The following is a 57,468-nucleotide window of genomic DNA, read 5'->3' on the forward strand; positions in this document are numbered from 1 at the left end:
TGTAACTTGAAGTTCCATGCCTGATTTATGCTTGCTTTCATTTTTAAAAGGCAATTCATTTTTAATAACTGTACCCCATATTTTGTTTATGCCACATATGTTCAATCTAATAATTTATTTTGTTCATTTTGTGCAATTTTCTTAAGACTCCTTCTGTGTTCTTTTTTTTTTCCTTTTCAAGCATTAAAGTTACCATGGAAATCTTGCCATTGGCACCACGGGTGGGGCTTTTACACAAGTATATCTAGTTGCACTTTGTGAGGTTTTAAGATTCAGACCATGTCATAAAGTGAGAAAAATCAAGGGTGACATGCCTTTTACCTTCAATATATGTTTTAGCACATTAGTCACAGAAAGCAATGTTTTAGCAATGCTTTGATTGAAAATTAAATGACAAAGGGATGAAAGTTAAACCTTAAATCTTTCTTGGTAACTCCAGTTGGTTCATATTATATTTTACTCAGATATTGTTAACAATCTAACTATTAATGGTGCATAAGAAAAAGTATCTGTTGTAATGCATTATTATGTGCTTCCATTTGCTAAATTTAAATTAAGAAAATTTAACATCTGTATTTTTTTATATTGGTACTATGACATACCTGTATAGGTCATGTGGCTAGGACAGGGGTGGGCAAACTTTTTGACTCCAGGGCCACAATGGGTTCTTAAACTGGACCGGAGGGCCGGAACAAAAGCATGGATGGAGTGTTTGTGTGAACTAATATAAATTCAAAATAAACATCATTACATAAAAGGGTACGGTCTTTTTTTTTTTTTTTAGTTTTATTCATTTCAAACGGGCCGGATCCGGCCCGCGGGCGGTAGTTTGCCCACGGCTGGTCTAGGCCCAAATACTATAGAGTCTTACTTTACTTACTGAGTTTTAGTAGGTTTACTTTGACAAATGCTTCTTCATTTGCTGTATGAGCTTAGATTTTAAATTAGTGGGTTTTTGTTTCTTTTTAACATAATTTTCAACGGTTTCACTGAGGGGTGGGTCCATGTAGCTCTTCACATTGTCATGCCAATTATCCCTTGTGGAATCATGATTGGCCCTAGTAGCATTTTGTATACTGTGGCACATAATGGAATGTCAGTTACTGACTATACATACACTGTCTTTTCTAGTTTATATTTTGAGCACTTCCTTTGTGACTTGATGTATCTGTGTCCTCCTTTTTTCCTACATTTTAGTGCTGGAGTGTTTCTAGAACGATGGGGCCACTTTTTTATCTGCCATTGGCTACACACATAAGGAAAGACACTTGTCCTAATTGAAGTTTTAGTCAAAAGCATCATGTATTTTGACAAATAGGAGCTTTCTATAGCATTCATTGCAGCACATGTGTAGATGTAATTTTAAATTTGGCCAGTTGTTTGGGGGATGGAGACAGAGATAAAGTGAGAAAGAGGGAGAAAAGGCAGGTAGAAGAGCAGTGTGGTTGTGCTCTTCAAGATGGGACATACTTCCCTTGTTCTTTCTTCAGCCAGTCATGTCTCATGCCTTTCAACCTTGGCTCTTGACAGTTCTGCCTTTGCTACTGCCTTTTCCTTTTCTGCTCCTCCTGGCTTGTGAGGGCCCCATGCCTGCCCCCTCTGTTTGGGTAGACATTGGTCATGTGGCCACATCTGAAACTCCAGCCAATCCTATGCTATTCATCCTCTGCTGCATGGACTTCCTCCTAAGGTTAATATCTGTCCTCACCCAGTCTTTGACACACACTGTATTAGAGAATTTGGTGGTATTCTTCTCTCATCACTCTAGATCAGTGGTTCTCAACCTTCCTAATGCCGCGACCCTTTAATGCAGTTCCTCATGTTGTGGTGACCCCCAACCATAAAATTATTTTCATTGCTACTTCATAACTGTAATTTTGTTACTGTTATGAATCGTAATGTAAATATCTGATATGCAGGATATATTTTCATTGTTACAAATTGAACATAATTAAAGCATAGTGATTAATCACAAAAACGATATGTAATTATATATGTGTTTTCCAATGGTCTTAGGCAACCCTTGTGAAAGGGTCGTTCGACCCCCAAAGGGGTCGCGACCCACAGGTTGAGAACCGCTGCTCTAGATCATTTGAGAATATTCTTGACAAAAATCATTTGATTTGTATGATTGGCCTGCTGCTGCTTCTTGGGATCTGGAGGAAAGTGTTGATTGTCTTTTGGGGTGTGTGTGTGTGTGTGTGTGTGTGTGTGTGTGTGTGTACTGTTTCATTCAGTGTTGTTCTCTTTCCCAGGATGCTACAAAATGAAGCGTCGTAGAACTTTCAGCACCAGTGACAGTTCAGATGGCAGTGAGTAGATCCAGCCAACGGCTGGTAACCCCTGTACCTATACTCCTAAAGGATTTCTCCTTTGACTTGAGGACCACCTGTTTCATCTTTCTTCAGTGGTTAAAAAATAATGTTTTTAGGAAAGAAAGCTTGGGGTACCATTTTTTTTTCATTTAAATTTCATTAGAAATTGATGTTAGGTGGGAAAATTGGTTTTATATGGCATATAGCATTTGTTTTTCACTTTTCACTAACCTAAAGAAATGCCAAATCAAATAATGATTTAACAGTTCTTTTTTACAAAGGAAGAAAAGTATAAGAGCATAAATTATAGGCCCTACAATTCTAATTACAGCTCAGGTACTAAATGTTTGACTGGATGAGTCATCATTTGTAAAAGGCAACAACCTTATTAACAATAGCATTTGGGGAAGTGCTGAAGGATATATACATTACTTGTTCTACATTTTTAGTTTTACCAGTTGCTTTTGCAGATATTTTTTCTCCAGGTGGAACATGAATCATGTTATTCCAAAATGTTATAAGGTATGATTATACCAAATCAAATCTCCTCAGCATTAGCATTGTTGAAGCTTTTGTACACTGGGAGGTCACCTATAAATGTCATTAAACTCCATTATGGGCTTTTTTGGTTGTAATTTAACTTTCTTCAGTGTTATGTATGAGATTACTATGTTCTTCTCCATCATATCTTTTATATTCTCTTGGATGGCATTTAGTTATATTAGCAGGTAATAAGTCTCTGTATTTTTTCTAATTATCTTTTGCAGGTCCTTCTACTTCTTTTACTGGCTCAAGGTATAGGAACAAGTCAAAAATTCCAAATGAGCACAAGAAATCTGCTGAGGTGAGATCAGATATTCAATTTTTAGACTTAAAAAATAGCTGCCTTCTGTCTATATACCTACAATACCCAGGTCTTGGAGATGAAAGGAGTAAACTATGTGCCAATGGAAGGCTTGTTTCTGATGAGTTTTTGTTTTGTTTTTTAAGAAAGATTCAATTCTCTTTTATCCTTTGGGAAAACAGTAATCACACTGTGATTTCATTTTGGCAATTACACTTAAATGCCTGGCTTTAGAATATAAAGCTTCCCCTTAGCCAAGAAGTCAAAGGGAGCTAGACTTGGGGAATTGGGAAGGACCCAAAGATCTGGCCTATCATTGTAAAAAGCTAAGTTGGTAGATGGGAGACAGTGCAGGAAGGGATAGATGAGGAAGTTGTGGATGGAGAAGGGAATGACTGACCAGGTTGGAGATCTGGGCTGTGGTGGGTCCTCACAGCCTTCAGAACACTGACAGCCCAAGAAGAATGTGTTACTCCTGGTGAGATCGGTCATGTTCTGCCCCAAGGGCAGGAAAGTGCCAGAGCGTACTTGGTAATGGTTTAGTGGATCCTGTAGACTTTTTCTCTGTGATAATTAAATGAGAAATTGACCTGCATATCTTCACTTCTACGAATAGACTTCCTTGGCTGCAAAGGAAAAGAGAGTGTGTTAGTTAACTATTGCTGCATTATAAATTAGCACAAACTAGTGGCTTAAAGCAGTACACATCTATTATCTCAGTTTCTGTGGGTCAGGAGTCTGAGCACAGTGTGCCTAGGTTCTCTTTTCAAGGTCTTTCAAGGCTGTAGTCAGTGTGCTGGCTGGGCTGTGTTCTCATCTGGAGGTTTGACTAGGGAAGAATTTGCTTCCAAGCTCTCTCAGATTGTTTGGAGAATTAATCTCCTTGTAGCTGGAGGGCTGAGGTCTCTGGATTATTTTGCTAGCTTTTGGCAGAGGACTACCCTCCACTCCTGGAGGCTGCTTATAGTTCTTTGCCATTTGGCCTTCTCCATAGATCCTCTCAAAACATGGCGGCTTACTTTTTCAAAGCCAGCAAGGGGAAAGTGTTTTTGGTCCAGTCTGCTAAGACTGAGTCTTACGTAACATAACATGATCATGGGAGTGATGTCCCATCCCATTTGCTACATTCTATTGATTAGAAGCAAGTCACAGGTTCTACCTGCCCCCATTTGGGGGAGTGGGGAACATTGCTTTAGGGTGTAAGCCAGAGTGAGCATCTCTCTCTCCCTTTCTCAGAGGTCACTTTCCATTTTCATCTTTTGCCAGGGATCTTTCTAGGCTCAGTAGAATATCAGAGTGTGTTTATATGTGTCTGTGTCAGACAGAAAAACTTAGGAAAAAATGCACATAAACAGGAGCAGAATAAATTCCCTATCTCTCCAAAGGAGGCCTTGACTACAGAATGGTGACAAAGAAACCTTGCTACTTTCCTACTGAGGACAGCCAGTCCTAGAACATAGAGTGGCTCAAGAGCTTTGGTTCTTAAGACCTGTTGCTTCTAGGTCAGTGAGAATAAGTCTTTTGTTGCAAGGCATAAGGGGAATTGAGCGCCTGGGAGCAAATTTTTTCATTTATATTTTACGTGCTGTTATAAAACAGAGAACCAGATATTATAGAACAATATAGAAACTTTACCACCATTTAGGTTCATTTACACCCCCTACCTTTATTATATAATTGTTTTAAATAGTTTCTGTACATACACAGAATTACATTCAACATTGTTGGAATATTTGCTTCAACCATCAAAAATTATTTATAAAACTCAAAAAGAGGATAGTCTATTATTTTATTCTTGATGTTCCAACTTTCCTTTTGTTCATTTACCTTCTGTTTGAAGAATTTCTTTTAGCCACTCTTTTAGGGTAAGTCTTCTAGTGATAAATTCTTTTAATTTTCTTTTATTTGAGAATGTCTAGGTTTCACCTATGTTTCTGAAGGATATTTTTACTGATATAGAATTCTGCTTCGAAACACTTTTCTTTCAGCATTTGAGAAGTCTGCTGTCATTCAAATAGTTGCTCCCTTACGGGTAATCAGTCATGTCTTTTCCAGTTGCTTTCAAGATTTGTCTTTGTCTTTTGTTTTCCAAAGTTAGATTGTTGTGTTCTTGGGCATAGATTTGTTTTGGTTTATCCTGTTCGGTGTTTGATCAGCTTCTTAAGTCTAGGTTTATATCTTATGTAAAGTTTGCGAAATTTTCAGCCATTATTTCTTCAACTATTCTTGTCAGTTCCACCTTCTTTCTCCTTTCCTTGGGACTTCAATTTCATGAATGTTATCTCTTTTGTTATTTTCCCACAGGTCCCTCAGACTCTTCAGGGTTTTTTTCAGTGTATATTGTTTCTGTTGATCAGATTGCATAATTTTTCTTATTCCCTTATTCTTTGTTCTGTTAATTCCATTCTTCTATTGAGCCTATCCCCGGAGTTTGAGTTATTAAATTATTCCATTTCAAATTTTTCATGTGGTTAGTCTTTATATCCTCGATATCTTTGCTGAAACTTTCAATTTATTCATTTCACAAAAGTGTTTGTAATTTCTCACTGAAGCATTTTTATGATGGATGCTTTAACAATTCTTGTCAGATAATTCTAACATCTGTGTCATCTTGCTGTTAGTGTCTATTGTCTCTTCTCATTCCCAGTTCTTAGTTTGATGAGTGACTTTCCATTGTATCCTGGACTCTTTTGGAATTATGTTATCCGACACTAAGTCTTATTTAAACCTGTTTTATCAGGCCTCCATAATAACCAGGCCGGTGGGGGAAGAGGGGTGCTGACTCTTATCACCAGTTGCAGAATTCCTAGGCTGTTAGCCTAGTTCTCTTATCTCTCTGGGAAAGGAGGAGGGTTATTCATAACTTTCCTTACTCCTTGTTGCCTACCTGATAGCAGGGGTGGTGGTGGTGGTAAGGCAGGGGTCCTCAAACTTTTTAAACAGGGGGCCAGTTCACTGTCCCTCAGACCATTGGAGGGCCGGACTGTAGTTTAAAAAAAAAACCTATGAACAAATTCCTATGCACACTGCACATATCTTATTTTGAAGTAAAAAAAAAACAAAATGGGAACAAATACAATATTTGTATTTGCATGTGGCCCGCGGGCCGTAGTTTGAGGACCCCTGTGGTAAGGGTACCACATTACTGATGGGCTATAGTGACAGTCAGGCTCTCTACCCAGTCTCTGCTGATATCACATTGAGGAGGAGGGGCACCTTGTGATTACTGGGTGGGAGTGCACGTCAGGGCCTCTCAGGTAGTGTCCATGGACACCCCAACAATCTCCTTTTTGAATAAAACATTTTAAACATCTTTTTTTTTAAATATAATTCTCACACCATACAATTTATCCATTTAAAGTGTATAATTCAGTAGGTTTTAGTATATTCACAGAGTTACGTAACCATTGCCACAATCCAAGTTTATAACCTTTTCATCACCCCAGAAAGAAACCCTCTTACCTATTAGTAGTGATTCCCCAACGCCTACTCCCAGCCCCTGCCAGCCACTAATCTAATTTCTGTCTATGGATTTGCCTATTCTAGATATTTGATATAAATGGAAGCATAATATATAGCCTTTTGTGTCTGGCTTCTTTCATTCTGGATAACATTTTGGGGTTTCATCCATGTTTTAGCATGTATCAGTACTTCATCTTTTTATTACTGAATGATATTCCATTGTATAGATATATCACATTTTATTTATTCATTAGTTGATGAACAATTGGATTGTCTCCATTTTTAGACTGTTAAGAATAACACTGCCATGAACATTCATGTACAAATTTTTCTGTGGACATTATGTTTTCAGTTGTCATGAGTAACACCAGGTGTGGAATATGGTAATGGGCTATATGGTAAATTTATTTAACCATATGAGGGAATGCCAGATTTTTGCCCAAATAGGTTTCATCAGTTTACACTCCAGTCAGCAGTGTATGAGGGTACCAGAGACTTTGAATTCCTCTAGTGACCTTGGCTTTGAGCCTTCCCTTTGTGCTTGTCCTCAGAGAGATTACCTTTTGCAGCTCTCCTAGCTGTAAACCACTATTATCATGGGAGGCATTTAGCATGGTGGTGTAAGGCATGGGGGAGGGATGGTGTTCTTTGGTCTTTGGATGGCACAGTGGTCCTGAGTCTGGGGGTGGGATGGGGGAGGTGGACTTAAGGGGTAGGGCTTTTTGGATCCCACCCCATTTCCCCCTGTCTACCTGCAGCAGGTATCCTCTGGTGTTCTCAGTCTACGTCCTTGAGGTTCTTCCTCCTGTAAATGAAGGCTTGGCTTCTCCCTTAGATCACACAGGGAGGCTGAGTCTGGGTGCTTTTCCTTTCCCCCCAGCACTGATGAAATGATACCAGTGCCCTCACTTGATATCCTTCCCCTGAAGATGAAGCCTTTTGTTCAGTAAAGGAGCCAGGGGCCTCGACAACACCACTAGGGGAGCATTTCTCCAGGTTTTCCCCCATCTTCCCTAGGAGAGCTAGGTTGGGTGTCTAAAGAAGCCTACAAGAGGGTGGAAACCTCCTATGGGTACAGCCCCAGGAATGTCCTACTCTCAAGTAGTCCCCATGTGGCCCCAGCAATTCATCACAATTTCTAGTTTAATGTTCCTACTGTGGCTTCTGCCCTAGGTAAACAAATGCTCCTACCCTTTGTCGCCCTGTAGACATGCCTGTCTCTGAGTTGGCCATTTGTCCTATGACTCCTCTCTCTAATGGGTTCACCAAAAAAATTAATTTGATGCCTTCCCTGCCTTCTTTTTCCTATAAGGATGGGTTTCTTCTTTCTGACCCTCTACAGGTCCAAGATGAAACCTTGTCTATTTACTGGGTGTTAGTGATTGAAATGCAATATAAATTATTTTTTCTGGGCCATAATTGGCTGCATTAATAGATACATATTGTCTTTGATGTTTAGTGCTTTGGTGAGATTCCTGTACATGCCTTTCCCTGATTTCTCCTCTAGAGAAGAGTTTCCTAGGGGTGTGTGAATCCCATGTAGGGTTCAGGAGCTTCGGTACCTTCTAAAAATTGTATGCAGACTTTTAAGGGTATGTTTTTATCTGTAATTTTTTTTTCAGGCTACTAGTCTTCATTTGATTCTCAAAAGGGCTCATGCTGCCTGGCCAGTGTCGCTCAGTGGTTGAGCATTGACCCATGAACCAGCAGGTCATGGTTCAATTCCTGGTCAGGGCACATGCCCGGGTTGTGGGCTCAATCCCCAGTAGGGGGTGTGCAGGAGGCAGCTGATCAGTGTTTCTCTCTCATCAATGTTTCTCCCTCTCCCTTCCTCTCTCTCTAAAAAAATCATTAAAAACATATTTTTAAAAGGGATCCATGCTATTAAAGATGTTTTTTAAAAACGAGTTGCCCTAAAAAAAACACATAGTACTATATGACCAATTTGAATTTGTTAAGAAGTCTTCCATTCTTTCTCAGAGCCAGGATATTTTCACCTATTAGTCTTACTGGTCTATAAAACATATGAACCTATCTTAAAGGATTGGCTGCATATCAGCTGTAAGCTCAGAGTCTCACTTCTTATGTCCCAAACTTTCATAGCAGCAGAGCGAAAGCTCATATATTTTAACTCAGCAGAAAGCACTGCAATACCCTCAAATAGAGCCTGTTTACATCACTCTGTTTTTCTAACAAGCTTGATTATTTTGTTTTCTGGCATGCAGAAGATAAAAAGCACTAAGCTTGCAAACACACACTTATTGCACAAGAAGGGACATTGAAGGATGGGAAAGAAACTTGCAAAGCAAACCACATATGTCATCTCTTATGTGAAAACTGCCCAGATCTCCAAGTCAAACTCAATTACTCCCTTTCCTCCATTACCAGGATGCATACAACTCTGATTGGTACGGGGTAGGAGGAATAATCCAACCTACCTAAGCAACCCCAAAGTACATTGCTTCATGGCAATTGATGTTCCAGTTAATGTCAGCCCATAGCTATCAAAAATGTCCCATTTACTTTTTATAAGAAACTTGAGAATTCAACCATTTGAAAACTATTTCCATGAAAAATATTTGCATTATTTTTAAAGTTTTAAACTTAGAAATTACATATGCTTTGCTTCATTGGAAAAATCAATGTGTGACATAACGTGTTGACAATACTGGGTACCTTTGTTACCCTATACGAATAAGCTTGTATTCTTTTCTAGGTTTTCTCAGCTCTGAGTGATTGATTCTTCTAGATAACCTGAAAATTTTGCCTTAAGATTGTATAATTCTAAGAAAATCGCTTAAAGTTAACTCTCTTTAGTTAAATATAGTTACCGTGTTTGCAGCTGTTTTGTTTCTTTGTGCTTTGGGGATGACACATCTGTTTGTGGTCAATTATGTATAGTTTCAGATTTAAGTGGCTATGAACCAAAACTGATCAATCTCTTTCTGATTCGTTCACAAGGACCAGACAGTGTTCCCCTTTGTGTCATACAGGAAGTAAATGTTTGGCTTTTCCTCTAAAAAAAAAGTCACAGAAATGTTCAGACTAGCTGTGCTTTAAGAAACTGCCCACTGAGAGATGTTAATGAAAGCAGTAAAAGGGCATTTTCATTTAGTGGCTCTAGCAGGTTAAGCATTGATATTCTAATTGAATTCATAGTGAGGCCTCCTTTGTTTCTGCAAGCATCTGAGAGGCCAAGATGTGCATGCACTGTTGGATTTGGCATAGTTTCTGGGCTGTATGTTAGCCTGTGAATCCCCTCTTTGACCATAAATGAGCAGTTATCTGGTAAGTATAAAGTCTTTTTGTTTCAGGAACTTTTGGGGAAACTACCAGTGCATATAAAATAGGCACACAATTAAGAACGTGTAAAACTTCTCAACTTCATTACCTAGGTCAGTGGTTGGCAAACTCATTAGTCAACAGAGCCAAATATCAACAGTACAACGATTGAAATTTTTTTTGAGAGCCAAATTTTTTAGACTTAAACTATATAGGTAGGTACATTGTTATTAACTTAATTAGGGTACTCCTAAGGCTTAGGAAGAGCCACACTCGAGGGGCCAAAGAGCCGCATGTGGCTCGCGAGCGGCAGTTTGCCGACCACGGAGTCCTAGGTCAATGTCAGTATCCAGATCCCTCGTTCATAATCTTCAATTTAGCAACAAATGACCATGTTTTATTTTGTGAAGTTTCTGTGTTAGGTTTGATCAAATCATTGAATCGATACCCTTCCCCTGGGAACTGACCTTTAGACCACTTTCACAACCAACATTCCCTTTCACTGAGACCACATTCCACTTGCTAAGACCATTATCCTTCCCCTCCAGACCTTTCCAGGATCTGGACCCGCCCCAAGAATTCACCCAGAAAAAGCCCGCCTAGAGTCCTTTAAAACCTCTGACTTCCCATCCCTGGGTGCTGGTGCCATCTGGGCCTTTTCTTATCTGGTATCCAGATGACCTAATAAATTCATAATTTTTAACCCCTTTTGGCCTCGTGCGTTCCTCCTTCGGCGACCCTAACATTCTGCATTACCTCATGGCCTATAGAACGTTGGTTAAAGTTCCTGATGGAGCTCTTGCCTGGGAACCCTGTCTTTGGGAGCCAAACCATGCACGTTTTGGTTGAGCCTTGATCTTCTTTACCCCATCAACATTTACTATATGGACTAGATAGGAGAACTCGGCTGTATATTTTTTTCTGCTTTTAGAAATAAATCGAAGACTATGATGATAATCAAATAACTGCAGCCAGGTTTTATTTAGCAGTAACCATGAGCCCAGTACCATGCTAAGCCATTTATGCAAATTCACCCATTTAATCCTTAATAACAATCCTTCTGAGATAAGTGCGATTATTATCCCCATTTTATAGAGGAGTAACAGAGAGTTTAGATAACTTGCCCCAAACTATTAAGTGGTGAACCCAGTAGACAAATTCAGATAGTCTGTCCTGGGACCCATTTTCCTTTATTTTTTTAAATATATTTTTATTGATTTCAGAGAGGAAGGGAGAGGGAGAGAGAGATAGAAACATCAATGACTAGAGAGAGTCATGGATTGGCTGCCTCCTGCACACCCCACACTAGGGATCAAGCTCACAACCCAGGCATGTGCCCTGACCAGGAATCGAACTGAGACCTGGTTCATAGGTCGATGCTCAACCACTGAGCCACACCAGCTAGGGCCCATTTTCCTTTCTATAAAGATTTTTTTAAATCCTTACTTGAGGATATGTTTTTATTGATTTGAGAGAGAGAGAGAAAGGGAGAGAGAGAGAAACATTGGTGTAAGAAGGAAACATTGATCAGTTACCTCCCATATACACCCCGACCAGGGATCAAACTCACAACCTAGGTATGTGCCCTAACCTGAAATCAAACCTGCAACCTTTTGGTGTATGGTATGACACTTCAGCCAACTGAGTCACCCAGCCAGGTCCTTTAAAGATTTTTAATTTTATTTTTAACTATATTAAAACATCTGCCTGGTTCAAACATCAAACCATGAAACAAAATACATTCAGAGAGATCTAGCTTTTGTCTCTCTCCTCCCTATTTTCACCCTACCCAGCCAGTTAACTTTTTTTTAAGTTTTAGGTTTATCCTTTTATATTTTCCCTTTTTTTATTGTCTAAAGTTTGACATAGTCTCCTTTTTCCCCCTCCCCCCCCACCCATCCCTACCCCAGGCAAGCCCCCACCGGCCCAGTGTCTGTGTCCATTGGTTATGCTAATATGCATGCATACAAGTCCTTTGGTTGCTTGCTGAAAATAATATACAAATTGTGTGTGTGTGAGTGTGCCACTATATGTGTATAAAATTCACACCCTCACCTAGCCAGTGTGGTTCAGTGGTTAAGCATTGACCCATGAACCAGGAGGTCAGGGTTTGATTCCCTGTCAGGGCACATGCCGGGATTGTAGGCTCAATCCCCAGTAAGGGGTGTGCAGGAGACACCCGATCAGTGATTCTCATCATTGATGTTTCTCTCTCTCTTCCTTCCTCTCTGAAATCAATAAAAACATTAAACACACACACACACACACACACACACACATACCTCTAACCAGAATACACTATAGCTATTTTATTTGTCTCTATTTTTTAAATACATTTTTTAAAAAGGGGTTCATAGGTCAACACTCAACTACTGAGCAACACAGCCGGGCTGTATTCATTTTAAAAACCTAAAAAATGCCTTTTCTTATCAGAAGCAGATTCATGAGGCCAGCTGGTGAATACAGGGTTGGGGCAAAAGTAGTGTACAGTTGTGAGTATGCAAAACACAATTTATTCTTCTATTATTGCTTATTATATTATTTTATATGAGCAATGGTAAGTCTACTTTTGCCCCACCCTGTATATTTCACATCACTTTGAAGATATCTGCCTGAGTACTGAGCTTACATTCCTCTCTCCTCTTTAACATTTTATGTTCTGCGTCATGCTTGAGATATTTGACGTCTATATAAGATAAGACAGACTCTGCCTTGTGTAAAGATGCATCTCTAGAAACCTTGGATCTGATGCTGTTTAATCTGGTCAGCTTATGAAATTGAAATCAGGCTTATAAGTCTGCTTTTTCCCCCTCTAAAGGCAGAAGGGGAAAATTATAATAGTCATTGGATTTAGTCTTCATTTGCTTAAGAAAAAATAGGTCTAAAAAAATAGGTCTGAGTTGATTGGTGTTCTTACGGTCCCAAGTTTCCCAGACTTCAAAGAGCGCCTGTTCCTGGAGGTTTGGTATTTCTAGAGTCATGCACAAAGGCCAGATTTAATTGGCCTCTGCTTTTCTGTCTCTTTATCTGGAGTCTTCAAGTTGTTCTTCTGTTTGGTAAATATGTGTATTAGTTTCCTAGGGTTGCTGTAACAAATTACCACAAACTGGGAGGCTTAAAACAAGAAATTCTTTTTCAGTTCTGGAGGCCAGAAGTCCAAAATTGGCCAGGCTGCACTCCTTCTAGAAATTGTAGGAGAGATTCTGGTTTTTTATTCTTCCAGGTTCTGGTGACTGTCAGCAGTTAATTAACTTGTAGATCAGTGAGTCACTCCAATCTCTGCTCTGTGATCACACTGCCTCCTTCTCCTCTTCTGCCTCAAATCTCCCTCTGCCATATTCTTGTATAGCTCCCTCTCCCCCCCAATATTCCAGGATGATTTCTTCATCTCAGAAGTTCTTAAATGTACATCTGTAAAGATCTATTTTCCAAATAAGGTAATATATACAGGTTCTAGAAATTAGAATGTAAACAGATCTTGTTTTTGGGGGGTGGGTGCACCATTCAACCCACTACAATATATTTCCAGGTTACTTATGACACTATGCAGGACAGATTTTTATCAGCAGTTATATTAAACTAGAGGTCCAGTGCACGAAATTCATGCACAGGTAGGGTCCCTAGTGGCCACCGGCCAGTGGCCAGGGCCTCCCTTCATTTCATGCCACCCCATGGTGGTCAGCACATGGCATAGTGAGCAAACAAACTCTCGGTAGGTCAAACTCCTGAGGGGACACTTTGCATATTAGACTTTATATAGAGAGATATGAAGACATGACTTGTGCTATGTGATTAGATACTGTGGTGTTATTAAACCCAAAGCATGTTTTATAGTCACTTGATTTATATTGTGAAGTATAGCACATAGAAAATAATGACATGGTGCCCAGCTGGTGTTGCTCAGTGGTTGAGCATTGACCCATGAACCAGCAGGTCATGATTTAATTCCCGGACAGCACATGCGCAAGTTGTGAGCTCAATCCCTGGTGGGGGCTTGTGGGAGGAAGCTGATCTGTTTCTCATTGATGTTTCTATCTATCTCTCTCCATTCCTCTCTCTAAAATCAATAAAAACATATTTTTAAATGAAATATTTTAGGAGGTTGAAAAATACTTGGCTCTAATATTCTTTTTTTTTTTTTAATCCTCACCTGAGGATATTTTTCCATTGATTTTTAGGGAGAGTGGAAGAGAGAGGGAAAGACAGAGAGAAACATCAACATGAGAGAAACATATTGATTGGCTGCCTCCTGCTCAAGCCCCAAGCAGGGCCCAGGCCGGGGAGGAGCCTGCAACCAAGGTACATGTCCTTGACCGGAATCGAACCCAGGACCCTTTGGTCTGTAGGCCAGCGCTCTATCCACTGAGCCAAACTGGCTGGGGCTATAGAGCTAAGATAGGATTCCCCACACTACAGTCTTTTGTAGTTTAGCACATGTGTAAATTGTGACCACCACTTAACCACTGGCTCATTAAAGGCACTCTAGTAATTTATAGAAATGGATTAGAGCAATGGTTCTCAACCTTGGCTGCACATTAGAATCACCTAGGAATCTTTTTAAAATCCTGATTTCTGGGCCTCCCTCCTCCGGAAATTCTGTTTCTTTGTTATGGGGTGAGGCCCAGAAATCAGGATTTTAAAAAGATTCCCAGGTGATTCTAATGTGCAGCCAAGGTTGAGAATCACTGGATTAGAGTGTTCAACAAAATGGTTGATTCTCTTTCTTCCACTAGCCACCCAGAACACTGAGCTCTGTGAAAAACATGTTAAATGGCTATGTCTATGATCTTCTCTTATCCCCTTATACAAAGCATTATGTATTAAATCACCAGTTTTTGTTTTCTGTAGATTTAATTTTTCCCTGCAGAGCACCCAATTAACTTTCATTGGCTAGGATTCTTGGTTAAGAAGGTCATATTGTTGCCACCTGGCCACCAGCATGTTTAAGGTTGGTGTCCTTCTCTACTTTGCTCAGATCATATTACTAATTCTAAATCAGAAGTGGGAAACCTTTTATCTGCCAAGGGTCATTTGGATATTTATAACATCACTAGTGGCCGGGTGCACAAATTTGTGCACATTGAAAGGAAATTAATTAGAAGAAATATTTTAGTATCACTATTTGCCCTTTATAATAGAAGTGTCAACCAAATTCACGATCGACAATGACAGATCAAAGCACACATGTGCAATTGGCGCCAGTGAGAGCTTTATATGTATTGTGCATGCACAAGTCAACTTAGCCTTTTATAGATATAGAATAAACTTGCTTAATTAGACCTGCTTTCTGATGTAGCTAAACTTTTTCCAGCCCAGTGAAGCACCCCAACTTCTCTTTCAGGTAATTGTCAGCAACACAGCAGTAAATATCAACACAAAGCACATTATTATTAGAGATCACTCAGGGAGAACAAAGGGTAAAATATTTAACTGCAGCAGTGTTTGACTATATTCTGCGCAGTGAGAAAACCTGAAGTCATTTTCAAGGCCACCATTTCTTTCTTCTTTTCAGTCAGGTCAAGTTTCTAAGCTTTCTAAATCTCCGTTTTCCAGCTAATGAAAAGAAAATAGGATTCCACCGAGTCTCCTATCTACCTACTCTAGGACTTCTGTGAGGATCAAATAAGATGAGGCACAGGAAAACGCTTCACAGACATTTGGTTAAAGTGCAAAATGTTTGCACCTGGCTATAAAGCAAGTCGTGTTCCTGGGCTGAAGAAACTCCAAGGGGGCTAGTCTCTAGGGAGAGGAAGCCAGACATTGCTACGTGACAGCATTACCCGGCACCCACAGCCACCGTTTCTGGGTTTGGCTGGGCTGTGGGCCGCATTTTGTGCCATGGGGTCTTGTCAGCATGGGCTGTGATTTGGTGGGCTGTGGCTCCGGGGTGGTGGCATGGCCTGTGTCCCACTTGGGGGAAGCTGAGTGTTGTTTTGTGGGCACCAGGTCTGTGGTGCTGTTTCTTTGTAAATGGCCAGTGCACATCACGGCAGCTCCTGCGTTGAGCATCTGCCCCCTGGTGGTCAGTGCGCATCAATGCGACTGGTCGGACAGTCAGACACTTAGCATTTTATATATATAGATTCGTGGGCCATTCAAAATTACCAACTTAAAAATTAGCCTGCTATATTTAGTCAATCATTTAATTAATGCACCCCTAATGCCTTGGCAGGACCAGATCAAATGATTTCAGGGCCCATATATGGCTCCAGGGCTAGATGTAGATCTTCTTCCCTAAGTGAAACCAACAAGCATTTGCAGAGTTGTCCCTGGAAAGTAGCAAATGGAATGAGTCCTTATTCATTTAAATGGCATCATTTGGTTATGTGATAGTTCAGTTCTATACTCTGTGAAATGTCAGTTTAAAAAGAACTGTACCAACTGAGATTTAATTGCTTCATTGGAAATGTTCTGTGCCTCTACTTTCATGTTACACACAGTCTGGACAGTGTTTCTCCTCAGAGAACCTTTATTAGTATTAAAGGCTAAAATGTTTGCTCAATAGCATCTCTTCCTTTGATCTTCTAGAAACGTGGGCACATTTGTCTTCAGCCTGCAAGTAGTTTCATTTTTTTCAGAATTAGAAATTAGTACGTGAGGTATGGACCAGTGTATGTTTGCTTTCATGTGAAATTGTATTTCCTTGTTGCTTAGATGTTAACTGGGGCTCATCACTGACATTGTTGCAGGACTAATGGCATACTTAAGAACTCATGCCATACTTTTCTTTCTGTTGTTGAAAAGGCAAAATCACAAAGTTTAGGTGCCACCACCACTGAAGTCATGTTTCCAGGCTGGTGAGCACATCTCTGTGCCCCTTAGTCACCCGGGGCCCTTTCAACTAGTACATCAAAGTTGAGATGGATCTTCATTCCCTTATTGTCAGTACCTAGTTGTGCTTAGGGTACAGAAAATGAACTATAGTGAATCTCTTTGTTTCCTCAATCTAATCACAAGAGAACACACAAACCCAAATTGTAGGGACATTCTATCAAATACATGACCGGTATGCTTCAAAAGCCAAGGTCAGGAAAGACTGAGAAATTGTCACAAATTGGAGGATACTAAGGAGACATAACTAATTGCAATGTGGGATCCTGATTGAATTCTGGAACAGAAGGACATGGGGGAGGAGGGATTAGTAAAATTTTAATAAGGTCTGTAAATTAATAGTATTGTAACAACGTGAATTTTATTATTTAGGTGATTATATGCTTGTTATATATGATGTTAACATTAAAAGAGACTATGTGAAGGGTGTGTGAGAGCTTTGTACTATTTTTGTAACTTTTCTGTAAGTCTAAAATTATTTCTGAGTAAATAATCAAAAAATAAGGTAATGGCTAAATAAAAAATTGTAAGTTATCAGAGGGATACTTGTTGCTTAATTTTAGAGAGTTAAGGATGATTTGTTTTATACAAACTTTTATTTAGAGTAACCTGTATTGTTCATTTAAATTCAAGGAACCCAAGAAAATAATTCAGGAAGGAACCCTTTGTTTACTCTTTATTAAATCCAGAGCAAACTGGCTTCCCTGTCAATACTTCAAACCTCTTCCAAATAGGAGTTGATCTGACCATTTAGGAAGTTAGAGATGTCTCTCTTGTTGAAGTATGGAGTTGGTGGGTCTTTTTAAAATAACATTAAATGTTTTTAGTTCATTCATGCTGTGTGCAATGTCTTCCCAGGTGTTCCGGAAGGACCTCATCAGTGCCATGAAGCTGTCAGATTCTCACCACATTAATCCTGACAGCTATTACCTCTTTACGGATACATGGAAAGAAGAATGGGAAAAGGGAGTCCAGGTACCAGCCAATCCAGACACACTTCCGCAGCCTTCCCTCAGGTATGTGCATGCTTGCATCTTTGACTTAGGGAATGAATGTTCTTGTGTTTATCTGTGTGCTGCTTGGGGAGAGACATTGAGTGGCTAATTACACATTTCTAATACAAAGTAACATACCCTGATCACCAGTTCACTCAGACCAGTGGCAGAGTATACCAGGCTAGGATAGGTTAGTAGTCGAAGTCAGGGTCATTTATTTACAGATAAAATATGTGCCCATTTACAGGATAAAACTGTTTAATGTCCAATCCTGAGATGTGATAAGATTTTGGAGACCAGGATTTCCAGGTCTGACTCAACAATCAATAGCATTTATTAGTATTTATTAGAGCATTAATTACATAACCCCATAATAACCCTATTAATACATTACCCCATGACAACTTGTTTCATTATAGAAGGACCTTATAGTGATAGCATCTATAAATAGAAGGCCAAAACACTTAGAGTTTGTAAAATGCATGAACACAAATGAAAGGGGATAGCTGTAACAATTAGGTTGATTATAAGCACATAACCTTCATTTGCAAAGACTTGAGAAGAAAGTTCAAATAGAAGAGGATTTTGGTTTTGTGGAAAGGGGAGAGGACTTTTCTGCCAGAGGAAGTAGTAAGTTCAGCTCAAGAGTAATGACTGGTTTTGGGAGCCACTTTTTCTTACTCATCTTTGTGTTCCCAGTGCTTTGCAGAAAGGCTGGCATGAAACAAAATCTATACTTATAATAGGGCAATATGCAAATTGGTCGGGATGCCATCACATAATGACCGATCAGCAGGAGGGCGGGGCAGTGAGCTACAAGCAGCAGAGAGCTACAGGAGGGCGAGACAGCGAGCTACGTGCGGCAGAGAGCTATGAGCGGCGGTGGGGCGGGGCGGCCAGCTGAAGCAAGTGGCAGCAAGCTACTCGAGCACGGATTCATGTGCAGGTCCACTAGTGCTTGGTATAAGTTTGAGTGAGTGAGTGAATGAGTGAGTGAGTGAGCGAGCAATGGAAGAGAGGGAAGGAAAGAGATAGCAACAGATAAAGGGGTTGGTGGGACCTCTTGGATACTATGAAAAATTATGCATCTCATTGTACATCTATTTCTAGTGCATATTAGGTTCATAAAGGGCAAAAATCACATCCTTGAATTTCATTTCCTAGTGGTAATGAGGGTACCACCTTCTCCTGTGATGTCAGTGGCGGAGGCCACATAGGGAGCAGTAGTAAGGTGCTTTTTCCATTTCCAGTGAGAGAGGTATCAGTGGAGGCTTCATGGGGATCCAGAACTCCCAGCCTCACCCAGCAGTAACAGAGAGTCCCTACCCCTTGGATGTCAACAGACATTTGTTTTGAAAAAAAATTAAGGGTAGCCCTAGTCGGTTTGGCTCAGTGGATAGAGTGTTGGCCTGCGGACTGAAAGGTCTCAGGTTCAATTCCAGTAGAGGGCATGCAGGAGACAGCCGATCAATGGTTCTCTCATCATTGATGTTGCTATTTCTCCCTTTCCTTTCCTCTCTGAAATCAATACAAATAGATTTTTTTAAAAATTTAAGGATCACTGAACAATCATAACTTTCCCCATTGATTATTAAGGTTGCTTTTCACAATTTCAGCTGCACAGTCATTTTTACAGTAACATACTACTGTGTAAAAGCAAGGTCACTTGTAATCCGTAATGACAGTAGATCAGTAGTTTTTTGGAAGGGGACAGTGGAGCAGGAGGGCACAAGGAAACTTTTGGAGGTGATGGATATATTAATTATCTTGGTTGTAGTGTTGGTTGCAGAGATGTGTGTGTGTGTGTGTGTGTGTGTGTGTGTGTGCGCGCCAAAACTTATTAGTTTGTACATTTAAAATATATACAGTTTCATGTATGTCATTTATACCCCACTAATGTTATACACACTCATTTTATGTATATAAACTATAAATTACAAATAAAGGAGTATATAGATGGGTAAGGAAATGTGATTTAGGGCACATGAAGAAAGACACAACAGCATGGCTCAGTGGTTGAGCATCGGCCTATGAACAGGAGGTCATGGTTCGAACCGGTCAGGGCACTGCCTGGGTTGCGGGCTCGATCCCCAGTGGGGGACATGCAGGAGGCAGCTGATCAATGATTCTCTCTCATCATTGATGCTTCTATCTCTCTCTAGCTTCCTCTCTGAAATCAATTATATATAGAGAGAGAGATATAGATATAGACATAGATATAATTTTTTAAGACAACAAAACGTGACTATAGGCTACCTAACAGCAGAACTCCTACTAGTCAAATAGTAGGTTTTCAATATACAGTTTTTATTATAAGAAGAATAAGACAAAGGAAGCAAATTGGAAAATGGGTAAATGTTAGGAAAGAAAATTCATGGTGAACCAAAAGATATTATGGTGAGAAAAACGAAGAAGATAGGAAGGGAAGGGCATAAAAACAAGAAAGATTAAGGAATAATAGCAAATAAGGGCTGAACCGTCCATTTTAACCACCTGCCTTTCCTATACTAAAAGTAAAAAGATTTTTTTACACTTGATTGAAAAAGTTTAGTGTAAGTAAACATGCATTACAACTAATGAGTGACATTGTAAATCAAAATAGAAAAGTAGTAGGTAGAAGGGCTTCGCTAAGTTCCAAGTTTGTCACATGACCACCATGGGCTTTTATAAATGTGCTGCTTGATTTTTTAAAAAGATTTTTCAAAAATGAGATATAATTTATATATATATATTTTGTCAAGATAGAATTCACATACCATAAAATTCAATCTTTTAAATTGTATGGTGGTTTTCAGTATACTCACAGAGTTATGAAACTATCACCACTATGTAATTCCAGTTTGGAGGCAAGAAGTCCAAGTTCAAGTTGCCACCAGGATTGGTGTCCAGTGAAGCCTCTCATCCTGATTGTAGACAGCTGCCTTATCTCTGCATCCTCACATGGCCTTTCCCTTGTGTGCATGCAGAGAGAGAAAGAAAGAGGAAGGGGGGCGGGGAAGAAAGGGATGGATGGATATACATCTGCTATCTCTTCCTCTCTCTTCCTCTTCTTTTTTCCCCCTTCTCTTATAAGGCTAACAGCCCTATCAGATTAGATCCCCACCCTTGTAATTCACTTAACCTTTGTCTCCTTATAGGCCCCATGTCCAAATTCAGTCACACTGGGAATAAGGTCTTCAGCATATGAATTTGGGGAGGACACAATTCAGTCCATAATAACCACTTATTTACTTTCTGTCTCTATGGATTTGCCTATTCTGGACATCTCATATAATGGAATCATACAATCATCTGTGGCCTTTTGAGTCTGACTTCTTTTTTAAAATATATTTTTATTGATTTTTAGAGAGGAAGGGAGAGGGATAGAGAGAGAGAGAAACATCAATGAGAGAGAGACATAGATCGACTGCAGGCCCCCTGCTGGAGGTCAAGCCTGTAGCCACGAGGAATCTTTTGAAACTAAGTTCAACAAATAAAGATGGTGTTGACTCCCATTACATGTTTTTAGGTAGACTGGATGATTTCATTGCTAGTTAGTAACAAAGAAGCTTTAGGAAGTTTCTGGTAGGTGTTCATTTGCATATTTAAACTAGTTTCTATTGCAATAAGGTTCCAGTAGAAGGAAAACTGTTTCATGTTTGGTTGAAAGGAAATATGCATCTGATCTTCTTCCCAAACTAGTTCCACATTTAACTGAAGGTAGAGCCATCCTTTCAGAAAGACTGCTTTTTTAGTCTTTTGGGCTAAAATTCTTAGAGTCATCTTTGATTCTTCATTGCCTGATACCCCATATTCAGTATTAAAGACAGTCCTCTTGTTTTACTTTCAAAATATAATGTACATTTCATATAGTAAGTCAAGGGAAGAACAGCCCCTAGTCAAAAAAGAACACAAACCTGCATCTCACTGCTGTATTTCATCATCATGCCTCTCTTCCCCTCACTCTCCTTGCCCCCTCTTCCCATAGCTTTCTCATTCCATTTTAGGCAGCAGCAGTCTGCCATCTTGCTTTCCATTATGAGAATGCAGTACATTTATCTTACTTAAAGTTTAAAGCAGTCCTTTGACAGTTTTTCCAGTACTATTGCTGTATAAATTGTTTTTCCAGTTACTGTTGCTCCCAAACTTAGCAGCATCAAGCAACTATGTTATCATATTCATGGATTCTGTGGGTTGGGAATTCAGACAGGGGACAGGGGAATGGCTTATCTCTGCTCTACAATGTCTATGACCTCATCCTAGGAAGACACAAAGTTTGAGGGTGGCTTAGCAGCTGGGGACTGGAATCATCTGCGGGCTTATTCACTGGCATGTCTGTCACTAGCATGATGGAAAGAGTGCACGTGGCCTCTTCATGTGATTTGGCTTCTGCACAGCATGACAACCTCAGCATAGGCAGACTTTTTACAGGCTCAGGGCTCCACATGCACGTGTTCCAGCAAGCAAGGTGAAAACCGTATTCCCTTTTAAGACCCAGCCTTGCAATTCTCATAGCATCACTTCTGCCATATTGTGTTGGTGAAAACAGTCACAGGCCCTCCCGGATTCAGAGGGGTCGGGGGAGGGAACAGACTTTACCACTTGGTGCAGAAGTGGCAAAATCACATTGTAGAAGGGCATGTGAGGTTTTGAAAATACAGTCTGTCACAGAGGTTGTAAATAATTGTCCTGTTTAACTGATGAGGCATGAATTCTGGTAGAGAAGCAGTCAGCCCAGAGTGGCAAGATTAACAAGGGGCATCTTGGGAAACTACTCCTAGAGATATTACTGCAAGGGGCTCCTATTTAGTTAGCTTTTAAATCATGTATTTCCAGCCTTTAAAACCATGGCATTATGATATTTGCGCAATATCTGTGCTGTCCACAAATGATTCTAATTCGCTCATTAGGAAACGAAGCATAGTATCTAAATACCAAATACTTAGACCAACTGAAGCCACACTGAGGACTTACTGTACGTAAGACACCAGAAGAGACCATATGTCAGCTTAGAGTGGTTGCGGCTTCCTTTTCTTGCCTCCTTGGTGTCATAGCAGTGTTCATATGGGCCAGAGGTGGCAGGTAGCCAGCCTGTCCTGAGGAGCAGCAGGTGGGTGGGCCTTCATCCTGTGGGGCTAAGCAGGTGAAATTGTAGGTCCTTTCACCAAAGATCAGTTATCAAGACGGTTACTGAAATGTTCATTCACACCCAAGCATCCAAATTGAAAACTGCACTTGCTACATCATTCTAACAAAATTGTTCAGACCTCTAGGCTTGTGAGCTTTGGCTGATTTGGTCAGTGGTTTGGTGACCATTCAAAGAGTGCCTCTAGTACCTAGTATATAGTCGCCAGAGAAGAAAGTCACCCAGGGATAATCCTGATATTTCTGCCAGCTATAGCAATGTTATATGTACTTGATATTAAAGTTCCATTTTTTAAATTCCAAAATAATATTTTTTTTACTAATTCTCATAGACTTTCCCCTCTATCATTATAAATACAAGAATTTCTCCTTGTGACTGTGTATTAATTTTACCTTTTACCCACGCATTTCCTTGCCTTTGGTGTTAACTGGTTTGGTCTATAATCTTTTTATTGTCATATACTCAGTTCTTAGAGTCAGACCTTATTAGTTACATATGAAAATACACATATGAAAAGACGAGTGAGATAACATCATTTGTTATCATTATTATAAATTTTGCATTGAAGTATAATATATACACAGAAAAGTAACCAAAGTATAACTGTATAACTCAATGAATTTTCGTGAATTAAATACACTCATTTAACTGCCACCTAGATGAAGAAATAGAACAGTACCAACAGCCTAGAAGCCCTCCTTCTGTTCCTGCCCACTAACGGACCTCCGCACATAGGTGATCATTTTGCCAGTTTTTGAACTTCATATTGGTCATCATTGTGCTTGTGAGATTCATCCATGCTATTGCATGCAATAGATCATTAAGTTTCACTTCTGTGTCATGTTCCATTGTGTGAATATCCCACATTTTATTTTTCCATTCTGCTCTTGATGGATATTTGGGTTGCTTCCAGTTTTCAGCTATTATGAAAAACGCTAATATGGACATTTTTCTTCATCTTTCGGTAGACATAAGTTTACTTTCTTGTTAAGTATATTCCTAGGAATGGGTTTGCAAGGTCATAGGATATGTATATGATCAGCTATTATATCACCTGCCAAATGGTTTACCAAAGTGTTGTCCCAGTTCACACTCGCACCAGCAGTGTATGAGAGGTCTGTCTGCTCCACTTCCTTGTGAACACAAAGTATTGTCAGTTTTTGGTCAGACTTCAAGTCTAGCCATTCTGGTAGGTAACAGTGATTGATTTCAATTGGCATTTTTGTGATAACTAAAGAGTTTGAGAGCCTTTGTCAAGTATCTAATCAAATTTTTTGCCCAGTTTTTAATGGGGTTATCTTTTTCTAATTGATTTGTAGAAGTTTGTTACATACAGGGTGGGGCAAAAGGTTTACAGTTTTGAGTACGCGAAACACAGAGTTTATTCTTGTATTATTTGCCTCACCCTGTATAGTTGATAAGAAGAGGTTTTTCAATTTCTTCCTTTATGGTTAATGGCTTTTATCTTATTTAAAGTATCTTTGCCTATCCCAAAGTTAAAAAGATATTCCCCTGTTTTCTTCCAGAAGCTTAATAAACATATTAGTTTAATTTTAAAACACATAGTCTGCCTCATTTCACATAAAATGTGACACGATTGAGATGAATAGTTATCAAATATTCTGCCTCTTAGAAAAAGCTGAATCTTAAAAAAAATTAGATATTCTATAATTACCTCGTATGCCATGCACCAAAAATGCACAGTATATTTAATCTCATAGTCTCTGGAGCATTCATATGCTTGTCTTGTCCTTTTCCGTTGGGCTGATTTCAGTTGGAAGCAGGCCTCTGACAGCAGTTTCCAAATTTTTAGCTTCAGTTAATATTCTGAGGTTCTGCTTTTTTCCTCAAATATTTGTTCCCTTTGGCTTTAATAACTCCATATGGTAGAAAAATTAGCATATGCAAATGTGTGTAGTTACTAATTTTATTCAACATATATTATTTGGAATCATAAGCTTTTGGAAGGATGCTTAAGGAGGAAACATTTACTCTGTATTTACAGAGTGGACTTGGCCTGTAATATATTTATATGTCTTCATATGAATACATTTATGTTTATAAATCTACCTGAATATACAGTAACTCTAGAATAAAGAAACTGGCTCCAGACAAACAATTTTCATTATTTCATAATGACATACATATCTCTTTCTTTCCCTTTTTTTTAGATGGCCCACCCTGTTCTTTAAAATTGCCAGAGAATAATCATTCAGATTTCCTCTTGGTTATATTTTCTGATGCTTCACGCAGTACCTAAGACATCAGTTATAGAATAGGTCATTGGTATGAGAAACTTCTATTTGTTCCCTTGCTTGATTTACTTGCCTTGGGCTCTTAAGTGTTAGAAAGGGTGAGGGGGAATATGGATTTGCTCTGGCTACTGAAGAAGTTGATGGAAGAACAGGAACCTTTACTCCCATCATACAGCCCAGGCTCAGACTTCTAGTCTCTATCATTTACGGCTGAGAACTGCCTTAAGTTTGTGTATGTCCATGGCCTCTTGACTTTAACTCGTCTACACAAATAGTGAAGATAATAAATATAACAGCAATAACAATGACATTATTTTTATTTAATTTATTGGGGTGACATTGGTTAATAAAATTATATAGGTTTCAGGTATACAGTTCTATAATACATCACCTGAAGAGCATTATGCTAACTGAAATAAGCCAGTCAGAAAAGGACAAGTACCATATGATTTCACTCATATGTGGAATCTAATGAACAAAATAAACTAACAAACAAAATAGAAACAGACTCATAGAGAACAGACTGACAGTTGTCAGAGGGGGTAGGGGTGAAAAAGGTAAAGAGATTAAGTAAAGAAATAAATTCATAGACACAACAGTATGGAGAGGTAGAAGAGAGTATAGGGGGGATAAATGATGATGGAAGGAGACTTGACTTGGGGTGGTGAACAATGACATTGAACATTTATTTTTTACTATACACTATACGAAGCACTTTATATATTTTACTTCATATACTCACCATAATAGCCCTAAAAGTTTGATATTATTTTATCATAATTTATGATTTATCACCCTTATTTTTTAGCTAAGGAAACTGAACCGTATAGAAATCAATTGCCCAAGATCACCATATAAGTGAGAAAAAAACAGGCTTATGTGAATCTGTAGGCCGCACTCTTTACCACCATCCAGTATTGCCTCCAGGGCAGAAAAGCACGGGCTTAAATCTATCTTTGGTATGGAACCTGGCTGTGCCTTTGTGCCAATATCACCCCTTCCTCATTTTCCCCTTCTAAATAAACTTGGTGGCCATTGCACCAAGAACACAAAATGCAATATTTTATCAGAATGAATGGTACTAGGGACCAGGGAGCCATGAGGATAAATGAAGCATTTCATCAGCAGTCAGTGTTCAGAGATGAAAAAAAAAAAGGAATTTGTAGAACCATTTGCTTTCTAGAAAGGGATCTGCCATTCCTCCCAGTGGGCAGAGCAGGAGATTTCCATGGGGTAGAAAGGCAGAGCATTGAGCTCCACTCTGGCCTGAGTCCCTTTGGGCCCATCCAGTCAATGCCTGCAATCTGTCATTTGTTGATTGTTATTAGTGTCTTTCTTTTGCTTTTCTAGGATTATCGCCGATAAGGTAAAGGATGTTCTGTTTACCCGCCCCCGGAAGTATATTCATTGCTCCATGCCAGAGAACTCGGAGCTTGGCTATGTCAACATCAGGGAGCAGGCGGCATCTGTGTGCCGATATGACCTAGACGACATGGACATGTTTTGGCTCCAGTCCCTCAATGAAGACCTTAAAGAAATGGGTAAGTTGTTTTCTTACAACTAAGTTGTCCCTTGATTCACATGTGATTTTTTTAAAGTTGTCAGAACCATTTAAATTGCTTTCATCTTGTGGCTTCCTTTCTCTTCTGGCCTTTTTGTTTATTTTCTTCTTGATTTTCATCTTCATGAGACATAACTAGAAATGCATAAATATCTTGAAATCGAGCAATAACATTTAAATTGAACCTTTTCTTCCCTTATTCATGGTGAATAGCGCAGATCAGGGATGGCATGTAGGTTTCGCAAGGCTGTTTCCCAATTCTGAGTGAGAGGGATCCTGGCTGACTGGTGCAGCGGTTCTCAACCTGTGGGTCGAGACCCCTTTGGTGCTCGAACGACCCTTTCACAGGGGTTGCCTAAGACCATCCTGCATATCAGATATTTACATTATGATTCATAACAGTAGCAACATGACAGTTATGAAGTAGCAACGAAAATAATTTTATGGTTGGGTAACAACATGAGGAACTGTATTTAAAGGGCTAGAAGGTGGAGAACCACTGGACTGGTGATTGGATTTCTGGTTGAGAAGGATTCTGAGACTGGTTCCTCACTCAACCCTGAAAAGCACTCAGATCACTGAACAGGGCTGAGGTAGTGGCCCCTCTCCCACCTCCTTCCAATGGAGAGAAGCTCCAGCTTCAGCATGAGCACCACTACAACTGACAGTTTGATGTGACCAGGACACCTTAATACAAGTCTTGTCATTTTGCTGCTCAGAATAAGAATGACAGGCCTAAGGCAAAGCATCCCCAAAACAGTCATTAGCTACCTCCCGTGAGTTCTAGAGTTCTCATGCAATTCTCAAAAATAAAATGAAGCAAAAATAAAACTTGGAAGGAAGCATAAATTAATTTTAAAGAGACTGTCTACCATACTGTGCCATACCAGCAATTCTGGGAAATCCTAGGCTGAAAGGAAACTCACTTCATACTTACACACTGCTCTTTTTTATTTTTTTAAATATATTTTATTGGTTTTTTTACAGAAAGGAAGGGAGAGAGATAGAGAGTTAGAAACATCAATGAGAGAGATACATCGATCAGCTGCCTCCTGCACACCTCCTACTGGGGATGTGACCAAACCCGGGACCCTTCAGTCCACAGGCTGATGCTCTATTCACTGAGCCAAACCGGTCAGGGCCACACAACTCTTTTTTACCTATCTTCAATCTGAGCAGTGTTAAGGTCCAAGTGTTCCTGTGGAACTGTGGGTGCTTTTTCATTCCTCCATATGAGATACAGTGAAGGATACATTTGATTTCATTTTTGTTTGCATCACATTTGCTCATTGTCTTCCCTCCGTCCTCCTTTTTTCTTTCTTCCTTTCTTCTTTTCTTTCTTCTGAATGCATGTGAACAATAAATTAAAATTCTATTAACCCAGTTTGGCATAATGGTGTTACTTATTCTACCAGTAACCAATACTTACTCCTTGCTTCTTAAAACTTTTCGTTTTATGTCTTCTCTTACTCTGCCTTCTGAGAGGAGGGGAGTGTAATTTAGATCGGGGACCATGAAGAGAAGAGAATAAAAGACTGACAGAGGGGAAATCAGAGTGTGGGGGTGTAATCAACTGGATTGACAGCTCGATGCGTGGTGTTTATGAACCATATAACATCCATGTACATTACAGCCACTGCAGTGCTGCCTTCGCCATGATATCACCCTATAACAAGGTCCCTTTGGGATTTTGCAGTTAATCCCCTTTGGATGAGTTTAAATAAGCTATTTTATTTAGATACAGTTACTGTGTACCCCTCACACAGTTTCCGTTTCCCCTAATTTTAATATCTCACTTTAACATGGCACGTTTGTCAAAGCTGAGAAACTAACACAGGTACATTACTATTAACTAAATTCCAGGCTTTGTTGGGATTCCATCAGTTTTTTTACTAATGATCTTCTGTTCCAGGATCCATCCCATCCAGGACATCACACTGTAATTATTCTTGGATGAGTTTTAAAGGAGAATTGCCTTATCTCGAGCATTCCTTTAGGGTGAATGATATTGTAGTGAAGCTAATAAGAGCTTAAAACAAACTTTCAAAAACAACATTAAATTAAGCATTTTTTGGCTCAGATTAAGGAATTTTAAAAATTGAGTGCTTACTACAGACCACCAGGCACTGTACTAAGCAGGGTATTAGTATTACCTCATCTCAGCCTCACAAGAAATCTGAGTTTGGCATAATTTTTATCCTACAGATAAGAAAACTAATCCCTAAGAGGATACATAACTTGTCAAAGTTTACATAACCAATATGAGGTCAAGTTGGAATTTGAATTCAAGTGCTCTTATAACCAGACACTGTAACTCTTTCACTCTATAAAAAAAAATGTGTAATTTGTCTTGGGTAGGTTTTTTATTTTATAAGTAGTTACAACATTAAAAGGTAGTTTATGTGGAATTTCAGAGTTTTTAGGATATTTTATATTACAAATGAAGTATAATACTTGAGTAAATTTGTTTGGAACATTTTGAGAACTATTTCTATTTTACAAGCTGTTAGAAGAAATATAAATGTACTCTATAGAATCATTAGTTCCCCCCCCCAACATAAAAATATTTCGTTTTCATCAGTACCCACCATGTGAATTTTTTATGTTGGGTTATTAAGTATTCGAAGACTAAGAAAAATTAAAAGTACAGAAGGAAATGGAATCAAGAAGCAAAAAAAAGTAACATCAGAATTTGCACTTAGACCAATGGTTCTCAACCTGTGGGTCGCGACCCCTTTGGCGGTTGAACGACCCTTTCACAGGGGTCGCCTAAGACCATCCTGCATATAAGATATTTACATGACGATTCATCACAGTAGCAACATGACAGTTATGAAGTAGCAACGAAAATAATTTTATGGTTGGGTCACAACATGAGGAACTGTATTTAAAGGGCCAGAAGGTTGAGAAACACTTAGACCTTTGTAAATGCTAATAGGTTTGTTTCATATTTGAGTTTGCCATTGGAAAATATTATTGGATTTTTTTTAAAATCAGGTTTGAGAAACAAAATATTTTTTATGTATAATCATATATACAGTACCTAGAATTTTCTTTTCTGACTTAATACCTTTTTTATTAAAATGTCCTTATTTAGTCATTAGATGTGCTCATTGGGACTAATTTGCTAGGGCTGATTTATATCTAAATAGTTATGTGATTCTAATTATTTTCTTATGCTACGAGTTGACGTGTTCAAAATTACAAAGCTCAGTGAAAGTCCTCCCTCATTGGAAATAAGAGAAAACGCAGAGAGATTTAGGAAGAGACTGGCTAGGAAATTAGAAGGGTTGGTAATATTTCTTACAAGGAATATGGTGAAATATAGTTCTTCATGTGCTAAACACTAATATGTGAAGAGAGGTAAGTATTAGAGTAGCTCTAATAAGTGATTCTTTGACATCTCCTCACCCCTGCACCAGGCTCACAGTAGGTGACTTGGGAATGACAGCTGGCTGACGAGTTGATTGACTGCTTGTATTTCTGTGCAGGTTGTGAGCCAATTGATGAAAACCTAATGGAAAAGACAATAGAAGTCCTGGAACGCCGATGCCATGAAAATATGAAACATGCTATTGCGACAGAGGAAGGGCTAGGCATCGAATATGATGAAAATGTGATCTGTGATGTGTGCCGGTCCCCAGAGAGTGAAGACGGGAATGACATGGTGTTCTGTGATAAGTGTAACATCTGTGTGCACCAGGTCAGTGCGAGTGGAGGCCGCCACCGCCCCCTGCTCAGCCTTGCTGGAGCTCAGTCATCCTCTCCAGCGACCATACCTGGGTAGCAGCTGGCATTTAAGGGGGGAAATGAAGATTTGGCCTGGCCATTCTTCAACAATTCCTTTAGAAACAACACTTATTATGATCCCTAGGTGACTTAAAATTTTACCCCAGGGGTTTAAACCCAGGTCTTTATTATGTCGCTTCATGCCCACGCCATTGAGATTGCCTTGTTCGATACTTTCACAGTCCCCCCAGGGAGTTTTTCTGCTGACTCTCTCCTCTGCCTTCACATCCCTACTACATCCCCAGGTTCCACCCATGGTCAGTAACCTTGGGGGTTTACACTTCCGACAGTTGGAAATCCAGACTCCTTATCCTGAAACCCAGAGCCCTCCCCCCTCTCCCAGAAATGCCACTCCCAGGAAGCTAGGTCCGCTCCACTTTTAAAGATTGTAGAATCTAAGGGCTGTAGAAGACTGTCCCACTCCTCAATTTTACAAGTAGTACCAGGAGAAGGAAGTGACTTTACCCAAGCTCTTATAGCTAGTTATTTGTCATTCTTTCTACCACACTGCCTTTTCAATTAATGACGATATGATGATATTAGCATTCTTTTCAGCTTTTTCCTTTTCTTCCCCTACAAGCCCTTATTCCTGACACTGTCCTGTCTCCATGTTTCAGCCACACCCCATATACCAGAACTGGGCTGCATACTGAAGACACAATCAGCCCAGCCGAGGTGGCCCTAGTTCAAATTCTTTCTTGAACTCCCCTATCCTAAGTGATTTTTCACTCTTGTGTGTTTCATTAATTTCATTAGTTTGTCTACCATATAGGTACACAGCACCATCCATATACCAGAACTGGGCTGCATACTGAAGACACAATCAGCCCAGCCGAGGTGGCCCAGTGTTTGAGCATTGACCCATGAACTAGGAGGTCACAGTTCGATTCCCGGTCAGGGCACATGCCCAGGTTGCGGGCTCGATCCCCAGTAGAAGGCATGCAAGAGGCAACTGATCAATATTTCTCTCTCTTCATTGATATTTCTCTCTCTCCTTCTGAAAAATCAATAAAAACATTTTTTTAAAAAAACAGTCAGTGATGAAGAGGCAGACATGGTCTTTACCCCCAGGAAGATCAGAGTCTGGTGTAGGGACTACAAGGAAAATGCCCTCTAGATAGAAATCTGTGCCGCTGTGTATGAGAGGGATGGGAGTCAGGGACAACTTCCAGGTGGTGGCACCCAAGCTGAATCTTAATGGCCAAAAGGAGATGCCAGATAAAACAGCAGCACATGTTCAGGCAGAGAGGGGACATGTTCAGACGGGATAGTGAGAGTGGGCAAAGCTCGTTGGAGGCAACTCTGAGCAGTTCAGAACTGCGTAGCATGGTGGGTGGAGCAGGGAAAGCGTGGAGAGTGAGGGTAGAGAGGGACACAAAGGACACGTCAAGGGCCTTCTCTCCCAAACTAAGCAGCCTCGGTTTTGTCCTGTCAACACTGAAGGATAGGATTTGTATTTTAGGTCATTCTGGCTACAGGGCCACCTAATCTAACCTTCTGTGTTAAAAGGTACTCAATTATTCTGTGACCAATTGGGTCTTTTTCTTCATTTTGTTTGTGTCCTCTGAATACTGAATTTTAAAATTCCTCTTCACTCTACCAGTTATTGTTACTTATATTACACCCTTAGAGAGAAAATCTTTACCATGTAAGTATGAATTTAAGTATCTGACCATACAAATTCACAGTCCCTCCTCTGCATTTCCAAAATTTTAAAGCTCTGAAACTGTAAATTTTTGCTTAAGTTTGGCACCAAAACTAATTTAGATAGGGGCAATAGTAGAAGTCACCCAATATGAGGCTATTTATAGTCTTTATCTTATTTCGTGCAGCCATCTATTTTTTAGAGAAATGTTCATGTATTTGGTTATATGGTACTGCCCTGGTCCCATTGGGGTGTTAGCTAATATACCATGTGTGTACTCTGTTACTTTCCTAAGATCTGAGCAGTCCTGCATTTCCTCATGTTTCTCACTTTAGGGTTTTCAGATAAATGATTGTGGCTCTGTAGTAAGCTTGAAGGGAATAGTGCAAAGGTTGTCTGTACATATTTTCTGTTTGTGCTTCACAGTTGGGATAAAATGTTAAGGAATTGTTTTCAGGTTTTTTGACTAACAATGAAATGTAGCATAATAATTCTCCTCGAGAGAATTTTGTTTGTGTTGAAAACATACCCAGTAATGACTATAAATGATGCCCTTTCATCACATAGAAAAAGATGACAGTAACACCCGACCAGGCCTTGCAGAGTGTAAGCTGGTATGTATTGACGCTGGATGTTGTGCCACATAAAGTTTCATATAAAAAAGGTTCTTCCATAGTGAGAATATTCTCTCGAGTTCTGAAGAGCTACTTAGGTTAGAGCTCCCTCTGTTGACGGAAAAGTAACTTAAAATGATTTGGAAGATTTGGTTACTCAACAGAATCATGAACATCTATAATATTTAGTAAACATAATTTTGCCTCTTTACTTCCACCATATTATGTCAAGTGTTTGTTCCTCTGTACCTATAATACACTTATGGTCAGTACTTTAGAAGAGAGATTTACATCAATAGACTTCAGATTTCAGCAATGAACTTGAAATTTTTTCATTAAAAATATGAAAATTGAGATCATTCCAAGTCCCTTTATATGTTCTATTGTCTGCTTCTTAGCCCAGGTATTGAACACTCAAACTGAGACCTAAATTAATTTTCCTGAAGTTACATACTCATAGTTTCTATTTCTGTCGTGTATATCATGTTTGGCAGAGTTTATGCCCCTGAAATTATATTGAAAGCATATGTTCATGTATGTGTGCAGTGTTCTCAAAAGAGTCCACAGCTTTTCATCATTTGTGGTCTAGAAAAAGTTGAGAAGCACTGCTCTGAAATAAAAGCTTCTATGATCCTGTGACCATGAGTAATTGTACACAAGGTTCAGTAAATGATTTTCTACCCAATAGAATGGCCAGCAGATAAAGGTGTTCCTAGAACCAGCATTGATTTTGATCTTTCTTCTGCTGGAAGAGGCTCTACTGAAGGAAGGAAGCTTGCTTTACTTTCCTGGTGATCTTTCCGGGCCTCAGAGAAAGAATATATTTGAAAGTTAAGAACCCTATATGCCCTGCTGTGGTGAGAGCAGCCTTGTTGGGAGTCCAGCTTCAGTTCTTGAGCTAAATTAATTTGTTCTACCAAACCACCAACTCAGGCTTTGCATAGAGAGAGAGCATTTGAGAAAAATTGATGATAAAGGACCTACCTCCAGTGACCTTAAAATCTCACTGAGGAGATGAAGCATAATAGCCTAAGTAGAGAAGACTACGTGACACAGACTACGTACCTGGTGAGGGAAACTGCAGAGTAGGGGGCGGGGATCAAGAAGTGACCTGAGAAGTGAGGCGAGGAGCAGCAGGCTGAATAGTTGGCCCAACCTCTGGTTTAGAGGGGGTGAGGGTAAGAGCAGAAGGAATTTCTAGAGGGTTTGTTGCTGTGCAATGGTATGAAATCATTGTTTTAATAAGAATAATATGACAGCCCTGACCGGTTTGGCTCAGTGGATAGAGCGTCGGCCTGCAGACTGAAGAGTCCCAGGTTCGATTCCGGTCAAGGGCATGTACCTTGGTTGCGGGCACATCCCCAGTAGAGGGTGTGCAGGAGGCAGCTGATCGATGTTTCTCTCTCATCGATGTTTCTGGCTCTCTATCTCTCTCCCTTCCTCTCTGTAAAAAATCAATAAAATATATTTTTTTAAAAAATCAATAAAATATAGGCCAAAACCGGTTTGGCTCAGTGGATAGAGCGTCGGCCTGGGGACTGAAAGGTCCCAGGTTCGATTCCGGTCAAGGGCATGTACCTGGGTTGCGGGCACATCCCCAGTAGGAGATGTGCAGGAGGCGGCTGATCGATGTTTCTCTCATCGATGTTTCTAACTCTCTATCTCTCTCCCTTCCTCTCTGTAAAAAATCAATAAAATATATTAAAAAAATCAATAAAATATATATTTTTTTAAAGAATAATATGACAGACAAATAGAGGAAGGATTGAAGGTGTGAAGGGAGAAGAAGAGAATTCAGGAGTCAATCAATCTAGACATGCATGATATGATGACTTGGATGGCGCAATTATGGTGGGGATGGCAAAGAAGGTCAGAGTTTAGGGGTCACTCAATAGGGCAGCCTAGCAAGCCCCAGGGACAGCAGGAAAGTGGATAATATGATTCCAAGAATTTGGATCTGGGAGGTGGGAAGCACGGTGATATGGATAGAGTGAGTCTGGAAAAGGGCCAATTTGGTGGGAGTGTGACGCAATGGTAACCATTGTAACTTCTCTCTGAGCTGTGGGTGAACCTCCTGGATCAGGCACAGAATTGGAAGCTGCCATGGTGAATCAGTCAGTAGTGGAGGCTGTGCCAGACCACTCGGGAAGCCAGGTGGCCCCAGGTTTGGTTTCTAATGGTGAGAGTAGAGCAGTAAGAGGGGAAGGATGGGCAAAATCACAGGTAGCAAAAGGGAAATCTAGAATTTCCGAACTAATCTCCCTCCTCTCCCCAGTAATTCATCTATTTATTTGTCTGACTTCATTCCATAAAGGATTTGAAGCAGCTTCCAGAACTCATTATGGAGTATTGTGATAAGTCTAATATTATATTCAATTCAGGATTTATTCACAAGGCCCTTTTTCTTCAACCCAAGCAAGTAATTGCTACAATTTGCTGAGTGTTTTTATGCACCAGGCACTGTTGGCTCTTTAAACATCAGCTCATTTGCTCCTCAGAACTTTCACTGTAATTATTTTTAAAAAATTTTTCTTGATCACAACACTGCATGGCATGTAGAAGTTATTCCATAAATATATGACTGACTAGTTATAATCATTGAAGAAGCTTTAGAAAACTGGGGCAAAAAAAGAAAAAAATAGGTAATTCCCAAACTCAGCAGTTGGGCTAGCCTTGCTTGTGTTTCCTTCGAGTCTAATTCTGTTGTCCTTAAAGTCAGTTCTCATACACAGACATGCTACTCTTAGAACAGATGCTAGAAGTTGCCTTTTTTTCCCTGAGTGTTTTAAAATAACTGAACGCTGGTTAAGAGCTTATTTGGTCTTATTTGCCTCTTCTTCGTAAAGGTGGAGGGTCCTTTGTAACTGTGCCAGAGAGCAGACGCAGACCCTGGTGAGAAGACGCTAACCACTCTCCCCTCTCCTCCTCCTCTCTCCAGGCTTGTTATGGCATCCTCAAGGTCCCAGAAGGCAGCTGGCTGTGTCGCTCCTGTGTCGTGGGTGTTGCTGCCCAATGTATGTTATGTCCAAAGAAAGGTGGAGCCATGAAGACCACCAGGACGGGGACTAAATGGGCTCATGTCAGCTGTGCCCTATGGATTCCAGAGGTAAGAACTCATCCGGGCCTGTGAGGTCATCTGCGCCAGAGAGCCCCCATTTCCCACAGCATTCACACTGACTCGGCCTCATGGAGATGCTTTATGTCTGCCCATGTTGCTGAGGCGATACTGCTTTCACTTGAGCTCCCTCATATCCTTGTATGCAAGTGAGTATGTAAGCCCGTGATGGTTAATTTGCAGGCGATACTGCCAGCGGTATTGTTTAAATTTGTATGAGAGAAGCACACAACACCAGGCTATAAGCAGCAGGTGTTGTGTTTTGTTTTTTTAAGGTAAAACTTACCTTAAAATACCAAATCTTAAGGGTAGGGTTTCATGAATTTTTACACATGTGCATCTGTAACCATAACCCAGACCAAGATGTGGAACACCCCAGAAGGGTTCCTCTTACCTACCTCCTAGGCCTATCTGGGTCCCTATTACCCAAGAGTGATTTCTATCACTGTGTTACTAGTAGTTTTGTCTGTTCCCGAACTTCATATACTAGTATATAGAATCATCACACAGTATGCTCTTTTTCTGTCTGCCTAGCACTCTGTGTTGTAGCATCAGCATGCATTCCCTTCTACTCCTGAGTAGTATCCCATTGTATGGCTATACCATGATTTATTTATCCAATCTCCTTTCAGAGACATTTGAGTTGTTTCCAGTTTTAAGCTATTAAGTGAGCAGCAGCTCTGCTCACCATTGTGATGGTGCCCTTTGATTTTTGAAGCTCTTTTCGGTACTTGGACTCAACATTTGTTTTAGACATTCTTTATTCAAAACTCCATCCCTCATTTCATCTTGTTTTTTTATTTTCCAATATTTCCTGATGGGTTGTCAGGGGTCCTCAAACTTTTTAAACAGGGGGCCAGTTCACTGTCCCTCAGACCATTGGAGGGCCGGACTATAGTTAAAAAAAAACAACTATGAACAAATTCCTATGCACACGGCACATATCTTATTTTGAATTAAAAAATACAAAACGGGAACAAATACAATATTTGTATTTGCATGTGGCCCGCGGGCCGTAGTTTGAGGACCCCTGGGTTATGTGCATACTAAGTTGTTAAAAGGGGCTTCCAGACATGACTTACTTCCTAGGGCTGCCCTTTTTATTAACCTGTTTGGACATCCCACTCACATCCTCTTTCCCCAACCCCTATCCAAGCCAGCAAACTTGTCAGTTTTAACTGTAAGACAAGATAGACTGCAGAATTCAGTTCATGGTGGAGCTGATGACTCTATATCAGCAATTCATTCTCCTTTAAAACCTTCCTGGCTTTATTCTTGTCAGTGTCAGTTCCAGGCAGAGTTAGTCAACAATCGAGCTCACAGAGTTAAACTGAAAGTTCTACATACGTACTGTAATATTCTTAGGGATATAGAAGTCAGCATTTTCAAAGATATTTGAGTAGTGGTTCCTTTTTCTTACTAAGAATATCCCATCTTACAGACATATGAAATGAACCCTCAGGTTTCTGACTGAGAGTGACTATTTTCCAGCAGCAAATCCCCCGACGAATAGAGCAGCTCCCTCAGCATACGGAAGTCTGGAACTTGACTCAGGAAGAGTTCTTTAAAAGTAAAAGAAGCCTTCTCACCTGTTGACATTCTCTTAGAACAGGGGTGGGGAACCTCTTTTCTGCCAAGGGCTATTTGGATAGTTATAATATCATTCTCGGGCCACACAAAATTATCAACTTAAAAATTAGCCTGCTGTATTTGGTCAAACATTTAATTTACTCACCCAAATGATTTGGCAGGCTTTATGCGGCCCGCGGGCCAGATGTTCCCCACCCCTGTCTTATGGTTTCTAGTGCCAGGTTTCCAGTGCCTTTGGGGCTGTCAAAGACCTCTCTGATCGTCCTGCTATTGGTTTCTTGATGTGGGCAGCATTTGTACTAGTTTAACCATCCTTATTCAACATTCTTTCACTTTTTAAAGTTGTGTCTGCCTTAGAAACTCGTATACATATTTGAACTTTAAAAAAAGAAGAAAGAGAAAACACTTTATTACCAGAAGTTGCTTGGCTTCTTATTTTCATATGGGGGGGGGGGGGCAGGGAAATTTCATCTTTTTATTTATTTTTCTTTTTTTTCTTATTTTCCATCTTTTAAAAAACATTTTCAGCACTCTCCCGAAGACCAACTTCACTCCGAAGCTATTTGGGCTGAGGGAGTGAAGTAAGCTAATGATAGATAAGTGATTTTATAGGCTTTAGTCTACAAATGTTACTATCCTTATCCTTTCTACTTCTGTACTACAATCTCTTCATTATACAAATTACTGCTACTTTCCAACAATGTCATGCTTCTTTGTAAGCCAAACTGAAAGGCTTGTTGCTGCCTCTGGTTTTCATCCTTAGTTGATTAAATGAAAAAAAAAAAAAAGTAAAGCCTTTGGCGCCATCTCTAACATGATAGGTGCTAGATTTTGTGAATTTTTACTCCTTTCCTTGGTATCTTTCTTTGGTTCCTAAGTAAAGTATAGACATCTTTGATTCCCTAAGGTAACCAAGCCTAGTCTTCACTCCTGGCCTTTCATCCTATATATAAACCACTTCCATTCTGGAAATGATGGAAGGTCTGAGCAGTGACTAGAGACAAGTTTTATTTATTCTTAGTTCCATAGTAACCTTAAGAGACATCGCTCGCCTCATTGTTTGATGTTCTGAGCTTCATGTAACATCATTTATGCTTTGTGAAAGGTACTGTGGGAATACCTCGGTGTGTCTGCCTTATGGTGGTATTTTATTTGTAGGTCAGCATTGGTTGCCCTGAAAGGATGGAACCAATCACAAAGATCTCCCACATCCCACCCAGTCGCTGGGCCTTAGTCTGCTACTTATGCAAAGTGAAGACAGGAGCATGCATTCAGGTAAGTCCCCATGAGAAGTGGTGGAGCGGGCAAACGCCAAACTGCCAGACTCTCCCTCCCGGTCACAGATCTGGGGTCAGCCGCTCCAACAAGCAATGCTGGGTCTTGTCCTGGGAAACGGTATTTAGCAAACACAATCTGGACCCCAAAGGCCCTTTCAATTTTTAAAATGTATTTTATATCTGGCAGAACTAGTTATTTTATCTTGCTTTTTAAAAATTTTTTCCTACTGATAACATTTATTTTAACTACAGCACATTAGCAACTATAAAAGAAAACAAAATTAAGGGAAACTATTCCCACCGGGTCTACTAGCTTAACACATTGCCTGTTTATGTTTTCCTAAGTTCTCTCCTGGTTGCTCCTCATATGTGAGCCCCTTGAGAGCCAAGGTTGTATATTATTCTTTGAATTCCCCCTAGCACGAAAGGGAGTGCCAACCCATTGTCAGTACTCAATTACAGTTTATTAAATAAATATATTGTATCATAGATTAGTTTGTAACATGCATTCTCCCCACTAAAAAATAAAATATTTTTCATGTTTTAATAATTAATAGTCATTCTGTACTAGCACATTGAGTTTATATCCATTGATTAACTTATTTTTCTTAATGCAATGCCTGCATTTTTCCATTATTTTTGCTGTTTAAGAGAATGATTTTTTTTACAACAATTAGTAACTGGCAGCATGACTGGCAGTAAGGAAAAACATTTCAAGGAGAAAGAAAAGTTCGTTGTGTAAAATGCTGCTGAAGTAAGAAGAGGGGTACAAATTGACCCCTGAATTTAATAGAGTGAATATTGGTAATCTGGATGAGCAGTTTAGGTAGAGTGGTGAGAGCAAAAGCTACATTGCTGTGAGTCAGGGCTGAGAAATGGACTAGGAATAGTCCAGAAAAGTAGGGGAAGGAGGTCTTTTCTTTAAGATGGAAGAAGTAACAAATGTGTGTGCATACTTGTTAACATAGAACATAACAGTATACATGCAAAGGAAGTGATCCAGTGGAAAGGAAAAACTACTGGAGCAAGGTTTTTCAGTTGTTGAGAGATGGCGGGGAGAAGTGAGCGATGGAGTGGTGGCTTCAGGCTAGAGCAGGTAGTTCTTCCCAGGTAACAGGCTTGAAGGCAAAGTGTGTAGGTAGATGTGCTGGTGGGAGGCTGCAGAAGTGCTCTTGATTACTTTAATTTCCTCAGGCAGGAAGCAGGAGCATCAGGTGAGAATGGGGATGTGGGTGGGCCTAGAAGTGTGAGGAGAAAAGTGTGAAATAGTTTTATAGTCAGTGCCAAACTGCATTAAAGACCCGCCCCCAGGAGGGCCTGTGCATGTGTCCTGACCAGGAATCGAACCATAACCTCCTGGTTCATAGGTCAGCGCTCAGAAGAACTGGTGGCTGCTGTTGGAGCTAGAGTTTAGCACACAGTGGCTGCAGTAGGTTTTATAGGCTGGCTTGAGCTGTTTCTGACATTGATTCGGTGATCAAGTTTTGAGAAAATTGCTCTGGTACCACCCATTTGTCTGCTCATGGATGATTGGGGATTAAGGGCAAGAATTTCTGAGGTCATATGCACCAGGCCCTTGGTGTTCCAGGCAGGTAGCATCTCATGAATACCTCATGAATAAAGAAATGTGGAGATTATTTGGAGATTATTAATAATGCGCATTGACGTTTAAAAACCACATGTATCTGTTTAGTTATTACTAACCTGAGGGGTTCAAATAACTAACTTCCTCCACAAATTAGCTCATTTTTGTTGAACCAGACATTTGTTTTCTTGTTTTCTTTCACTTATTTAGACACATTTTTTTGAGTACCTACTTGTTCAGGAGTTGATGGCAATGCATAAGGAATGGTACAGCTTCTGTCCTTAAGCGCTATGGCCAGGGATTTGACAACAATTATACTATAGGTATAGTGTGGAGAGTACCATTATTTTATATATATATATATATATATATATATATATATATATATATATATATATATATATTTCAGAGAAGAAGGGAGAGAGAGATAAAAACATCAACGATGAGAGAGAATCATTGATCGGCTGCCTCCTTCAGGCCCAACACTGGGCATCAAGCCCGCACCCGCAACCCAGGCAGGTGCCCTGACTGGAAATCAAATCGTGACCTCCTGGTTCATAGGTAAATGCTCAACCACTGAGCCATGCCATCCAGGCAAAAGTACCATTATGGAAGCATAGCATATGGTAATGTGGGAGACCGACTAGGTACAGCATGACTCTTTACAGGGGCCAAGGAAGACGTGTCAGACAAACTTAGTGCTGCGTTAAGCCTTAAAGAGGCGTTTGAAATTTGGGGGTTTTGGTTGTTTGCCTGTTTTTGCCATTTTCTGTAAGAGCAGATTTCCTGGGATACTTAACAAAGCCTCTGTCATGATCAATTTAGGACCAGCTTTCCCCCTGTCTTCCCTTTGCTTCCCATGGGGTCTCAGTGCAGGCCCAGGGATACAGGGCTTCCCCTTCCCTCCCAGCCCCGCTGCCTTAACACCCCTTCTCTCCCTGTAGTGCTCGGTGAAGACCTGCACCACCGCCTTCCATGTCACCTGCGCCTTCGAGCACAACCTGGAGATGAAGACCATCCTCGACGAGGATGATGAAGTGAGATTTAAGTCTTTCTGCCTCAAACACAGCCAAAGCCGGCAGAAACTCGGCGAGACCGAGTACCCCCGGTACTGGGCCGAAGAGCAGAGCTTGGCCAAAGGCGATAAGACCAGCCCTCGGGCGCAGAAACTGCAGGAGCTGGAGGAGGAATTCTATAGCCTGGTCAACGTGAAAGATGTGTCCACAGAGATGGGGCTGCCCCTGCTAACTGTGGACTTAATCTACAACTACTGGAAACTGAAACGGAAGAGTAACTTCAATAAGCCATTATTCCCTCCAAGGGAGGATGAAGAAAAGGGCTTAGTGCAGCCAAAAGCGGAAAGTATTCACACTCGCATGAGCATGTTTATGCATCTACGGCAGGACCTGGAGCGGGTAAGGTGACCAGCTGTGACCAGTGTGTAGGCCTCGGTCTGCATAGAAATGGGGGTCCCACTTCCAGGCTTTGTTAAGGTCACCTCATTTATGGTGTGGGCTTCTGTGTCCTGATATTCTGATTTTGCTGTGGTCCCCGACAGTGGACTCTGTTTAAATTTTGGCAGGCACATTCAGGGAATTAGACAGCCCTCAACTTATATTTATATCCTCTGTGAAATCTGAAATACATTCTCATTTGGTTCACATCTATTCACCATTGAGCCTAAATTGGCTCAGTTCTGTTTTACTGACACACTGAAGAAGACTGCAGGCTGCCTAAAAAAGAAGGAATTTTGATCAGGAAAGCACTAGATCAGAGTTTCTCAAACTCAGCACTGTTCACATTTGTTGCAGGGGACTGTCCTGTGTTGTAGGAGACACTGTAAGATGCTCAGCAGAATCCCTGCTCTCCACCCACTAGATCAGCCGTGGGCAAACTACGGCCCGCGGGCCGGATCCGGCCCGTTTGAAATGAATAAAACTAAAAAAAAAAAAAAGACCGTACCCTTTTATGTAATGATGTTTACTTTGAATTTATATTAGTTCACACAAACACTCCATCCATGCTTTTGTTCCGGCCCTCCGGTCCAGTTTAAGAACCCATTGTGGCCCTCGAGTCAAAAAGTTTGCCCACCCCTGCACTAGATGCTAGTAGCAACCTCCCCACCATACCCAGCTGTGACAACCAAAAATGTGTCCACATAATTCCATTTAACTCATGATGTATATATATCAGAGATCTACTAAATTGGTACTACAGGGGTTCAAACATAAGCTAGGCTCTGTGTTTACCCTAGAGAATTTTTTAATCTATAATAATAAAAGCGTAATATGCTAATTAGACCAGACGTCCTTCCAGATGAAGCCAGGGTGCGAGGGAAGCCCGGATCGCAGGTGCCAGAGGGAAGCCGGTGCAGGCAGCTGGGGGCAGGAAGGCCTACTCTTGCACGAATTTCGTGCATCAGGCCTCTAGTCAAGTATAATTATAGAGATGACTTGGTTTTTTCTCTGCTACCAGAATTTGGAAGGAAACTAATATAGTTGGCTCACTTTAAATTTTCACTCACATATATAGCACTTACTCTGTATAAATATTAAGTCGTTTAGTACTAACATGCCTATGGAGAAAGTGTTATTATTATCCCTACTTACTGATGAATTGGGGTGCAGAAAGGTTGAGTAATCTGTCCAGGTGGGAGCATGACAGAATGAAGATTTCACCTTCTAGCTGTGAGCAAAAAGGTCGCTTCCAGTTTCCTAGCAGACTTCTCTCCTGCTGGTCCAGCGCTCATTAGGAAATGGTACTGGCTCCAGCATTGCCATTGTTTACCCAGGCACCGAAAGGGAAGGCTGAAATGTCCAATCATCATTCAGTCTTCCCACCTGATTGCGCAGATAAACATCGAGCCCAGGACACGGCAGGGAGAGTGGGTTTCAGGAGGCGGCTTTGAAACATTTTGCTTGTGCTGCTGATTGACGTGGGAACCGTGAACTGCTGTGGAGTGACTCTCATGCAGCTTTTGGGTTGCGTCTTCCCCGCCCCACTGCCAGCCCACCTGGCTTTCATCGTCTAAATTTTAGCTAAACAACTGTAATGGTCAGATTTGCATAACGTAACAAAAATCTCTGTTTGCTGGGGGTTGGGCTTTCAGGTTCGAAATCTGTGCTACATGATAACCAGACGAGAGAAGCTGAAGCTGTCCTACAACAAAGCACAGGAACAGATCTTCGGTTTGCAAGTCCAGCTGCTTAACCAGGAAGCAGCAGAAGGTAACGTCTAAATCAAAGATATTTTAGAAAATGCACAGATTCTGGTTGCATTCCAGTTCAACAGTTTAAACTGTATGTCAATTGTTTCACTTAAAAAATATTTTAAAATTCTTGTCCAGTATCTCATTTGTTGTAGTCCAACCCTGATATAACATGGCCCGTTTAGCTGTCACCTCATGACAAAAAAATCCCAGGGTAGCGTTGAAGGAGTTGCATATCTAAGGCAGGTAATCTAGATCCCAGACAGATATTAGGAGCCATTAGATGGAGCCATGAAATTATCTTGTAATTATTGGATTTATTTAGAAATCAGGAGGACAATATCTAATCCTAGTTTCCAGAAAACATTTCATTCCAGTGTTAGACATCATAACAATAGTCTGTTACCAGTAAAACAAATCCTTAGCTAGAAGTTAGGAGATCTGGGTTTCTATCTCTTTATTTATTTGCTAATACAGGGGTAGGCAAAAGTAGGTTAATAATAAATAATACAATAATTAATAAATGTAAGGATAAATTCTGTTTTGCTTACTCACAATGGTAAACCTACTTTTGCCAACCCCTGTAGTTGTTGAGCACCTACTATGGACTAAGAACTGAGCTAGAAGATAATCAGTGAGACAGAATCCCTGCCTGCGAGGTACGCTGCCCATTAACGAGAGAGATTGGTGAACATAATGACAGTGCCCTAGACCTGGGAGCTTGGCTGGAATGATGAGTCATGCTCAGTGACATGTGTAGCCTCCCTGACCTCATTTAACACAGAAGTTGGTGGCAGAGCTTGGGCAAGCAGGGGTCACTGAGCAGAGTGTGCAGAATCCAGCTCCTGCCGAGGGCCAGCCATAGAGCAAGAGAGACACCCAGAAACGAGGTGTCAGGCATCAAGGGCTCAGGGGTATTTTTTAGTATCATGGGTCACAACAGAATGGTGTAGCAGGAAGCAGCAGGGCTGCTTGGCCACCAGAGCACCATGACAGACAAGACAAGAAGAACCAAAAGACAGCAGGGAGGAGCCCCTGCATACTACATGCTATTGGTCCCTAGACCATGTGGCTTCTGATTGGTGGGAGCCAGCACCATAACTGCTTGTGGCATCAGCAGGTGGCAGCCCCTGGTAGAGAAGGGGGCTGTGAGTGTTCAACATGGACCCTTAGGGGACAAATTCTATCCACTGGGGAACCTCATAGCTGCCCTCTCTATCTGACATTTTTGTGAGGCCACATTAAGATGGTAATAGGCAAAGGTCAAGTCCCTATGCAAGGAGAATTGTCTGGTAGTACTCTTTCCATTTCAGAGCACTCAAAATCAGAGCGAGAGGAACACCTGTCCTAAATATGACTGTACATTGCATAACCAGGTGACTGATTGCCAGCTCTCCCCAGACTAAGCTGATTGCAGGCCACTGGCAGGGATGTCATGATTCTTTCCTGCCAGGACATAAAATACATAGGACCCACCCATTACCATTTCTATTGATGCCACGTTAAAACCTACACTCAGGTATTCTTCACCCATGAAAGCCTGTGCTCTGTTCCCAAGGGTTTATGTTTGACCTGCTCCAAAACGGCCAGGAGAGATTGGAGGATGAGATCTGAAATGTTTATGTTTAAGGCACATGCTAAGTTCTGTGCAGTACCCACACACAGGCACACACATACAGATCGACAAATAGGGAGACCCTGTTTGTGTGTCATTGCTAGTGACATTCTCTTCAGAAATGGAGAGGGCACAGATGGGATGTAGGAGGCAGCACCCTAGTCCTTGTGAGGAGGTTGCTGAGGTTCCCCTGCCCCAAGCTCTAGGTCCGCTCCCCCCCCCCCCGCTGCTCTGCCATGATGTACATCCACGTCAAAGTCAGGTGCTTGTTCAACATGTGGAAAATGGATATGTGAATGCACTCTGCCGTCAGCATGTACGTCGTTATTTGAATCAGTTGTTAAAATGAATCTTTCTTTTTGATCTCAGGACCTCCTTTGACAAGTGCACTAGAAAACTCATTGTTTTACCCACCACCGAGAATTACCTTAAAGTTAAAAATGCCCAGATCAGCCCCGGAAGACTGCCGAAACAGCTCCGCAGAGACTGATCATGGACCCCTCTCTCCTGGCAGCAACTCCCCTGTTCACAGTATGGGGAGCGCACAAGTGCCTCAGGAATCATTAGAAATGAAAGCGAAATCCCACCCGAGGCATCCATTAGAGAGCAACAATCACTGTTTCCTGACCAGTCTGGGCCTTTCTAGGAGTGAATCAAAGGATCCCAGTCCGGCTTGGACGACTCCATCTCCGGAGTCCTATCAAGGGCAGTCACTGGGGAAACCCCTGGTCCTCCAAGCTGCCCTGCATGGACAGTCCTTAATTGGAAATGGGAAAAAACGTTCTCGCTCCAAGTCTGCCAAATCCAATGGCCTGGAGGGCAGCTGGTCTGGGGATAGCACCCCAAAAGACAGCTCGAGTGAAATGTCATGTGGCCAGGATTCCATGCTCAGCTCCCACCTGGCCAGTCAGGGCAGCTTTAGAAAACCTACCGTGGAACACTTCAGCCGGTCCTTTAAGGAGTCCACCAACAGGTGGATGAGGACCACAGGCGGCCTCCAGTGCTATGGGAAGCCAACCAAGAATGTTAACCCCAGGGAGCAGCTCTGGGGCAAGCAGCTTGCCAGGCGTTCTGCAGGGAAAGCTCCCTATCAGGAAAACGATGGGTATTGCCCAGATTTGGAGCTGAGTGATTCAGAAGCAGAAAGTGATGGGAATAAAGAGAAAGTCAGGGTAAAGAGAGAGGGCTCAGGCAGGGAGAAGCCTCCCCGCGCCTCTAGACGGGATTGCCGTGGTAAACGCAAGAAGACGCATCCCCGCTCCCACAGTTCAATGCAAAGGTGATTTCCAACTTCCAAGAACAACTCAACCTTTGCCTTTGCCTCGTGTGTTGTAGAAACCCCACACACCAAAAGGATTCTGGCACATGTTGGGGAGGCATTTTGGTGAAAAGAATAAAATGTTTCCACAGTTCATTGTTTCTGAACCAGTTTCAAGTCTAGTTTTCATAAGCACATTATGAGAATTGCAGATTGCCCCAAAGGTGGGTTTTGGTTTTTAGTTTTGGGGTTGTTGTTTTTTTTGGTTTTGGTTTTTGGTTTTGGTTTTTGTTTTTTGCCAGAGACCATTGAGAACAGCTGGGCCCAGAGTATTTATTCAGTAAATACTTGAAGGCGGCTTTCCAGTTACAGCAACACATTGATGTGCATATGTGTTAAGAATTCTTGCGATGTTAATAAGTTTGCAAGAGACCACGATGATCAGACACTAAAACTACTTATCCTTTGAAGCTACAGCAGGTGGCTCCTAGAGCGCCTGTCTGTAGGAAGTTTCTAACAAGACTGGCATCTGAAAACCCTCAGGGAAAGACCAGGGACCAACATCTCAGATACTGTCAAACCCACTGCCCTCTTCCTTTGCGCTGCACAAGGTGGAGTTCCTTCCAGGGGCCCTTACTATACCAGTTCAATACTACTAACGCTTCTACGTGCCCAGTGCCTGTCCCTAGACGTGCTTGTCGGGGACACACTTGTAACTATCTCACATAAAAAGCTAACTCGTGGATAGTGTTTACAAAAGTACTACTTCCAGGGAAAGCGCTCTGACTCTCTCGGTGTGAAAGATCCTGGAGCCTTTCCCAAAGTGAGACCATTTCTGGGGGGTTTGTACCAGGTCAGGGGTTTCGTGTTACTATTTTCAAGTGAATTTGACTTAAATGAGTTTGGCTGACAGTCTTTGTATACCTGCTTTAATGTTTATAAAAATTTTATTGAGGTATAATTAAAATATAATAAGATGCACAGAGGTTAAGTATTCTTACCTGCTTTAACTTTGAAACAGATTTTTATTGTCAAACAATTTGAAAGCATGTGTTTAACACATGGATATAATTTAGCTTTGTACCAACTTTGAATCCGAATCAGTTTTCTAAACAAAAAGGCCAGAGCCATTTTTCAGAAGTTCCTTATATATATCCTGTTCCCAAACTATCAGCCTCCATTAATTTCTGGGAGAAAGAGAATAATTACATTTCGGGGAGGGATGAGCATGTCTGCTTCCCATCTGAAGAAAGAGAAAACATTACAATTTTTAAAATGTGAAGCCAACTATAATTCTCTGCTCTCTTTTCTTCTTAGCCTTAACTTAATATTCTCTTTCTTCTAGTTTGGGGAAGTATAATGGGGATTTTCAGACAAAAGAGGCCGCTTTAGAGTTTCAAGGGTCAAGGAGTCCAGCTGTAGTAGGTGCCAGTCAGTAAGGCAGGTCCCCTCAATGTGGGAAATTCCTCAGTTTCCTCTCCCCACCTTTGTTCTTGTAGCCTTGTTAATGGATTTCTGTGCTTTTGTTTTTGCCTCGTTTTCTGAAAACTTCTATATTTTGCCCAATCTTTGGTCATACCTTCAACATGTTTCTTTCATGCCTGTGTACATGTGTGAACATGCCCTAGCATGTATGGGAGGTGTCCTGTATTTTGTTTGAATGGAAAGAGCTATGAATTATCCAAAGGAGGAATAGAATTTCTCCTATTTATGCACTAGGTTTCTGCGTGCTTTTTTTCTTCAGTTCTCCTGGATAGATATTAATTTGACCCTTTCAGGGCAATGAAATGATAATGGAGCTATGTCATAAACTACTTCTGTTAGAGGCCAGTACAGCAGCCTATATCTCATCATGCCTTTTAATTATGAGAGAGTGGAAGGAAAAGCAAACATTGAAAAAGTGCTTCAGCCAAAATTCCATACATGATGCCATTGGGAGAGTATTAACTAAAATCATTTCAGGCAGGGAAATATAGTTGTAATATTTTTACAGGACTTTCCTAAACAAATGAAGGAGCCTTCAGTTTTATAAATTTCAATTGCCCCAAAATGTATTTGCTACATTTTGCTGTTGTTTGAAGTATTACCTCTTAACCTTCTTTGTTAATTTTTTTCATTTTGTCTTATATAGTTCAGCTTTCCAAGATAAACTCAGTCTTTTTTCAAATGTCACCTTTTTACCAATACTTTTTCATTAAATTATGAAAACTGCTAAATACTGTCAGTGTGGTAATTTTTTATGTTCATGTATGGGTTCTAGAAAATCTTACATATGTGCTTGTTATATTTAAATAATCTTATTCATTAAATAAAACAGATGGTGGGGGGAAAAGGGAGGAGGAGGATTTAATGTTTAGAAGTACAAATTCATGATTCATGTCAATACCAGGGACCAAAGAGAATTCTGGGGACTTGGACTCTACCAGAAATCATGGGTTCATTAGGCTGATAAGACAAAACCTTAGGATCATCATTTAAAAATCACCCAGGGAGTGGGTGGAGGTGGAAGAGGGCATAGAGTGGATAAATGGTGATGGAAAAAATAAAATAAAAAAATTTTAAATAAAATTAATAAAAATAAAAAGCACCAGGGAAATGGATCCTGTCTATAGTCACGAAGTTCAGCAGGCTTAGATCAGGCATCACTTGAATATACACCTTTACAATATTCATTCTATTTGGAGTCATGTGAGTATATTAATTTATAGGGGTTGTGTAGTATCATGGGGGGACTTCAAGGCCATTATAAACATTTTCATTATGTTTAAAAACTGTACTTGCTAAAGGTCATTTGATAAATCACTAATGATAACACAAAGATAGAGTGTTTCTCTCCCCCTTTCTCCCCCACTCCCTCCCCCTTCCATTCATAGATAGCTTTTGATTCAGTAAATCATTAGGTAAAATGTTGGACAACAAACCCTGTCATAGCCAACAAGAGCTTTGGGTTTATACTGATGTCTATTTTTCCAGTGGGAGGTTGGAGTGGTACTAAGAGGCGCATGAGTCAAGGAATGCAGGTGGCTTCTAGAAACTAAACAAGTCAAGAAAACTAATTCTCTAAAGTATCCAGAAGGAACCCAGCCCTGCCTGCACCATGATTTTACACTTCTGACTTCTAGGATTATAAGGGAACAAATTTGTGCTGTTTTAAACCACTAAATTTGTGGTAATTTGTTACAGCAGAAATAGGAAACTTATATAACTAGGCATAGAGCCAATTACCAATATTACAAATGAGAGAAATGACACGGCTACAGATTCTACAAATATTAAAAATATATGGGAGCCCTAGTCAGTTTGGCTCAGTGGATGGAGCTTCAGCCTGTGGACTGGGGGTCCCAGGTTCGATTCCAGTCCAAGGCGCATGCCCGGGTTTCGGACTCAATCCCCAGTAGGGGGCATGCAGTGGGGGGCATAATATATATTTTAAAAAGATATGGGAATAGGAATATGAACAACCTTATCCAAGTGAATTTGACAATAAAGATGAAATGGATAAATTTCTCAGAGACACAAAATATCAAAGCACATTCAAGAAGAAATAGCCCGGCCGGCGTGGCTCAGTGATTGAGTGTCGACCTATGAACCAGGAGGTCATGGTTCTATTCCCGGTCAGGGCATATGCTTGGGTTTCGGGCTTGGTCCACAGTGTAGGACATGCAGGAGGCAGCTGATCAATGATTCTCTATCATCATTGATGTTTCTATCTCTCTCCCTCTCCCTCTCTGAAATCAATAAAAATATTCTTTTAAAAAAGCATTTGACAAAATTCAATATTCATTCCTGATAACAATGCTCAGCAAACTTAGAACTTCCTGAACTCAATAAAGGACGTCTATGGAAAACCTGCAGCTAACATTATATGTAAGGGTGAAAGGCAATACTTTTCCCTTAAGATCAGGAATAAGGCAAGAATGTCTACACTCACTACTTCTCTTCGACGTTGTACTGGAATTTCTAGCCAGTCTAATAGGCAAGAAAAAGAAATGAAAGGCATCCTGATTAGAAAAGAATAAAATTTAATTTATTATCAGATGACTTGGTTGTCAATGTAGAAAATCAAATGGAATCCTCAAGAAAAGCTACTTGAACTAATGAGTCTAGCAAGGCTCAGGATAAAAGGTCAATTTACAAAAGTCTGTTGTATTTTTATACTGGAAAGTAGCAATCAAATTGAAATTTTAAAAATAATACCATTTATTATAGTACCAAAACATGTGAGATTCTTATGAGATAAGTGAAAGATCTGTATCATGACATCTTTAAAACTTTGCTGAGAGAAATAGAAGACCTAAATAAGTGGGGAAATATACCATGTCCATGGATCATAGACTCAGTATTATTAAGAAGTCAATTATCCCCAAATTGGTCTATAGATTCAAGGCAATTCCAATCACACCAGATTTATGGAGGGTTTGGAGGGGAGGAGGTTGATTGGCAAACATTTTAAAATTCATGACCTAAGGTAGGCAAAGGACTTAAGGTGGGCAAACGTGTTTAGAATGAGGAGAATGAATTCAAGACTTACTATAAAGCTACAATCAGTAATCAAAACTGTAGAATTGTTGTAATAATAGACATACAGATCAATGGAACCGAATGAATTCAGTAGATTCACACATATATGGGCAACTGATTTTCAACAAAAGTGCACAGCAATTTAGTGAAAAGAGGGTTGTCTTCCAAAAACTAGTGGAACAATTGGATACCCATGTGTAAAAAGTAAACTTCAATTCATACCTTACATCATATATAAAATTAATTAAAAATGGATCAAAGCCCTAGCCAGCTTGGCTCAGTGGATAGAGCATTAGCCTGCGGACTGAAGGGTCCCAGGTTCGATTCCGGCCAGGGGCACATGCCTGGGTTGTGGGCTCGAACCCCAGTAGGGGGTGTGCAGGAGGCAGCTGATCAATGATTCTCTCTCATCATTGATGTTTCTATCTCTCCTTCTCCCTTCCTCTCTGAAATCAATAAAGAAATATATTTTTAAAAATTTTTTAAAAATGGATCAAAGACCCAAATTTAAAACCTAAAACTATATAAAAATTCTAGACAAAAAGAAGAAAACCTTTAGGACCTTGGTTAGGCAGACTTTTCTTACATATACACCAAAAGTACTTTCCATAACAGCACATATTAATAAATGGAACTTCATCAAAATTAAAAACTACTTTTTAAAAGACATTGCAAATGGGATGAAGGAGGAGTCACAGAATGGGGGGAATGATTTGCAAGCCATTTATCTGCTAAAGGACTGGTATCCAGAATATGTCAAGACTCACAATTTAAGAAAATAATTTTTAAAATGAGCAATTTCAATAGGCATGTTGGTGAAGACCTACAAATGGCAAATATATGAAAAGATGCTCAATACCATTAATCATTAGGGAAATGCAAATTAAAACCACCTTTGAGACACCACTACACACCTATTAGAATCGCTGAAATTAAAAGACCATACCATAACTTATCACCTCCAAGTGTTAGGCATTTGAGTTGTTTTCAGTTTCAGCTATCACAAACAAAGCTATTATGAATATTCATGTGCTACTCTTTATATAAGTATTTACATACCACAAGTGGAATACCTCTTAGTAATAAAAAGGAATAAACTACACACAGCAACATAGATGAATCTCAAAATAATTATGCTGAGTGAAAGCCAGACAAAACAGCCTACTGTATAATTCCATGTGTATAAAAATCTAGGAAATGAAAATCTAGAGTGACAGATCAGTGGTTGCCTCAAAGTAGCATGGAAGAGCTGAAGAAAGGGATTTTAAAAAAAGTTCAAGAATGCCTGGCCAGTGTGGCTCGGTGATTGAGTGCCGACCTATGAACCAGGAGGTCACGGTAAATCCTGGTCAAGGGCACATGCCTGGGTTGCAGGCTCGATCCCCAGTAGGGGGTATGCGGGAGGCAGCGGATCAATGATTCTTTCTCATCATTGATGTTTTTCTCTTTTCCTCTCCCTTCCTCTCTGAAATCAATAAAAAAAATTTTTTAAAGTCAGGAGAAAACCTTGGGATATATTCATTATCTTGATGGTGGTAATGGTCTCAGGAATGTGTGCATATGTCAAAACTATTACCTTATTATTCTATGTATGTCGGTTTATTGTATTCTATTATGAATCAATAAAGCTATTAAAATAAAACCTTAAAACGACTTCTTCAGTTATGTCTTTGTGTCCTTAAGAACTTTGTTTCATCAGCCCAGAATCAGGAGGTTCCATGCAGCCTCTGATAGGTAATGGCCTTCAGGCAGGCTTTAGAGACACAAGATTGCACAAGCACCATCCTTACGGCCCATGGGAGTTCTCACAGGGTTTTCTGAATCTAAAACTGCAACTCTCCTCTACTAAACACCTGCTTCCTTCATATTTTCCTGTTCCCGTCTCTCTACCTGGCAGAATTTCTCTAGGGTCACTCCGAAGTTACCATGGCCACATTGGAGAATGTTTGACATGAATGAGATTGTTACTTTAAGAGGTACCTTAGAACTAAAAGGGAAGAAACCCACATGAGGAGATTGGTTTTGTCTAAAATATAAGTCCTGCCCTAGCCGCTTTGGCTCAGTGGATAGAATGTCAGCCCTTAGACCAGCAGTTCTCAACCTGTGGGTCGCGACCATCAGAAAACATATATTGCATATCACTAACTATCTCTCTCCCTTCCTCTCTGTAAACAATCAATAAAATATATTTAAAAAAAAAAAAAAGAGGTACCTTAGAACTAAAAGGGAAGAAACCCACATGAGGAGATTGGTTTTGTCTAAAATATAAGTCCTGCCCTAGCCGCTTTGGCTCAGTGGATAGAATGTCAGCCCTTAGACCAGCAGTTCTCAACCTGTGGGTCGCGACCATTGGAAAATACATATAGCATATCAGATATTTACATTACGATTCATGACAGTAGCAAAATCACAGTTATGAAGTAGCAACGAAAATAATTTTATGGTTGGGGGTCACCACAACATGAGGAACTGTATGAAAGGGTCGCGGCATTAGGGAGGTTGAGAACCACTGCCTTAGACTGAAGGGTCTCAGACTTGATTCCTGGTCAAGGGCAGGTACCTGGGTTGCAGGCTCAGCTCGATCCCCATTTAAAAATACTGTCAGCACAATATTTTGGTTTAATTATTTAAATTGAATTTCCCACACTGGTTTTATGAGTTAAGTTACCATTGTTTCCATAACTTCATGTGTGTGTATGAATATATATGAATACATATACATATGAACAGCTAAATGGAATAACATCTTTTGTGAAGACTTTAATTTTACGAAATTTTTAAATTGCTACAAATCACACGGATTCATATGTTAGCTAAAATTGAAATTTGAAGGTCCCAATGGTAAACTAATTTTTAAAGATTTAGTCATAGCAAAAGCTCTTTATCTTGGAATTAAGTTCTTTTCTTCTTTTCCCATAACTAGAATAACTTTCAGACCTTATATAAATTCGGTTAATTAATAAGTAATCTTTGGATGCCTGGGCAGTTTCTAAATAAGAGAGAAGAGCCTGGCCAGTGTAGCTCAGTGGTTGAGCATTGACCTATGAACCAGGAAGTCACGGTTCGATTCCCGGTCAGGGCACATGATCAGGTTTTGGGCTCAATCCCCAGTGTGGGGTACACAGGAGGCAGCTGATCAATGATTCCCTCTCATCATTGATGTTTCTCTCTCTCCCTCCCTCTCCTTTCCTCTCTGAAATCAATAAAATATATTTTTAAAATAAATAAGAAAGATATGCCCTGACTGGTTTGGCTCAGTGGATGGAGCATCGGCCTGCGGACTCAAGGGTCCCGGGTTCGATTCCGGTCGGGGGCATGTACCTTGGTTGCGGGCACATACCCAGTGGGGAGTGTGCAGGAGGCAGCTCATCGATGTTTCTCTCTCATCAATGTTTCTAGCTCTCTATCCCTCTCCCTTCCTCTCTGTAAAAAACCAATAAAATATATTTTAAAAAGAAAGAAAGAAAGATACAACACCGTCACAACGTAATTTTTTATTCTTTTAGAATGGCGCCATCCTTGTCATCCATAAATTTAGGAAAGTGCAGATAACTAATAGAATTCTTTTTGATTAAGTTATTACATATGTGTCCTTATCCCCACGTTACCAAAAGTGTCAAAGTGCTCAGAAACCCCTTCAACGTGCGTGGCCTAAAGTATTTTCCTTGATGGCAATAAGATCTGTCCCTTCTAGGATCCACAAGTTACCTCCTTCTGAGTTACCTGACACATTTAGAAAGTACTTCCAATCCTAGACTCTACCCTATTATACAGGGAACTCATACAATGCCTCCAGCTTTATCACCAACAGGTAAAGCTGCCCCTGTATTATCTCAAATCATGGAAAAGACATCAGGTACTGTTAACAGCTGACACAGCAATAAAACTCCAAGGTACTGATACTCGTGTTCATGTTTCCCAGCTCAAAAGATATACAGCACTTTATCCTGAATCCTGCACAGCCATTCTACTGGGACACCAAGCAGGACTCTTAGGAACCCTCCAGAAACTGCTGACTGCCTAAATAAAGCCTTGTGCCTTTGCATATTGGTTTCTGGCCCTCCCTCTTTGGTAAATTAAAGGGGAATTAGGATGCCATAATGACTGTGATTTGCATGTGTACTAAGGGGTTTCAGGAGAGTGCAGATGGCAAGGAATGGGACACTAGATTGAGAGATATAAAGAATGAGGAATCCTGGCCTTGGATTCGATGCATTCAATAAAATGCACAAATCTCGCCCGGCCGGCGTGGCTCAGGGGTTGAGCTTCAACCTATGAACCAGGAGGTCACGGTTTGATGCCCAGTCAGGGCACATGCCTGGGTTGCAGGCTCCATTCCCAGTAGGGGGCGTGCAGGATGAATGATTCTCTTTCATCATTGATGTTTCTATCTCTCTCCCCCTCTCCCTTCCTCTCTGAAGTCAATAAAAATATTTTTAAAAAGAAGAAAGAAAATGCTCAACTGGCTCTCTTCAGTCACCATGGATACTTTTATTTTTTATTTTTATTTTTTAAAATATGTTTTCATGGATTTTAGAGGGAGAGGAAGGAAGAGGGAGAGAGAAACATCAATCCGCTGCCTACCACACACACACTGACCAACGATGGAGCCCACAACCCAGGCATGTGCCTTGACTGGGGATTGCATCGGCGATCTTTCAGTGCATGGGACAACACTCAACCAACTGAGCCACATGGGCCAGGACTCTATGACTACTTTTAAATCAATTTTCTAAATGGCAATGAAAAAGACTTCTTAAAAAAAACAGGTCTAAAAAATATAGGTCTTGCCCTAGCCGGTTTGGCTCAGTGGATAGAGCGTCGGCCTGCGAACTGAAGGGTCCCAGGTTCAGTTCTGGTCAAGGGCACATGCCAGGTTGTGGGCTTGATCCCCAGTGGGGGGGTTGCAGGAGGCAGCTGATCAATGATTCTCTCTCATCATTGATGTTTCCATCTCTCTCTCCTTCTTCCTTCCTCTCTGAAATCAATAAAAATATATTTTAAAAATATATAGGTCTTGCCGAAACCGGTTTGGCTCAGTGGATAGAGCGTCGGCCTGCGGACTGAAAGGTCCCGGGTTCGATTCCGGTCAAGGGCATGTACCTGGGTTGCGGGCACATCCCCAGTGGGGGGTGTGCAGGAGGCAGCTAATCGATGTTTCTCTCTCATCGATGTTTCTAGCTCTCTATCTCTCTCCCTTCCTCTCTGTAAAAAATCAATAAAATATATTTAAAAAAAAAAAATATATATATATATATATATATATATATATATGTCTTTTTTCTTCTTTGCTACAAAACACAAAAGAAAACAAAATAATCTTACATTCAACTTAATATGTTAAATATTTGAGTTACATCCTGCAAATTTCTGAGTTGACACTTTGACTTTCCACCTTGTCTTAGTGTCTACTACCCATCACTGACTCCAGCCACATAGACTTCCTTTGATTCTGAATCAATCAGACAGGGGACTGATTATAATGCATCTCAGGTCATCTTCTCCGCCCAACCTGGCCCTTCTGCATAGACCAGTGGTTCTCAACCTTCCTAATGCCGCGACCCTTTAATACAGTTCCTCATGTGGTGGTGACCCCCAATTTCATTGTTACAAATTGAACATAAAGCATAGTGATTCATCACAAAAACAATATGTAATGATATATGTGTTTTCCGATGGTCTTAGACGACCCCTGTGAAAGGGTCGTTCGACTCCCAAAGGGGTCGCGACCCACAGGTTGAGAACGCTGGCATAGACCCTTCAGTGAGCTTTCCTTCTCCTATCCTCCTGGTCACAGCTTCAAATTTGTTTCTACAGAGAGGGGTAGGCACTTAGACACCCACATGGCTCTTTGGAGAAATCTCCCACTGAGATTACATTTCCGTTAGACTACTATCTATAACCCCTCAGATCATCTTTCTTCCAACCCTCCCCTCCCCATAAAGTCAGGAGAGTAGGCCCTTGTGTTTTAGGCTTGATTTGTTAGGACTCGCTCCCAGAACTCGGAATCCTGAGCTAGTGATACAAGGATGGGGGCCAGTTCTTTATCATATCCATTACAATGGCCCTGGGGATATGCACATTCATGTGATCGAGCTTTTGATGTATTTTCTATTTCTCGGTCTTTTTGAGCATTTTTATTGCCATGTATATCCTGAGTCTCTTCCAGCTATGTTTCGATATGAACCTCTATATTTTTCTAATACATCTCCTTTGGCTTAAGTTTTACAGGATTTAGTTGGGTTCCTTACAGGCAAGAACACAGACTACCTGACACAGATGCCTTCCCTTTTAAACCAGCCTCAACCTAAACCCGCGCTTTCCCTATAACAGTGGTTCTCAACCTTCCTAATGCCGTGACCCTTTCATACAGTTCCTCATGTTGTGGTGACCCCCAACCATAAAATTATTTTCGTTGCTACTTCATAACTGTAATGTTGCTACTGTCATGAATCGTAATGTAAATATCTGATATGCAGGATGTACTTTCATTGTTACAAATGGAACATAATGAAAGCATAGTGATTCATCACAAAAACAATATGGAATTATATATGTGTTTCCGATGGTCTTCAGGCAAC

At 40.5% G+C, this 57,468-nt stretch overlaps 1 protein-coding gene across 2 annotated transcripts; it reads left to right on the forward strand.

The window, feature by feature from the left end:
- Positions 1-2,254: 2,254 nt before the first annotated feature.
- JADE3 (jade family PHD finger 3) lies at positions 2,255-46,520 on the forward strand. Of its 2 annotated transcripts, XM_006097131.3 has the most exons (10): positions 2,255-2,312; positions 3,083-3,159; positions 17,593-17,750; positions 26,460-26,650; positions 30,162-30,373; positions 35,657-35,824; positions 38,582-38,698; positions 41,230-41,700; positions 43,395-43,512; positions 45,478-46,520. In XM_006097131.3, the coding sequence occupies exons 1-10, from the start codon at positions 2,267-2,269 to the stop codon at positions 46,389-46,391; spliced, it is 2,472 nt and encodes an 823-aa protein (XP_006097193.1). In that variant the 5' UTR covers positions 2,255-2,266; the 3' UTR covers positions 46,392-46,520. The 2 variants fall into 2 exon arrangements, with proteins under 2 accessions (XP_006097193.1, XP_023616729.1); XM_023760961.1 differs by lacking the exons at positions 2,255-2,312; positions 3,083-3,159 and adding an exon at positions 14,750-14,851.
- The last annotated feature ends 10,948 nt before the right edge of the window (positions 46,521-57,468 follow it).

Source organism: Myotis lucifugus, unplaced genomic scaffold (assembly GCF_000147115.1).
Source record: "Myotis lucifugus unplaced genomic scaffold, Myoluc2.0 scaffold_196, whole genome shotgun sequence".
Lineage (NCBI taxonomy): Eukaryota > Metazoa > Chordata > Mammalia > Chiroptera > Vespertilionidae > Myotis > Myotis lucifugus.

Bases quoted from the DNA above. Each gene is read 5' to 3' on its own strand.
- JADE3 (XM_006097131.3), top strand. From the start codon at position 2,267: ATGAAGCGTCGTAGAACTTTCAGCACCAGTGACAGTTCAGATGGCA. The intron at 2,313-3,082 runs GTGAGTAGATCC...TATCTTTTGCAG, and splicing joins CAGTGACAGTTCAGATGGCA to GTCCTTCTACTTCTTTTACT. The intron at 38,699-41,229 runs GTAAGTCCCCAT...CTCTCCCTGTAG, and splicing joins AGACAGGAGCATGCATTCAG to TGCTCGGTGAAGACCTGCAC.